At 34.3% G+C, this 72,089-nt stretch overlaps 6 protein-coding genes and 1 long non-coding RNA gene across 8 annotated transcripts in view; all 7 read left to right on the plus strand.

Moving 5' to 3' along the window:
* LOC116145125 (receptor-like protein 9DC3) overlaps positions 1-479 on the plus strand; it is an 843-nt gene extending 364 nt beyond the window's left edge. The window contains exon 1 of the mRNA XM_031430560.1: positions 1-479. This exon is cut by the window's left edge and continues 364 nt beyond it. Coding sequence (XP_031286420.1) covers positions 1-301 — 301 coding nt within the window. The 3' untranslated portion in view covers positions 302-479.
* Positions 480-10,552: 10,073 nt separating this feature from the next.
* Positions 10,553-15,005, plus strand: LOC116145161 (receptor-like protein 35). The gene is made up of 6 exons (XM_031430594.1): positions 10,553-10,703; positions 10,779-11,242; positions 11,863-11,952; positions 12,910-13,138; positions 13,238-14,082; positions 14,766-15,005. The coding sequence occupies exons 1-6, from the start codon at positions 10,553-10,555 to the stop codon at positions 15,003-15,005; spliced, it is 2,019 nt and encodes a 672-aa protein (XP_031286454.1).
* Positions 15,006-33,442: 18,437 nt separating this feature from the next.
* Positions 33,443-34,297, plus strand: LOC116145162 (alpha-1,3-arabinosyltransferase XAT3-like). Its single transcript, XM_031430595.1, has one exon. It carries the CDS (start codon positions 33,443-33,445, stop codon positions 34,295-34,297), a length of 855 nt encoding a protein of 284 aa, XP_031286455.1.
* A 3,989-nt stretch (positions 34,298-38,286) lies between these two features.
* Positions 38,287-38,883, plus strand: LOC116145163 (receptor-like protein Cf-9 homolog). The gene has a single exon (XM_031430596.1). The coding sequence runs from the start codon at positions 38,287-38,289 to the stop codon at positions 38,881-38,883; it is 597 nt and encodes a 198-aa protein (XP_031286456.1).
* An 8,148-nt stretch (positions 38,884-47,031) lies between these two features.
* On the plus strand, positions 47,032-48,776 carry LOC116145164 (receptor-like protein 33). Its single transcript, XM_031430597.1, has 3 exons — positions 47,032-47,182; positions 47,258-48,038; positions 48,746-48,776. Exons 1-3 carry the CDS (start codon positions 47,032-47,034, stop codon positions 48,774-48,776), a joined length of 963 nt encoding a protein of 320 aa, XP_031286457.1.
* A 7,677-nt stretch (positions 48,777-56,453) lies between these two features.
* On the plus strand, positions 56,454-59,251 carry LOC116145165 (receptor-like protein 35). Its single transcript, XM_031430599.1, has 2 exons — positions 56,454-59,166; positions 59,244-59,251. Exons 1-2 carry the CDS (start codon positions 56,454-56,456, stop codon positions 59,249-59,251), a joined length of 2,721 nt encoding a protein of 906 aa, XP_031286459.1.
* A 235-nt stretch (positions 59,252-59,486) lies between these two features.
* On the plus strand, positions 59,487-61,353 carry LOC116145205. Of its 2 annotated transcripts, XR_004130364.1 has the most exons (5): positions 59,487-59,644; positions 59,737-59,766; positions 60,553-60,923; positions 61,008-61,095; positions 61,194-61,353. It is a non-coding gene; the product is annotated as an uncharacterized LOC116145205 (long non-coding RNA). The 2 variants fall into 2 exon arrangements; XR_004130363.1 differs by having other exon boundaries at positions 60,553-61,095.
* Positions 61,354-72,089: the final 10,736 nt, after the last annotated feature.

Here is a 72,089-nt window from a genome sequence, read left to right on the forward strand (position 1 = left end):
TACCTTCTCAAACAATTCATATGATGGAAATTTAGCATTGTGTGGATTTCCTTTGTCACAAAAATGTGGTACTTACAATGAGACACCACAACCACCCTCAACATTAGAAGATGATGCAGAGTCTTCAAGTGGATTCGGTTGGAAAGTGGTGTTGATAGGGTATGGATGTGGAATGGTGTTAGGGTTGACAATGGGATATCTTGTGTTCTCAATAGGAAAGCCTCAGTGGGTTATAAGGATGGTTGAAGGAGGATACCCAAGAAAAGGGAGAAGGCTGAACAACAAACGTGGAGGAAGATGAAGTTAGTGCATGCAAGAAGTTCTGTTGGCTGAGTATTGCTGCAAACTGGAAAACCAATGTTCCTTTATTTTCTTGCTGATAATATGTAGTAACATGTTTCTTTCTTGTTTTTAATCTTATGTTGTCTTTCAGTGCAAGCATTCAATTGTTATGTTTTACTACTTCCTTAAATAAAATATCAGAGTTGTTGATGGTGAAAATTAACATGGTTTACATACTTGTTAATGAGTTTATGTTCAACTCATTATCTTTAAAAGTTACATTATTGTTTTCTTGTAGTGAGACCAAGACTTTATGCTAATTAAATAACCGGGGTACTCTATCCCAATCTTCACATACCCAGAAGTTACACACTGCACGGCAAGTGTAACATCCATCAGATTATCACCATCTTGTTCAAACTTTCTTCTTCTTCTTCAAGTAAGCTTAATTATTTAAAATTATATGACTAAAATCTCGTTTGATAACCAAATTAAGGTTGCACTTTGTTCATCTTATCACCTGCACAATTAATAATATCCATGTCAAACATCTATAATCACCATAAAAAAGGGGTCTGCCCGCCTGCTAAAGCATAGTATTCTCTTTGGCAGAACACATACTTAATAAGTGGTTTATGTAGATTCATGCACGACGATGAATTAATCCACAAAAGTGAACATCATAAAATGGAATAACAATAACCACATATTTACCTATCATCTATTTTCTCTTTCACAACAGCTGTGATCACTTAAGACTTTGCTTCGGCGTGTGACTTACTGTTTGAATTACATTATTTCAATAGTGACCATTTAGTGGAAATAAGAAAATTACAACTGAGAAAATGGCTTGAAGCATTACAAAGTTGATTTTCTTAATAAAACATTATTGTTTCTAGTTAGTAGACGAAGACTTATGTTTAAATTATTGGAGAAATCGTGTAACCCGTTCCCCATTGCATGAGCTTAAGAACAAAAGCTATAAACTAAAACAAAGAATATTAAACAACATTAATTCCTGCATAACATATCTCCATCATCATCCCAGTCAATAATAAGATTCCAGAATTAATTACTTTGGCACCACTTGGAAAATGACATTTGTGATCTAGCTTAGAACCAGATGTTAATAATGAGATAATGTTCAACTGTTTACCTTCAAAATTTTAAGTTCATAAACATTTGCAGTCATAGAAATGTAACCTTTAACTCAGAAAATAGATAAAAACAGGGGAAATACAAAAAAGAATTGTGTACAGAATTTCAAGCAATAACATTAACCATATATATGTCAACCTTATCATCTTAAAACCATCTATATTCTCTTTCGCAACATTTATGATCATTTCCACTTTTGCTTTGGTGTGCGACTTGTACTGTTCAAATCAGATTATCTCAATATTATTTTTCTATATAAAACAATCAGTGCACACAAATTAAATTATTGGAAATTAGCCTAGAAATTATTGTTTTCTAGTTAGTAGACCAAGACTTATAATTGAATTATTGGAAAAGTCTTGTAGCCCGCTCCACACTGCAAGAGCTAAAGATCAAGCTATCATTCTCAAGATATGTAAACCATAATTGTCGATGACTCCAGCAGAGAATGAAGAAAGAATGGATGATATTTGTAACAAAGTGGAAGTGGAAACAGTGACATGTAAAGTTTCTGAGCATTGATAGTGAAATGTTCAATTGCTCACTATTTCTGTAGTCCTCTATTTGTTCTTTCGGAAGAAAAATGTTAGTTCTGTAGTATATTTCAGATTCTCAGTTTACCAGATGCATCTTTATTTCTTGCTTGGTGATTTTGGACAGCAGTGCTGAATTCTAATTCATGATTTTTAGCAGCATAAGAAATTATGCAATTAGTAGTAACAACTGTTTTGATGATGGGAAAGCTACGGTGACAGAAACAATCTGCGTTAAGAGGATCTTTGTTGAAACTAATTTCAGTAATGAGATACAAGAAGCCTAGGATTACTCTATGTCTGTATTCTTTATTTTCCGTACACTTTATTTCAGGAATAGCTATATATCTAAAGGCTATGGAAGCCCAAATATGGACTGAAGCATATATGCTAAAAAAGAAACCAACCAAAGTTCCTTGGACATATCTTTAAAATTGATATTCAATGTAATGCAAATATTTATCTTTCAGTTCAATCTAATCGCCAAGAGAAAATTAAGATTTTGATGGAAAGCAGAATGGTTTAAGGAGCACTTGTTTGTGAGGTTTTGGTCTTCTGTTGCAAGAAAGTTACTACTGCGGAGTGCAGTGAATTCAGGGTATGGAGTAATTGGACAAAGCATATTATTGTCGAAGAACGCTTGGCCGAAAGTTTCTCAGGGTCAGAGATTATTTGAAGTTTAAAGAGCGAGGTTCGGTTTTGGCTACACTTTTGGGATTGTCTGCATTCTTTTCAGTGGCTAAGACGACTATCACCACGCTTCAGCCTTGTAAGCTATATGGGTTTGATTTGTGTTTGTTTAATGTCTGTGTAATTTCATTACCAGAACTTATGCATTTAAATGTATATTATTACTCAGCTCTTTGAAATTTATTATCAACTATTCTCATCGGCCAGAACAATGTATATTATTGTTTTCTTGTAGTGAGACCAAGACTTTATGCTAATTAAATTACCGGAGGAGTCCTCTACCCCAATCTTCACGTACCCAGAAGTTACACACATTGCACGGCAAGTGTAACATCTATCAGATTATCACCATCCTGATCAAACTTTCTTCGGCTGGAAATGCAGTACTGGAAAGTGAGATAAACATTATTGTTTCTAGTTAGTAGACGGTGACTTATATTTAAATTATTGGGGAAGTCGTGTAACCCGTTCCACACTGCTTGAGCTTAAGAACAAAAGCTATAATTTTCAAGAAACTTGAATATTAAGTTTGGCTTCGCATAAGGAGACAGAAGACTGAAACAGAGGTGAATATAACTGGATCCGTAATTTTGTTTGCATCGCTAATTATACAGCAGTATGCATAAGGCCTGTGTGCAGTAGCAAATATTAAGTCGTAAAATTTGTCATCAAAACCAAATAACTGATACGGCTAGACTCAGAAATGTGTATTGAATTTCAAGCAATAACATTAACCATACATATATCATCTTAACCATCTATATTCTCTTTCACAACATCTATGATCATTGCACTTTTGATTCAGCGTACAACTTCTACTGTTCAAATTAGATTATCTCAATATTAACCTTACAATCAAAACAAGAAAATTACAGCAAAGAAAGTGACTTGAAGCTCTCCAAGATTATTTTTCTATATAAAACAATCGGTGCATACAAAAAGTCAGAAAGTGAAATTGGAAATTAGCATTGAAATTATTGTTTTCTAGTTAATAGACCAAGACTTATGATTAAAGTCTTGTAGCCCGTTCCGCACTTCAAGACCTAAAGAACAAGCTATCATTTCAAGATATGTAAACCATAATTGTCAATGACTCGAGCAGAGAGTGAGATTGGAAATTAGCGTTGAAATTATTGTTGTCTATGATATACGTAACAAAGTGGAAGTAGAAATAGTGACATTTTTGTTTTGAAGCCAGTAAATCAAGACCTTATATACGCCAATCAAATTATTGGACAAATTTAACATTGATGAAAATATGTTGTGAAACCATATTATAAGAAATGGTTCATCTTTCAAAGAAGAAAATTACACGCTAATCCCAAAAGAAGAAAGTTACCGAAAAGAAAGTGACTTCAAGTTCTCAAGATTATTTTTCTATATAAAACAATCGGTGCATACAAATGAAGTTAGAAAGTGTGATTGAAAATTAGCGCAGAAATTATTGTTTTCTAGTTAGTGGACCAAGACTTATAATTAAATTATTGGAGAAGTCTTGTAGCCCGTTTCACAGTGCAAGAGCTAAAGAACAAGCTATCATTTTCAACATATGTAAAGCATAATTGTTGATTGACTCTAACCACATAAATATCGTGTTTCTTTGTGAGATGTGATCTTATTTCTATGTTATTAATATGTTTTCCGTTATGTGATCTCTTAACACATTTGTCACTTCTTGAAACTTAAACTGGTGACATTTAAAGCCACCCAAATGGAAACACAATTTATGCTAAATGTCTCTAAACAATTTCTAAGATGCTCAAGCTAAAATTGTGGCTGCATGGTCTTAATCCCAGATTTTTTGTTCCGCAATTTTTGAAATGCAATGACCTCCAAAACAAAAACTCTAAAAATATGAGCACCAATTGCAAGAGAAACATAAGTGAGTTACCACTAAATGTACACTCCATTTTTAATAAAATTCTTTTTTCTATTTTGATCTCGTAGATGTAGGCTAAAAGCCAAAACACGTAAATTATTTCATGTTTTGTGTGGGTTATTATTTTTTGATATTGACGTATAATTATTTTTCATCTTCCGGATTTGGCCTATCACAACATATGTGTGATGGTTTTGTTACCTCTATATCCTATGATATGTGTGATGGTGCTGTATTAGTTTTGTATCTAAGCTTTATTTCTCATAATTTCTTCAATAGGTTTTGAACCCAAGATTCTATAAAAAGGCCGATGGGCCCACTCCTAGGTACTAAGATGGGGCCCAATCATTTTCTGACAGCTTACCGCCGGAAGCCACACGATTAATTGATTGGTTTCCAATAGGGCAAGAGGTGCCTTTAAAAAAAATTGGAAACAAAAACACGGAAACAAGAAAACAAAAAACAAAAACAAAATAAAAAAAAGTGAAAACGAATAATATGGTTTGCTTTCACCGACCTTATCGACCTTTGCCCAATCATATTTACTTCTTCTCACTCTTCCATGTTCTCTTGTCCCTTTACTTAATTTTTTGTTTACTTTTCTAATTAAATTAATTAATTAAGATTAATTTTGATTAAAGTGACAGTGCTTTAATCTGTAATGCTAACTAGAGGGCATGTACAGCTAGTTATTTGAGGATGTGTGATAATGTATAAAATTAGTTTTGAAAATTTTACCTTTTTTTTTTTTTTTAACACTAATTATTATATAGTTAAACGAAAAACATCACAACCTTATTCCGCAACATTGTGACAAGAGTAACAAGTGTAGAGAGTATACGATGTTGAAGGGTTTCACAAAACATTCACATGGGGTGTGACAGTTGAGACGTTAGATGTATTTTCTTCTAGTATATTGACAATGCTTCATAAGACTCTTTAAGAGGAGGTGCTCCATGAAAGGAGAGTATAAGAGCAGTTAGGAGTTGTTTTTTATAGTCGATGATGAAGAAGGGATTAAGCCATCTCTGCACAAACTGTTTGAGAGCTAGAGTCGCTTCCCTGATGAGTCCATGGCAAGACGAAACCAATAGACCCTGAGCTAATGAATGACGTATATATGTGTAGACTGACCCCCTCACAAGTGTGATGTTGGGGTATGACACGGGCCATTCCGTTGCGTCGATACTCTAGGTTCATAACAAATGGTATCAAAGTAGGAAAGAATACATTAACATTATAGCATTCCTTTCTAAACTATATATATACCAACTGTAAAACATATTCATATTCCAATATTCATTTACAATACAATCAATTTCAGTTTAAAAAACTCCATGGAATATATGCGGAAATAAATGACAAACCTCCAGCCATAGCAATTACTTCTTTGATCTTCTTGCTCCTTTATGAATTACAGGATCTTCCACTTGACTGCAATTTTGGGTGATGGTTTTGGGAATCAAAAATGCATCGAATGGGGACCTGTAAACTTCTCTGTCTTTGCTTGGAAATTCACTGCTCTGAATCCTTAGACCTCTCTTCAAATAAGCTTCTGGGAAAATTCCATGGCAGTTAGCAAATTAAGTTTTCTCAGTTCTAAATTTGTCCCAAAACCATCTTAGCGCCCTACCTCGAGCAACCACTTGGAACCTCTCAACATTCATATGATGGAAATTTGCATTGTGTGGATTTCCTTTGTCACAAAATGTGGCTACATGAGACACCACAACCACCCCAACATTAGAAGAGATGCAGAGTCTTCAAGTGGATTCGGTTGGAAAGGTGGTGTTGATGGTATGGATGTGGAATGGTGTTAGGGTTGACAATGGTATCTTGTGTTCTCAAAGGAAGCCTCAGTGGGTTATAGGATGGTTAAGGAGGAACCCAAAAAAGGGAAAGGCTGAAAACAAACGTGGAGGAAGATGAAGTTAGGTCATGCAAGAAGTTCTGTTGCTGAGTATTGCTGCAAACTGGAAAACCAATGTTCCTTTTTTTCTTGCTGATATATGTAGTAACTTTTTCTTTCTTGTTTTTAATTTATGTTTCTTTCAGTGAAGCATTCAATTGTTATGTTTTACTACTCCTAAATAAATATCAGAGTTGTGATGGTGAAAATTAACATGGTTTACATACTTGTTAATGATTTTATGTTCAACTCATTATCTTTAAAAGTTCATTATTGTTTTCTTGTAGTGAGACCAAGACTTTATGCTAATTAAATAACCGGGTACTCTATCCCAATCTTCACATACCCAGAAGTTACACACTGCACGGCAAGTGTAACATCCATCAGATTATCACCATCTTGTTCAAACTTTCTTCTTCTTCTTCAAGTACTTTAATTATTTAAATTATATGACTAAAATCTCGTTTGATAACCAAATTAAGGTTGCACTTTGTTCATCTTATCACCTGCACAATTAATAATATCCATGTCAAACATCTATATCACCATAAAAAGGGTCTGCCCGCTGCTAACATAGTATTCTCTTTGGCAGAACACATACTTAATAGTTTATGTAGATTCATGCACGACGATGAATTATCCACAAAAGTGAACATCATAAAATGGAATAACAATAACCACAATTTTACCTATCATCTATTTTCTCTTTCACAACAGCTGTGATCACTTAAGACTTTGCTTCGGCGTGTACTTACTGTTTGAATTACATTATTTCATATGACCATTTAGTGGAAATAAGAAAATTACAACTGAGAAAATGGCTTGAAGCATTACAAAGTTGATTTTCTTAATAAACATTATTGTTTCTAGTTAGTAGACGAAGACTTATGTTTAAATTATTGGAGAAATCGTGTAACCCGTTCCCCATTGCTGAGCTTAAGAACAAAAGCTATAAACTAAAACAAAGAATATTACAACATTAATTCTGCATAACATATCTCCATCATCATCCCAGTCAATAATAAGATTCCAGAATTAATACTTGGCACCACTTGGAAAATGACATTTGTGATCTAGCTTAGAACCAGATGTTAATAATGAGATAATGTTCAACTGTTTACCTTCAAAATTTTAAGTTCATAAACATTTGCAGTCATAGAAATGTAACCTTTAACTCGAAAATAGATAAAAACGGGGAAATACAAAAGAATGTGTACAGAATTTCAACAATAACATTAACCATATATAGTCAACCTATCATCTTAAAACCATCTATATTCTCTTTCGCAACATTTATGATCATTTCCACTTTTGCTTTGGTGTGCGACTTGTACTGTTCAAATCAGATTATCTCAATATTATTTTTCTATATAAACAATCAGTGCACACAAATTAAATTATTGGAAATTAGCCTAAAATTATGTTTTCTAGTTAGTAGACCAAGACTTATAATTGAATTATTGGAAAAGTCTTGTAGCCCGCTCCACACTGCAAGAGCTAAAGAACAAGCTATCTTCTCAAGATATGTAAACCATAATTGTCGATGACTCCAGCAGAGAATGAAGAAAGAATGGATGATATTTGTAAAGTGGAAGTGGAAACGTGACATGTAGTTTCTGACATTGATAGTGAAATGTCAATTGCTCACTATTTCTGTAGTCCTCTATTTGTTCTTTCGAAGAAAAATGTTAGTTCTGTAGTATATTTCAGATTCTCAGTTTACCAGATGCATCTTTATTTCTTGCTTGGTGATTTTGGACAGCAGTGCTGAATTCTAATTCATGATTTTAGCAGCATAAGAAATTATGCAATTAGTAGTAACAACTGTTTTGATGATGGGAAAGCTACGTGACAGAAACAATCTGCGTTAAGAGGATCTTTGTTGAAACTAATTTCAGTAATGAGATACAAAGCCTAGGATTACTCTATGTCTGTATTCTTTATTTCCGTACACTTTATTTCAGGAATAGCTATATATCTAAAGGCTATGGAAGCCCAATATGGACTGAAGCATATATGCTAAAAAAGAAACCAACCAAAGTTCCTTGGACATATCTTTAAAATTGATATTCAATGTAATGCAAATATTATCTTTCAGTTCAATCTAATCGCCAAGAGAAAATTAAGATTTTGATGGAAGCAGAATGTGTTAAGGAGCACTTGTTTGTGAGGTTTTGGTCTTCTGTTGCAGAAAGTTACTACTGCGGAGTGCAGTGAATTCAGGTGATGGAGTAATTGGACAAAGCATATTATTGTCAAGAACGCTTGGCCGAAAGTTTCTCGTCAGAGATTATTTGAAGTTTTAAAGAGCGAGGTTCGGTTTTGGCTACATTTTTGGATTGTCTGCATTCTTTTCATGGCTAAGACGACTATCACCACGCTTCAGCCTTGTAAGCTATATGGGTTTGATTTGTGTTTGTTTAATGTCTGTGTAATTTCATTACCAGAACTTATGCATTTAAATGTATATATTACTCAGCTCTTTGAAATTTATTATCAACTATTCTCATCGGCCAGAACAATGTATATTATTGTTTTCTTGTAGTAGACCAAGACTTATGCTAATAAATTACCGGAGGAGTCCTCTACCCCAATCTTCACGTACCCAGAAGTTACACACATTGCACGGCAAGTGTAACATCTATCAGATTATCACCATCCTGATCAAACTTTCTCGGCTGGAAATGCAGGACTGGAAAGTGAGATAAACATTATTGTTTCTAGTTAGTAGACGGTGACTTATTTTAAATTATTGGGAAGTCGTGTAACCCGTTCCACACTGCTTGAGCTTAGAAACAAAAGCTATAATTTCAAGAAACTTGAATATTAAGTTTGGCTTCGCATAAGGAGACAGAAGACTGAAACAGAGGTGAATATAACTGGATCCGTAATTTTGTTTGCATCGCTAATTATACAGCAGTATGCATAAGGCCTGTGTGCAGTAGCAAATATTAAGTCGTAAAATTTGTCATCAAAACCAAATAACTGATACGGCTAGACTCAGAAATGTGTATTGAATTTCAAGCAATAACATTAACCATACATATATCATCTTAACCATCTATATTCTCTTTCACACATCTATGATCATTGCACTTTTGATTCAGCGTACAACTTCTACTGTTCAAATTAGATTATCTCAATATACCTTACAATCAAAACAAGAAATTACAGCAAAGAAGTGACTTGAAGCTCTCCAAGATTATTTTCCTACTCGGCGATCTCATGTCTTTGTACCATTTGCGTCTCCGTAACTGCAATATAGTGGGGTCAATTCCTATGTCGCTTAGCAACCTTACACAACTTACTTACTTGAGTCTCTCAAGTAACAACTTCGGTGGTCACTCCGATCATTTCTGTCAAATCTTGTTAGTGAATTTCCAGATATTTCCATCAACTTTCCCATTTAGACCTCTCAAGGAATCAATTATCTGGTCAAATTCCTTCTTCTGCTGGCGGACTTCGAAATTTAGTTGTCATTTCATTATCTTCTAACTCTCTCAGTGGAACAATACCATCTTGATTATTTAATCTACCATTTTTGAAGGAGATGGATCTCAGCAACAACCAATTAATTGGCTCAATTCCAAGTTCAATCTTTGAACTTGATCTAAATTATCTCTCTTTCTTCAAACAATTTAAGTGGAATTGTAGAGCTTCACATGTTTGCAAAGAATAAAAACCTTAAGAGTCCTTGATCTTTCTCATAATAGTTTATCTGTGAGCACCAAATTCATAGCCAATTCATCCTTCCCCAACTTCAAATTTTGCTATTATCCTCTTGCAACATAAGTAAATTCCCAGGTATCTTAAGAAACCTAGACCTCTTAGATACGCTAGATCTTTTTTTGAAAATAAATCCATGGTCAAATTCCCGACTGGATGTGGAACACTAGTCGGGATTGTTTTTGCTGGTTAAATCTTTCTCACAACTACCTGAGAAGCGTGGAGCAACTTCTATGGAAAAAATTGGAACTTCTAGACCTTCATTCCAACTTGCTCCAGGGACAAATTCCAATTCTACCACCTTACTTGAGATTATTTTCCCTGTCAAACAATGAATTGACTGGGGAGATACCTCACTTGACATGTAATATGAGCATGGTAGAAATTTTAGATCTTTCAAATAATCGGTTAAGTGGTATAATTCCAGAGTGCATGGGAAATTTTAGCAGCCTTCGTGTGTTGGATTTGCGGAAGAATAGGTTTTATGGCTCCATTCCTGGAACATTTGCGGAGGGAAATCATTACAGTACCCTTAACTTGAACAACAATGGGTTGGAAGGACCAGTTCCATGATCTTTGCTCAATTGTTCAAAATTTGAAGCTCTGGATCTTGGAAACAAGAAGATAAATGATACATTCCCATATTGGTTGGGAAATCTTCTAGAGCTACGAGTTTTGGTTCTTTGTTCCAATAAGTTTTATGGTTCTATACGGGATTGTTCCAAGACAAACAAGTGTTTTCCAAAGTTGAGAATCTTTGATCTCTCAAACAACAGCTTCAGCAATTTTTTGCCTACTCTGTATTTCAAAAACCTTGAAGCCATGATGGATGTCGGTGAAGATGAAAGGGAATTGGAATATATGGGTGAAGATTATTATCAAGATTCTGCTATCTTGACATGGAAAGGGCATGAAATTCAACTAGGGAGAATTATCACTACTTGCACCACTATTGATTTTTCAAACAATTACTTCCATGGAAAGATTCCAAGAGTGATTGGAAACCTTCATGCACTTCGTCTTCTCAATCTTTCTCATAACAATCTATCAGGTTGTATCCCATCTGTTAAGATTTTCATAATATTTTGTATATATTTTGTAATCAAGTGAATATTATGTAATCTTTTAGTTATGTCAGGTATACGATCTTAGAATATTCTAGAGATTATGTAATCTCCTAATTATGTCAGACAAAATATTGTGTTATCCACAATTGACATAATTAGGAGATTTAGGAGATCGTATACTCCCTATATAAAGGGTGTAACTCCTTAGTGATAAATCAATGAATTGAAAACCCAATTCTTTCAAACAAACATGGTATCAGAGCCACTCTCTGATCTCTAAAAAAAAAAAAAATTCTCATTGTACAGAAGCCATCAAATCCAGCCGCAAAACAACACCAAAACTTCCTATAAAACAACAAATTGTCATATCAACCTCCTGCCATATCAACACCAAAACTTCCTGCCATATTCAACCTCTAGACTTCCTGCCATATCAACCCCCTGCCATATTCCCTCATGAGCCTTGAAACAACTATTTTTCAAGGGTTAGTTCAAAATCTGACTGAACTAACAGAACTTCTTCTTGATCAGGTGGATATATCTACAATAGTACCTAGTTTCTTGACCAATCTGTCTTATTCTCTGACTTCTCTAAGCCTTAATGATTGTGGATTACAGGGGAACATCCCAGATCACATCTTTCGCTCACCAAATCTGCAGTTCCTTAGTTTAAGAGGTAACCTCAACTTGACAGGTGTTTTTCCTAAGGTTAACTAAGTAGCCCCCTTAAGTTTATGGATGTTTCTGATATGAGTTTGTCTGGGGAATTACCTAACTCAATCGGCGATCTCATGTCTTTGTACCATTTGCGTCTCTATAACTGCAATATAGTGGGGTCAATTCCTATGTCGCTTGGCAACCTTACACAACTTTCTTACTTGAGTCTCTCAAGTAACAATTTCAGTGGTCATATCCCATCATTTCTATCAAATCTTGTCCAGCTCCGTCGTTTTGATCTTTCAATGAATAACTTTGTTGGTGAGTTTCCAGATATTTTCGTCAACTTTAGTCAACTTTCCCATTTAGACCTCGCAAGGAATCAACTATCTGGTCAAATTCCTTCTCATGCAGGCGAGCTTCGAAATTTATTTGTCATTTCATTATCTTCTAACTCTCTCAATGGAACAATACCATCTTGGTTATTTAATCATCCTTTTTTGAAGGAGATGGATCTCTGCGATAACCAATTAATTGGCCATATTGATCAATTTCAGAGTAATTCATTGAAAATGATTAATATCGATGATAATAGACTGCAAGGCTCAATTCCAAGTTCAATCTTTGAACTTGATCTATTTTCTCTCTCTCTTTCTTCAAACAATTTAAGTGGAATTGTAAAGCTTCCTTGCATGGCTTGATCTTTCTCATAACAGTTTATCTGTTAGCACCAAGTTCATAGCCAATTCATCCTTCCCACAACTTGAACTTTTGGGATTATCCTCTTGCAACATAAGTGAATTCCCAGGTATCTTAAGAAGTCTAGACCATTTGGTTACGCTGGATCTTTCTGAAAATAAGATCCATGGTCAAATTCCCAACTGGATGTGGAACACTAGTCAGGATAGTTTGTCCTCGTTAAATCTTTCCCACAACTACCTAACAAGCATGGAGCAGCTTCCATGGAAAAATTTGAGATATCTAGACCTTCATTCCAACTTGCTCTAGGGACAAATTCCAATTCCACCACCTTACTTGACAATATTTTCGCTGTCAAACAATGAATTGACTGGGGAGATACCTCACTTGACTTGTAATATGAGCATGGTAGAAATTTTAGATCTTTCATATAATAGGTTAAGTGGTATAATTCCAGAGTGCATGGGAAATTTTAGCAGTCTTCATGTGTTGGATTTGCGGAAGAATAGGTTTTATGGCTCCATTCCTGGAACATTTGGTGAGGGGAATTATTACAGGACCCTTAACTTCAATGACAATGGGTTAGAGGGACCAGTTCCATGATCTTTGCTCAATTGCTCAAAACTCAAAGTTCTAGATCTTGGAAACAACAAGATAAATGATACATTCCCGTATTGGTTGGGAAATCTTCCAGAGCTACGAGTTTTGGTTCTTCATTCCAATAAGTTTTATGGTTCTATACGAGATTGTTCCAAGACAAACAAGTGTTTTCCAAATTTGAGAATCTTTGATTTCTCAAACAACAGCTTCAACGGTTTTTTGCCTACTCCGTATTTCAAAAACCTCGAAGCCATGATTGATGTTGGTGAAGATGAAAGGGAATTGAAACATTTTAGAGAAGGGGACTATAAGGATTCCGTGACGATGACAGTTAAACGGCATGAAATTCAGCTAGTGCAAACTATCACTACTTTCACCACCATTGATTTTTCAAACAATTACTTCCATGGAGAGATTCCAGGAGTGATTGGAAACCTTCATTCACTTCGTTTTCTCAATCTTTCTCATAACAATCTGTCAGGTTGTATCCCATCTTCCCTTGGAAATTCGACTGCTCTTGAATACTTAGACCTCTCTTCAAATAAGCTTGTTGGGAAAATTCTGCGATCTTTGCTCAATTGTTCAAAACTTGAACTTCTAGATCTTGGAAACAACAAGGTAAATGATACATTCCCATATTGGTTGGGAAATCTTCCAGAGCTACGAGTTTTGATTCTTCGTTCCAATAAGTTAATTGGTATAATTCCAGAGTGCAAGGGAAATTTTAGCAGTCTTCACGTGTTGGATTTGCAGAAGAATAGGTTTTATGGCTCCATTCCTGGAACATTTGGTGAAGGGAATCATTACAGGATGCTTAACTTCAATGACAATGGGTTAGAGGGACCAGTTCCACGATCTTTGCTTAATTGCTCAAAACTCGAAGTTCTAGATCTTGGAAACAACAAGATAAATGATACATTCCCGTATTGGTTGGGAAATCTTCCAGAGCTATGAGTTTTGGTTCTTCATTCCAATAAGTTTTATGGTTCTATACGATATTGTTCCAAGACAAACAAGTGTTTTCCAAAGTTGAGAATCTTTGATCTCTCAAACAACCGCTTCAGCAATTTTTTGCCTACTCTATATTTCAAAAATCTTGAAGCCATGATGGATGTCGGTGAAGATGAAAGGAATTGAAATATCTGGGTGAAGATTATTATCAAGATTCTGTTATCTTGGCATGGAAAGGGCATGAAATTCAACTAGAGAGAATTATCACTACTTGCACCACCATTGATTTTTCAAACAATTACTTCCATGGAGAGATTCCAGGAGTGATTGGAAACCTTCATGCACTTCATCTTGTCAATCTTTCTCATAACAATCTATCAGGTTGTATTCCACCATCTTTTGGAAATTTAACTGCCCTTGAATCGTTAGACCTCTCTTCCAACAAGCTTACTGGGAAAATTCCATGGCAGTTGGCAAATTTAAATTTTCTTGGATGGCTAAACTTATCTCAAAACTGACTCGGCGGACCTGTACCTCGAGCCAACCACTTTGACACCTTCTCAAATAATTCATATGATGGGAATTTGGCATTATGTGGATTTCCTTTGTCACAGAAATGTGGCACTGATGATGGGAAACCGCAACCACCATCAACATTAGAAGACGATGCAGAGTCTTCAAGTGGATTCGGTTGGAAAGTGGTGTTGATGGGGTATGGATGTGGAATGGTATTAGGGGTGACGATGGGATATCTTGTGTTCTCAACAGGGAAGCCTCAGTGGGTTGTAAGGATAGTTGAAGGAGGACACCCAAGAAAGGGGAGAAGGCTGAAGAACAAATGTGGAGGAAGATGAAGTTAGTGCATCCGAGAAGTTCTCTTGGCTGAGTATTGCTGCAAACTGGAAAACCAATGTTCCTTTCTTTTCTTGCTGATAATATGTAGTAACTTTTTTCTTTTCTTGTTTTTAATTTTATGTTCTCTTTCAGTGGAAGCATTCAATTGTTATGTTTTACTTCTTAAATAAAATGTTAGTGTTGACTATCTAAACTCGACCTTCCATTTGTCTTCTACATATAAATGTATCAGTTCTTTAGATTTCAAAAGCAAAGAAGATGGGTGTTCTTTCCTTGGCTTATCAACTTCACTTCCTCCAATTATTGCTCTTGCTTTCTCAAAGCTCTGAAACACTCCGTTCTCAAAACCAAAGTTCTGCACTGCTCCAGTTTAAGAAACAATTTTCTTTTATTGATCTTTCTTTCTACTTCCACAATGATAACTTTGCAAAATATTCTATTGTCAAAAGTTTCAACATTCAATGTTTTGTATTTATTTGGAGAAATACAAGTCTCATGTGAGCCTAAAGCATTTGAATTGGGTTCAATGGATCTTTTATATTGGTTTGCATTCACTAATGGGCTGTAAGTCTAGATCCAAGACTAGGTTGATCCTGAAAAGTCGGTGTTGGTGGGTGATTTATTAAAAAATATCATAGAAACTAAAATTATAATTAAAAAATTAATGTGAAATTTTAAAATATGTCATAAATTAGGGGTTCAAATCCTTAAAAATATAGAATTCAATTTATTTATTGCATTTTACAAAAAGTATCATTGATTGGGTCCTCAAACCAAGTATTGCTTCTTACTAGGGGTGTTCAAAAGAACCGGTTGGAATCGGAACTGGCGGGTACCCTGGGTTTGGTTCCGGTTCCTACCCAGAACCAATCGTTAATGGGTAGGTTCCGGTTCCAAATTTTTGGAACCGTTACTTTGCGGTTCCGGTTTTGGTTTTTGGTTTCTATAGTTAGGAACCGGAACCGGAACCAGGAACATGGAACTGAGACTAATATAAAATAAAATTAAAGATTAGTGGGACTAGTAAATGCTTTTGTAGAAAAAATAGTGTGAAAACATTTATATTTATATTTCATAACATTTAAAGTAAGTTGGTTTGACTTTTGAGAATCTACCTTTACAAAGTAATGGAGTTTGTAATTTTGAATTTTGAATTTTGAATTTTGAATTTTGAATTTTGAATTTTGAATTTTGAATTTTGAATTTATAATTTGTAATTTTATTTTTGTTAACAAGTGCCAAGTGGGGGCATATTTGTAAGTTTTTAAGGGTTTTTTTGTCATTTTAAAAACTTTTGGGGGGTCATTATGATTTTATAGGGTACCCAGAACCGGAACCGGAACCATTGTTACAGGTTCTCGTTCTGGGTACCTAGCAACCGAAACCGTCGGTTCCGATTTTAGTTCCAAATTTCAAGGAACCGTCGGTTCCGGTTCTAATTCCTTCAAAATGTGCAAGGTATCCAGAACCGAACACCCCTACAGTTCTTACTGTGTAAAAGCCAAAAATCAACTACTGTCTCTACAGAAATAAAAGTTGTGTTTTGATTCCTTAAACAACCAAGATCTTAAAATAATAAGGTCATGGACAAAAGAAGGTCCAAATAGAAGAAGCTTATAACAAGCCTACCAGAAGGCAGATCGAAGCAGTAGAAGAAGGCTGCTGAATAAGTTGAATTGGATAGTTAAGCAATTAAGAAATAAAAAATTCATATACATAATTTCTCACGAAAACTCACCAGAAAATGACTTCATCAATATAGCTGGGATGTCCATGGCAAAATCTTGAATAAATTAAAAGAATAATTTTACAGAATGTTCAACGCAAACAAGAGCTAATCAATTTAATCTTGCTTAATAATGGCTACCAAAGTTGATTAATTTGGATTGGTTTTACATTAATCAATAATGGGTAAGGAGCAAAATAGGTTTGTGCTTTGTGCAAGCTCTTCAATGGCTTTCCTTCTTCTTCTTGCTTGGCCTTGTGCTACAGTTTTCTAATATCCCTTTTTTTTAGAATTTGATTTACTATTACTAGTGCATGACCCAGACTAATTTGATGCACTAGTCCTCGCTAGCGCATGACCAAGACTCTAGTGACCAAAACTTGATGGAGTTCACTATACACCGCACTAATGCATGACCAAGACTTTCCTTCTCTTTTAATTTAGATGGACATTAATTTCATCTTTACTTCTCATCTCTCACAACAATTTTCAGCAGTTTCTTTTTTCTTCTGTTTCAACTTTGTTTCCTTGTAAATAGTATGACTATACCGTGACATTCTGAAAAGTTTATTTTCACTATTTCATTATACATAAACATTAATTTTTTTTTTCTCTTTTCTGGTTATTGGGAAATTGAAAGAAAACCTTGGTCGATTGGTATTTCCTGGAATCATATATAGCGAAGACCAAGACTGATCAATTAATCATGCAGTAGTATGAGAATGAGAAAAAGCATTTGCTTTTTGACGTGCATTAGCCACAGATTCAAGTCTCCGCAGCCACTTTTGAGGCATGAGAACCCCACTTATTGTTCCTTTTGACTCAATGAAGTCTAGTTGCTTTGTCACCACTTTGAAAATGACATTTCCAACCTTGGAAGATATTTAACTAAATTATTGGAGAAGTCTTGTAGCCTGTTCCACACTGCAAGAGCTTAAGAACAAGCTATCATTTTCAACATATGTAAACCATAATTTTCGATGACTCCAGCAGAGAATGAAAAAAGAATGGATGGGACCAATGTTCTTTTTTGTCTATGATGTGTGTAACAAAATGGAAGTGGAAATAGTGACAGTAGACCAAGACTTGATAAAGGCTACTCAAATCATGGAACAAATTTAACATTGACGAAAATATGTTGTGAAACCAAATTATTAAAAATGGGTCAACTTTTCCATTTGTTTAAGGCATAGAAATAAGTCCACCTCGGCGAGTATGCGACATTAATTAAAGTGTTTTAATTTTATGCAAATTCCTTTTTGGAGAGAAGTGTTTGGGAATTTTTGAGATTCTTAGTTAGGATTTTACCTTGAGTTAAAATAGGAGACTAGATATTGTTTCTTTTAAGGATTATTATTCTTTTCCATTTATAAATAGGAGAATATATTATTGTTTTACTATTCTTATCTCTTTCTATATAAGAGAAGGAAAAACGTTGGTTTTGTAATTTAGTCAGTGAAGTTGAAAAAAAACAAATTTTCTTAGAAAGAAATTTAAGGCAAAAATGGTGCGTTTGGTACTAGTTCGTAAAGACAACAAAACGGTGTGTTTTGATATTTGTTTCGAAAGCCAAAGGCTATACAAAAGGAGCAGCGCTATCTTTGTAAACACTAAATGAAAAATAAATCCCAACTTTTTTCTTCGATTGATTCTCTCTTTCTCTCTCTTTGTTCGTTACAAGAAGGTCCTTGAATTCTTGAAAAGTTCTTCAAGGCCATAGTTAGAGGTGAAAGTAGGGGTGAGCACGGGTAGCGGATAGAACCAAAACCAGAACCTACCCGGAATCGGCACTGTAGGGGTAGGTTCCGGTTCCATTTTATTGGAATCGACACTGTGCGGTTCTAGTTTCGGTTCTTATGTGTGGAAGAATTGAAACCGAAACCAAAACCTGGAAAAAGAACCTAAAACGAGTACTCGGTTTGGAATCTGTAGCGGGTACTCGGTTTAGAACCTGTTTGGAATCGATTTTGGGAACTTGTTTTGGAACCTGGGTTGCAATTAAATATTTGTGAATAATGGGGGGTTTCATTATTTTATATATAAAAAAAATTTAAAATAGAGAAATTTAAATTTTTAGAATAATCTAATTAAATAAATATACAATTATACTTATTACATATAAACTACATCATATTAAAAACTTTAATATATTATAATATATTAATATTAAAGTTTTGATTAATTAAGTGTATAATCAGAATTAGGATCCAATTAAAGGTGTTTTAATGTTATTAAAAGAACTATTTTAGAATAAAATAGTATATTTGATTAAATAATAATATATTTAGTTATTTATTTCAATTATCAAGTTCTAAGTATATCTATAGTAAATTAACAATTAATTAATTATATATGATAAATTGATCAACATTAATAAATTTAATTACTAGTTAAATATCATACTTAATCAATTATAGCATTACATTATAGTTAAATGATTACTTAATTAATTATAATTTTATAACATTACTTAATTGATTTATAGTATAATTAATTATAGCTTTAGCAGTAATTGATTACTACTTAATTAATTGACTTATAACATTTAGTATATTACTTAATTAATAATTGGATAATTACTTATCAATTAACACTTTCATTATAACATTAGTACAATCTTAATTAAATGATTAAAAATTTAATTAATTATAATATATATTAAAGATTTATAGTATGATTACTTAATTCACTATAACATTACATTATAGTATGATTACATAATTAATTATAACATTACATAATTAAATGATTATTAATTGATTATGACATTATATTATAAATTAGTAATTACTATAAACTTAGCACATACTTATAATTAAATGATTAGAATTTAATAATTATAACATTACATTATAAATTTATAATACAATTACTTAATTAATTGCAACATTCACATAAATTAATGATTACTTAATTAATTATAATATTATATATAAACAAATTAATTATAATATTATATTAAATTTATAGTATGATTACTTATTCATTATACCATTTCATTACAGTATGATTACATAATTAATTATAACATTACATAATTAGATGATTATTAATTGATTATATATATATTATAAACATTAATTATAATATACATTATAAATAAATGATTACTTATTAAATGATTAGAAATTTAATTAATTAAGCATTACAATATAGTTAAATAATTACTTAATTAAATATAAAATCATTACATTACATTATATTATGATCACTTAATTAATTATATAATTACATAATTAAATGATTACTAATTAGTTATAAATTTATAACATTATATTATAAACATTAGTATTTTACTATTTATTACATTACTTTAATTAAATGATTAAAAATCTAATTAATTATAACATTACATTATAGATTTATAGTATGATTACTTAATCAATTATAACATTCAATTATAAACATTAGTATATTAATTAAATGATTAGAAATTTAATTAATTACAATATTAAATTATGGATTTATATTATGATTACTTAATTCGTTATAACATTACATAATTAAATGATTACTTAATTGATTATGACATTATATTATAAATATTAGTAATTTACTACATAAACATTAATACAATACTTAATTAAATGATTAGAAATTTAATTAATTATAACATATTAACATTACATTATAAATTTATAGTATCATTAATTAATTAATTGTAACATTACATTATAAACAAATTATTACTTAATTAAATTATTACATAATTAATTATAACATTATTACATTACATTATATTATGATCACTTAATTAATTATAGTATTACATAGTTAAATGATTACTTAATTAGTTATAAATTCATAACATTACATTATAAACATTAGTAATTTACTACATTATTACATTACTTAATTAAATGATTAAAAATTTAATTTATTATAACATTATATTATAGATTTATAGTATGATTACTTAATCAATTATAACATTCCACTATAAACATTAGTACATTAATTAAATGATTAGAAATTTAATTAATTACAATATTAAATTATAGATTTGTAGTATGATTACTTAATTCATTATAACATTAAATTATAGTATGATCACATAATTAATTATAATATTACATAAGTAAATGATTACTTAATTGATTATGACATTATATTATAAATATTAGCACTTTACACAATACTTAATTAAATAATTAGAATTTTAATTAATTATAACATTATATTATAAATTTATAGTATAATTACTTAATTAATTATAACATTCTATTATAAACATTAGTACAATACTTAATTAAATTATTAGAAATTTAATTAATTATAATATTACATTATAGTTAAATAGTATATTACTTAATTAATTATAACATTACATAATTAAATAATTACATAATTAATTATGACATTATATTATAAATATTAAACATTAGTAATTAATTAAATGATTAGAAATTTAATTGATTATAACATTACATTATTGTTAAATAATTACTTAATTAATTATAACATTACATTATAGTATGGTCACTTAATTATGTATAACATTACGCAGTTAAACGATTACTTAATTAATTATAAAATTATAACATTACATTATAAACATTATTAATTTACTACATTAGTCATTAGTATATTACTTAATTAAATAGTTAAAAAACCTAATTAATTGTAACATTACATTATAAATTTATAGTACGATTACTTAATTAATTATAAAATTACATTATAAACATTAGTACAATATTTAATCAAATAGTTAGAAATTTAATTAATTATAACATTATATTATAAATGTATAGTATGATTACTTGATTAATTATAATATTACATTATAATTAAATAATTACTTAATTAATTACAACATTACTATATTACATTATAAACATTAATAATTTATAACATTAAATTGACTAAATTAGCATTTAGTAGTAGGAGAATCAAAGAAGTTGGTGACATTTTCTAACTTTCTATATTGTTGTTTGTTTGAATGATTTTGGTGAAGTTATTTGATGTGAATTGTGATGAATAATTGTTTGTGTTTTGGTTTTGATTGAGGAATTTTATGTGAATTGTGATGAATTGATTGAATTCAAGTGTTGCCTAGACATTAGAGGATTTATGAGTTACATTGTACACAAATGAATGATTAATCAAAATTTGTTAGGGGTGTACTTGTAAAATTTTAAGGTATTTTTGTCATTTTTTAAACTAATAGGGGGTAATTGATTTTTTACACGATACCCGGGAAAGGAATCGGAACCTGCATTTTAGGTTCCAGTTCCTTGAATTTAAGAACCTGTACTGTGCGGTTCCGGTTCTTTTTTTTTGGAACCTGCACTATGCGGTTCCGGTTCTGGTTCTGGTTCTCCCGAAAAATGCAGGGTACCCGAAACTGCTCACCCCTAGGTGAAAGTATATGGATGCAAATAATAAAAGCAAAAACAAGAGATAGATGAATATGATTCCTTTATTTTTAGTCAAAAGTCACAAATTAAAGTATCATTGATTATTGAATTATCTTTTCATAAACAAGGAAACCTCAAGGAAGCATCTTTATGCACACAAAGAAATGTCAAGGAAACGAGATGTAAAAGAAAATTTGAGTCGGAAACTGGGAAATTGATCAAGTATTTGCCTAAACTTTTAATATTTTTTATTTTTTGAAATTTTTCGAGTCCTTAATCTTTATTTTGTTTTGTTGAAACTTAGTATCTGTTATATGATTGTTCATGTGATTGTGAACTCGTTTTTCTAATCAAATTTTAATACACCAATATTTATAAATAAATTGTTGATGAAGTTCAATTTATCTAGTAACAATTGATGGAGAAAGAGATTTTCATTTCAAGTAATTAGTAGGTGTTGATGTTTGATTTTGAGACCAACTATTCGCACGCGAGAAATGCTAAGCTGGCTTAGAAATCACACATGATTATGGAAGTATTTAATTTGGTAAAGGTGAAGAACAATGTTTAAAGTGGTTCAGATGCTCAAAAGCGAATCCTACGTCCACTGATATTGTATTAATGAAAGTAAGGTCAGGTCGCGTTCAGCAAGCTGAGTTACAGCTTAGAGAATACAAGAGAGAGAGAGAGAGAGAGAGAGAGAGAGAGAGAGAGAGAGAGAAAGTACACTATTCTAGAGTGAAATTAGCCAATCTCGTAAATAAGAGAGAAGTCATCTATTTATAGTGGGATTAATCAAGGTAATGATTACTAAATCTGCTAGTGGGGTAGAAATCGTGCAAATCCTTCCCTACGTCCCATTGCTCACCTACCCAATGATTTCCTCCACTTGTGTAGGGATAAGACACATGGACAGTTTCCAGCCATTCGCCAACCTGACATTCACCCACTGCACTGGCAGGAGCATGCCATTCATGTCATCACACGACGTGGCCTCATCTAAGCGGTCATGGAACTTTCTGAAGTTCTGACCACCCCATGCTGACAAGACTCTGCATCAGGCCAACTTTTTCAGGCATAACAGAAGTCCCCTAGTTTTTAAGGTTTGAGAATCGAACCTTGAGAAATTCACAATTATGCCTTGATTTGACATGTTCCGAATGACGCCTGATCGATTCGACTTGACTACAAGTAGGTCGCAAAACATCTTCATATAGGCAACTTGAAGTGGTCTTTTTTCGCAAGGTCTACGACCTAGACCAGACCTTATTCAATGTCGTATTGATGCGCCTCTTATCTTGACCGAGGTCCGTGACCTGGTTATACTTAGTGTGTTTTCTGCTAAAGGCAGGGAGTCATATCGCTTCGCAACTGACATGCGACGAAGAGTGTTTTGTCCTAACGACCTCTTCAGATGTTATCCATTACACTTTGGTAGCTAATCCATTAATGAAAAGCCTTTTACTCTGACAAACGTGTCCTATGTGCAATAAGTGCCAGCCATGCGCATTAAATATAAGCCATGCTGAAACGACATTCCTTATCAGAGCATTAAATGCAGATGAGAGTGCATTCAATATGGAGGAGGGAAACGAGCTGTCGCTCGATTATTTGAATAGAGAGAAGCGACGATTGGGTTTCTCGAAGTGTGACGGTTACTCCTTCCTGCTGATTGACAACACGTGGTCGCAATCAACGGCGAGAGATGGTTTCCGTCCAAACGTCGTTTGGCTTCGGGAAAACCAATCGCCACTTCCTCTACTATAAAATCCTAGGCTCACCTTAAGCAATGTTACAACTTTCACTTTTTCAGAAAGAGCAAGAAGCTTTCGTGAGATCAGATTTCCCATCCTTCAAGCTGGTGTGCACTTGACGTTCACAACAGGAAGTTCAATCCCTACACTCAAGAGGTAAGGAAGATCCTTCCATTACTTCCCTTTTTCTTCTTTTTAGATAACCATGCGATAACGGTGGGTGTTTGCGGGTGGTTGGATGGAGGATTGGCTTTCTTCTAGGGTTTGAGTCTTTGGGGGTGGTCCCTAAGGATTCTTAGGGTTTTTTCTAGGGTTTAAGGAGGACAATGTTTATCTTTTCTTCCATGTCATCGTACAAAACTTTGTACGAAGACTAAGTAATTTCTACATCTCGCTCTTTTCAGACTGTAGAAGAAATGGACTCTTCAGCAACCAGAACAGATAAGGGAACGAGCTCGCCGGTGCAGGATGCCCTAGCGGGTCCCTCGCTGGAAATCTTGTCAGTAGCAATAGGAGAGGAGATTCAAAAAGTGGTCGACCATTATGCAATTAGTGTAGATGTCTACCAGCACCAGACATATATAGCTTGGAATCAGCCAGAGGGAATGGCTGCGATCTCCGAGAACATATTCAAATGTGGAGCACTGATTCCCTTTCATCCTTTCATAAGGTTGATCATCGATCACTTCAGGGTCGCACCTTTACAGTTGACACCAAACTCGTATATGATAGTCGTAGCTATGTATATCGCATGTGGCGAGAACGATCTTAGTGAGCTAACTGCGCTAGAGCTTAGCTGCTTGTATTACCTAAAGAAGAGCAAAGACAATGACTCTTTTTACCTCTCTAAGAGATCTACGATCGAGGAAGGAATACAAAGTTAACCTAGTAACGTCGGGGTGTATGAGATGAAATTTTTATTTTTCCATTATGATGGCATTTTCCATTTTAGGGAGCCGAGTAGGTCTTCCTTTCTTTTACTTGGCGAATTTTCTTTCTTTTAATCTTTGCTAATGAACTCTTCCGTTTCTTCGTAGTAAACAAGATGACCAGGTTGTCGGCTCTCGTTGACTTCAACAGAATAACTGCCTTCGGCCTTCTACCTAAACATAGTTGCGACATGAGGTTGCTCGTGACAACGGCCAACCTGTGAAAATATGACATTTTCAACCCCAAAGCGACCTTAGAATCTTCATTGAGTAAGTGTCCGTAACCTTAGCCAACCTTATTGTTTGCATGCAACAAACTATTTTGCTAACGATATTTGCATGCAGCGACCATGCCATCGAAGGTGCCCAGGTCGTTGAGAGCTAGGGAGTTCACCTTTCCTCAGGTCGGGGCCACTGGACCAGCCAGGGCGGCTCCTATCAGTCCCCCCATTGGAGGAACGTCAGCAGGGGCGTCGACTCGTCCAGTGGATGCTCCCCAGCCTACGGCTACCCGACCTAAGCAAAAAACTATGGCCTAGAAATCCAAGAAGAGGAAGCAGCTTCGGGTCGAGGAGTCAGAGTCCAAGCTAGAAGGTTTGGGTATTCAACTTGGGGGGTCACACCCTTACTAGGCCTTTCGCTCGGGAGGGCCCCGTAAGGGCACGACCAACATTACACTTACCCTAGAGGGTTAGCATAAGAGGCAAAGGAAGGTTGCGACTCCTGTGAGGAGAGCGGGCAAGGAGCCAGTGGGTGAGACGCCACCTGTTGCGGGCACAAGCACGCCCGTGCTTGACTCTATGGGGCAACTCCTGAAGCATTTGCAGCCAGTGATGTTCACCTTGCTAGAGTGCTAGCTCGCAAAAGCTTTTGAGTAGTTCATGGCATCCAACACCGTAGACCTGATGACCATGGCGTTTCAACTGCAAAGCCAGGTACTAGGGTTTGTCCTCGTTGAGGACTTTCTTATATTTCCCTTGTTACATTTTTTTTAATGAAAAGGAATTTGACCCCCTATTCCCTTCACTATGCAGTCCCTGCTCGCCATGCACCTGGCCGAGCAAAGACTTAATTGGGAGCTGCTGAGGGGCTCGTCGGGCTGAGGGAAGAGAACATGCGGCTGAAACAGGACTTAGAAGCTGCACAGACAGATATGAACTTAGCCATCATTCAGACCAATATTTGTGGAGAGGAATGCTGCGCTTTGTATGGTTGATTTCCAGAAGGCTGAGCTGGAGAAGAGGGGAGAAGAAGTTAAAGAGCTTCAAAGGATAGTGGCCAGACTCACCAAGGAGGCTGGCAAGAAAGAGCTGGAGCTACGAGCGAACTCCGAGCGGGCCTTGCGGGTAGAACAGGACAGGGCGTAGCTATGGGAATCCTCTGAGAAGCAAAGGTGGGCACTTGAGGCAGAACTCCAGTTGTCCTAGAGACGTGTAGGCATAGCAGTAGGCAACTTCCTGGAAAAGATTGAAAGATTTAGCCAATCTATCTATTGTTTGGATTTTTCTCTCATCGAAAGACTTAAAAAACTTTAAGTCAACAGGAGTGCCATTCAATTATTAAATCATCTTTCTACTCAAGGGACCTTTCAAGAAATGGGATAAACAACAAAAGTATACACCACACTAATGCATGAATTTGACGGAGCCCATTTGAATTTGACGATCCAGAAGGTGAGGTTGAAGGTGAATACAATTTTTCGAAATATATGGATAAATACAAGTCTCATGTGAGCCCAAAGCATTTGAGTTAGGCTCAATGGGCCTTTTATATTGGTTTGCATTCGCTAATGGGTTGTAAGTCTAGGTCCAAGACTAGATTGATCCTCGAGAAGTCGGTGTTGATGGTTGACATAATAAAAATATTCATGACAAAATTAAAAAAAAATTATAATTAAAAAATTAATGAGAAATTTTAAAATATGGCATTAATTAGTGTTTGAAATCTTTTAAAAATATAGAATTCAATTTGTTTATTTCAGTTTACAAAAAAAATGTCAGTGATTGGGTCCTCAAATCAAGTATTGCTTCTTATTATATAAAAGCCAAAAATCAACTACTGTCTCTACAGAAATGAATATAAAGAATAATATAATCAAATAATACTATAAGGTCATGGGAAAAATAAAGTTCAGATTCAAGAGGTCTCAAACAACTTATAATAAAGCCACCAGAAGACATTCACCATGTTGAATAAATGACATTTTCTCATTACCTTGATTTTTTGAACTCCTATTTCATAAAGTGAGGCAATTCCTTTAAACTCCTCATCCTCATAAAATAGCTTGTCAGCTTCCAGCCATGCTAACCTTTTTGCTAGCTTTTCTAAACACTTCTGCAGGTGTACTTCCCCTTATCCTGTCGCCATCGCGGTCCTAATTTGGGTTTCTAGATCCTCCCAGAGTGTTTGACTAGCTAAAGTTAACCTCAAGCCTTTTAGAAAGCTAAACCTCTCACAAATATCTACGTCAATTAACCCCTTTCTTTGTGGAGTGTGTGGAGTCACCACACTTGCAGCGCCTGACGATGATTCCTCAGGAGTCTTTGTCTTTGGCAATGGACAATTAGCCTGTTCATGTCCTTTCTGCTTACAAGACCAGCAAACTATTGCTTTCTTCTGAGTTTTTTCCTTCTTAGGAGTATCCTCCTTTACAGAAGTAATTTCCTTCGTAGAAGTTTCACCCTTCAATCATTGAAATTTTGGGTTTCTTCTTTCCGAAGTATCAGAGTCATAATCTCGACTATTTCTTTCTTTAACCTATTTTACCACAGTAACCTGCTTAGAAGTAGAGATTACCTACTTATCCATAGTTTTTTCCTTCTTTGCAGTTTCCTTTGAAGTCAAAGTAATCCTCAAAGGCCAATTCCTCCTCAAGTGTCCTCGTTGTTTACACTTGGAGCATGAGAAGTGACTTCCAGTTTCCTTCTTGTCTGCCATTATCCTGCAATTCTTCAAAGAAATGTCTGGACAAAAAGTCAGCAATAAAATTAGATTTACCAGAAATATATTCAAATTTGATTCTATAATCTACAAATCAAATCTGCCATTTGATTAATCTAGCTTTGTCATCTTTTAAAGATAGTTTCATAAAAGTTTTTAAATATTTGGAGTCTATCCTTAAAGTAAATTCTTGACCGATTATGAAATCGGTCAATACATTCTTTCGCTGCTAAAGCTTCATTTTCATGAACATGATCATTTATCTCAGTAGGAGAGAATTTTCCTGACGCATATCGAACAATTCGTTCAATATTATCAGTACCCTTAGCCTTAAGCACTCCTCCCCAATACAAATGAGATGCATCATTTTCTATTATTAGCCTATCTTCGTCTTCTAGGAGTTTTAAAGGTTTTAATTGTTTTGTGAAGGCCTTAGTCCGCTTAACACAATTAGTGTCTTCAAGTGTCCAAGTCTAGGGCACTTTGTCACTAAGCTTAAGCATTAAGCCATTGATTACATTAGCGAGATTAGGAACATACTCGCACATGTAATTGGTTAATCCAAGAAATTGCTGTAACATGTGTTTATCTTCCATCACATCTAGAAAATCCAGCAATTTCTTCGAGATATGTTCTTGGAGTTGAATACCTCCTTCACCTATCTCAAGGCCTAAGAACCTTACCTTGTTCTTAAACCATTCTACCTTTCTTTCAGATAGAATCATTCCATTATCAAGGAACCTTTTGCTTACCAGTCTAAGATGATTTACATGTTCTTCCTTGGTTTTACTAAAAACCAAAACATCATCAATATAGACTACACAAAAGTTAGATAAGTCTCCAAAAACTGTATCCATAATCCTCTGGAATATTGATGGTGCCTGCTTAAGTCCAAAAGGTAGAATCATCCATTTAAATAATCCTTTCAGACAGGTGAAAGCCGTCAAAGGAATGCTTGACTCCGCCATTCTGATCTTCCAGAATCCTGACTTTATATCGAATTTGAAGAAGATTTTTCCAAACCTAGCTTTATTCAAACAAGTTGATTTATTTGGTCTCTTATAGGTATCATCAATGGTTTTCTCATTCAACTGCCTATAATCGATAACCATCCGCGCTTTACCTCTTTCCTGCTCAACTCTATTCATAACCATGAATGTTGGCGAAGAGTGTGGACTTTTACTGGCACGTATCAATTGCTTTTCCAGCAATTCCGATATTTGCTTACTAAATTCCTCCTCTGCATCAGGTGTATAAGGATAGGATTTGGTAGTAATCGTATGATCCTTCTTCCTTAATTCAAGCGAAGCATATATACCGTTCATTTGCCATAACTTTAATGGTTGATCATTAAAGCATGGAGAAAGTTCCTCTTTAAAGGATTTTACAAGTTCCTCAATCCTTAAAGAGTTCTTTTGGCTCTTGTTTTCAACCTTCAAGATTTTTTTCCTTAGGCGTGAATTTATCCGTGCTCTTAAGACATGCACCAGAGGGTTCATCCTCCTGTGATATATCTCATGCGATCCGGTCTATATAATAACTAGGATATAATCTTTGAAAGAAAACATTACAAGCCTCATCCGCTCCTTCTACTTCAAAAGTTTTCAACCACCATTTTTCCTTTTCCAAAATTTGGAAAATAATGTGATCTACTTTTTGCCTTAGTTTTACCAGTCTAAAACCATTCCTGACCTTTGAAACTTCAGGCTTAGCAAGAATAGGGATTTTATGACCTCCAAGGATAATATTGTCGTTATCCTGAGTAAATGGCCTAACTTCTGCTTGACCTTGCAGAAAGCTATTTCCGAGAATAAAATCTACCTATAAGTAATCTACTATTAGGACTTCCCTTAGAGTGAATTTTTTCTCGTTTAACAATACAACCATGTTTTCTACCACATCCGTGATCAAACTTTGACTTCCATTGGCAACCGTATTTAGGATTGGTATTTCCAATAATTTCCAAAGTTCCTGTGGAAAACATTGCTTCCTTGCAATACATTTGGTTGCTTCTGTGTCTACAAGAATATCCAAAGTATATTCCTCATATATATTCTGGAAAACATAGTTTAGCACGAATGCAAGTGTCAATAGTTCCCTGAACTATCGCATGACAATGCATTTCATGAATCATCATCATTTTCGTGCTTGGAGTTTCATCTTCATATACTGGAATTTGTACAGATTTATATCCGATTAGTTTCCTTCTATTGCTGCTTCCAGCATCACTAGCAGTATCATCTACTTCTAGTATATTTTTCCTTGATATGACAGGTTGCACCTCTTTATTCCGCTCTAGAGACACCGAGTTTCTAGGTGTAGGAAGAGTAACCTCAACCTCATTATCAAGTTCCTGGATTTGAATTCCCCAATTTGGGTTTAATTCCACCACGCTAGGCTATGTTGAATATTCTAAAACCCATCATTTCAGCCACATAAAAGCCTTTGCATTGACTACCGTAGGTTGAATTGGAATTACAGAATCCTGTNAGTTCATTAGGTTTATAAGATGTTCAATGACCTTGAAAATTAGATAGGCTCGACTGGTGCTTGTGCCCAGTACCTTAGTTATTAAAAGAAAAAAAAGAACTTTTGGCTTGTTAAGATGCCATATTCTCTGTCTATTATAAGAACAGTAGAAGATACATTGAACACACACATCAATCTCTCACAAGCAACATATCTATGCTTGACACTAAATTTGGAGTATTAAATCTTGATATCTAGCTGGCCTTTTATCCTATAATTCTTTGCCTCCTCCCTTTTCTTTTAAGTTTTGGCTTATTTATCATTGATGGTAACTTATATACATTGTATCTAACAGAGCTTTCACCTAACAGAATTTTTACTAACCACTCCGGTTATACTAGACATCACTATGCTAATAAAATTATCTCCTTCAAAGGTTTTGCCATCAGCTAGTTTCAGTGATGTGCTGGAAAGTAGTATTTGCATCAACTAGTCTTGTTGGTGTGCTTGGAATAGTTGCATACATTGTGCTTGTTGCAGATACAGGTTTATCTTAGATTTTGTCCTCTTTTCTTCTTTTTCTTTTGTTGACAAAAAGTTGATACCCTTTTTCTCATTTCTATGTATGGTGGTAATTGACTGCATACAAATAGCACATTCTTTCTTTGAAGTTAGAAAATTCCAACTTGTGTCTTACGGCTTGTGCTTGTGGGGGTCCATGAGGCCCTGCAAGCTTGCATTTACAGAATACAGAGATCCTTATCTTGCTTTTTAATTATTGTCCCATCAATATTCTTGTGGCATTTTCATATAGAGACCACCATTTGAGCCCCGAACCTAAACAACAGATTGGTTCTTGGTTTTGCTTTAACATATGTGGCCACCCATTACATCACTTATTTCTTTCTTAATTTCTTTTCCTTTGAAAAGCTTGCCATTTTCTGATGTCTGTCAATGCCTTTCACTGGTTTGTCTTCTATCTAACTTAAGAGTATTTATCGTTGTTTATACCGTCGTTTTGACTCAATTCTTTCTTATATATTTTTAGAGTTAATTAAAAAACCCTCCTTTGATCTTCAAAATCGTTGAAATGCTTGATATTTATAATCAATCTCATAGGGTTTAACTATTTTTTTCATTAACCAGAGTGTTCGGGCCAGTTTACACGCACTTTAACTAATTTCTGAAGTCTATTGAACACTTTACAAGCTCAAATGACCAAGTAAGCTACAATGTTATTGTGGTACGTGACCCTAAAGTTTGAACCAAAAAACTTAAGGAAGAGAACAAACCTTCGCCAATCCCGTGGGGGTTGATTTAACTATTTCGATAATTGATGATACAAAATGTGAGGTTGAAGTTGAATGTAGTTTTTTGAAATATATGGATAAATACAAGTCTCATGTGAGCCCAAGTAATTTGAGTTGGCCCCAATGGGCCTTTTTATATTGGATTGCAGCTTGCATGTCCTCTAGTCATTCAGTAATGGGCTATAAGTCTAGGTCCAAAACTAGATTGATTCCTGAAAAGTCGGTGTTGATGGGTGACATTAAAAATATCATAGGGTTTAACTATTTTTTTCATTAACCAGAGTGTTCGGGCCAGTTTACACGTACTTTAACTAATCTCTGAAGTCTATTGAACACTTTACAAGCTCAAATGACCAAGTAAGCTACAATGTTATTGTGGTAGGTGACCCTAAAGTTTGAACCAAAAAACTTAAGGAAGAGAACAAACCTTCGCCAATCCCGTGGGGGTTGATTTAACTATTTCGATAATTGATGATACAAAATGTGAGGTTGAAGTTGAATGTAGTTTTCGAAATATATGGATAAATACAAGTCTCATGTGAGCCCAAGTAATTTGAATTGGCCACACGCCTTTATATTGGATTGCAGCTTGCAGTCCTCTGTCATTCAGTAATGGGCTGTAAGTCAGGTCCAAAACAGATTGATCCCGAAAAGGGGTGTCGATGGGTGACATTAAAAAATATCATTGGCCCCCCACCCCACCCCAAAAAAAAAAAAAAAAAAAAATTAATGAGAAATTTTAAAATATTTCATAAATTAGGGTTTGAAATCTTTTAAAAATATAAAATTCATTAGTTTATTTCATTTTACAAAAAAAATCATTGATTGGGTCCTCAAATCAAGTATTCATATTCTTATATGTAAAAGGCAAAAATCAACTACGTCTCTACAGAAATGAACATAAAAAAAAAAAGGTTTGTGTTTTGACTCTTAACAACCAAATAAAATAAAGGTCATATGGGCAAAATAAAGTCCAAATAAAAGAAGTCTCAAACGCTTATATAAGGCCACCAGAGGACGATGAAGCTGTAGAAGAGGCTGCTGATAAGTTTGAATTGAATTGTTAGCAATTAAGAATCAAATCCCAACAACCGATAAATAAATAATTCATACAAATGATTTCTCATGAAAACTCACCAGAAAATGACTCATCAATACAGCTGGGATGTCCATGTCAAAATCTTGAATAAATTTTAAAGAATAATTACAAATGTTCACGCAAACAAGAGCTAATCAATTTAATCTTGCTAATAAACGCTACAAAGTTGATTAATTTGGATTAGTTTCATCAATCAATAATGGGTAAGGAGCAAAATAGGCTTGTGCTTTGTGCAAGCTCTTCAATGGCTTTTCCTCTTCTTGCTTGGCTTTATGCTTCAGTTTTCTCTTCAGATTGGACCCCTTTTGAGGCCTGTAAGTTTCATCATTTTCATTGCTGAGCATATTGTTTGTTAACTAATGGCTGATTTTAGAGTCATTAATTTGTGAAGGGAAGCTACAGGTTGGAAGTAGTCTCAGCAGCAAAATGTCTGATCGTGAAGATTTTAGCAAATTACTCTTTTGATTTTCCATTAAGAAGACTTGTTAGAGGTACTTCATTTCTTCATCTGACTGAATGTTTTTTCTTTGGCTAAGTGTTTGAATCTGCATACAGGCGACGACCGGATTCAGTTGATACAACAGGATTTGCTTGCCACTCTGACCTTTACTCTGAATTATGTATTGCAAACAAAGAAGTTGGATGACAACAAGAACTTGACAGTTTACATTCCCTCTTCGCAATCTCAAATTAGCCGAAGAATTCAAGCCATATCCAACTACAAATCCATTGCACCTGTTACATCAGTGCTAGTTAATGAAGAAACTAATTTACCTGCTGTAATTTCAATCACAATGTCCCAGTTTTAGTTTTCTCCTCCGGAGGCTTACAGGAAACTTGTTTCATGAAATGGATGAACTATCATTCCTTGTTCATCACTTCGCGCCATTTTTCGACAACCTAAAGTTTGTCATCACCGATATAGGCTGGTGGGTGAACAAATACAGCAGAATTTTAAGCCGGTTTGTCGCGGGTATGACTCATAAATCCGGCATAAATGGTAGTGTTCATTGCTTTCCTGGAGCTGTGATAGGCCTCAAATTCCATGGCCTTTTAGCCCTTAATAGAACTGATATTCCAGGCGGGTACTCAATGTTTGACTTCAAGCACTTTCTAGCACAAACATACAATCTGAAACACAGAAATGTTTTTGAAATAAAGAGAGAAAAGCCAGTTCTGATTTTGATATCCAGGGCAAAGACAAGAAGGTTTGTAAATGAAGATGAAATGGTAGTTATGATGGAGGAATTGGGATTTGAAGTTGTGGTGACAAGGCCTAACAGGATGTCAAATTTGAACAAGTTTTCTGAGCTACTGAACTCATGTAGTGTCCTGGTGGGAGCTCATGGTGCTGGCATGACAAATGAAGTGTTTTTGCCAGAGGGTGCGGTCGCCGTGCAGGTGGTGCCACTTGGGTTGGACTGGGCTTCAACTAACTACTTTGGTGAACCAGCAAGAGAAATGGGTGTGAAATACTTGGAGTACAAGATTGAACCAGAAGAAAGCACTCTTTTTCAGACTTATGGGAAAGATCATGTAGTTGTTACTGATCCTCAATCTATATTAGCCAAGGGCTACCAAGCTGCCAGGGCTGTGTATATTGATGAACAGAATTTGAAGATTAATGTAGAGAGGTTTAGAGAGACTCTTGTTCAAGCAAAACAACTCATTGAAGACTCAAGTGACTTGAGTTCTCTGAATTGAATGATTGCTTGTATGAAGATGGAGATGATGTTTTGTAATTTCATTTGGCAGATAAAGAATTTGTTGTAGAGCAATTTATTAATTGAATAATAAATAGGGATTAGAAACAACTTATTGTTATTGTTGAAGATGATGATATCTTGCTGGAAATGATGAAGTCAACAGACGGTGGGAGTTGCAAGATTTTGGCGCCACGGTTTGAAATGTTGCTGTGCGTGAAGCTGCAGGTTTTTGGTCACTGTTTGAAAGACTTTTGTGACGTTCATTAGTGATGTGTTTAGGTGAATTCAACTTTGATTAAGGAACGTATTTGAAATGCTTGTACTTGTATTAGTTGTATGTGTTTAGTTTAAATTCAAACTTGTAAAATATCCACTGCAGTAGGTGATACAGTGGACCGACTTTGTGTATAAATTACCTCTGTTTTTTGAATGCAAAACAGAGCAAAATTTCAGTTCAGATTTTCTCTCTCTACAGCTCTCTCTCACGTCTGTTTTGGCCCTCTTTCCTTCCTATTCTCCAGCTCTAAAAACCAACAGTTATCTCATCGTTGCTGTTGTTTCACCCATTCCAGGCCTTGGAAACAGGACTATATATATGAAAAAGGGTTTGTAAAATTATTAAAGAGAATTAACTAAGGGTTTGATTATGATCAACAAATCTCTTCTCTGAAAGAAACTGATTCCAAACTTCATATTAATAATCAAGAATCAATGGCATGATATCAGAACGAAGTCCTGAAAGGCAGAGTACAGCCGACAATATGGAGCTATTATTATCTCATCAATCACAAACATCAACCCTGGGAAAGTGGACTGCATAAAGCGTTGGTGAATCCAAGTTTAAACTATATAGTAGAGATTACAACCAAGAAATTGATTTTGAGCAAACATATCTTAATATAGCAATTTTCTGGTTCAGATGGTCATTGATAAACATCTGTTTCTTTTGTTGGATTTTAAGTACCTTAGCTTGAACAATAAGTTTAGAAAAGAACTTGGAATATAGGAGATTTAACATTTTGATGGTTAGAATTTCTATAATATATAGAAAACTAAAAGTTAGCGATTGCAAGAGCTATGTCCTGTTTCCCGGAAAAGTTTGAAGTTCTATATATTTTAGAAGAGTGATAACTATGTATACACACTCTGTAGTCTGTACACTGACTCTTCATGTACAAACTCATGCGTCATAAAAAATATATTTAGTATTATTCCTTCTGTATCTGTTGGGAAAGTTTAATAATAATCTTTGCAGAACTTTTAATCTAATAAGAATATGTGCGACATGCAATGTAGAACTTGATACTAGACACTAAGACAGCCTTGGTTGGCTGCCATGGGAGTATAGAAAATTCTTACTGGTATTTCTTGGAATTAAAGAAAGACCAGGACTTGGTAGTAAATTATTGCAGTCCTCCTCATTGAATGTGACAGAATGCAATATTTAACCATTTCATAATTAATGCACAAATCCATCCTGAAGCATAAGAAATTGTGAATCATATCAATAAATCTTTTCATCGTAGCATATATCACAATCCTAAATCAATTTCCACGTCCCTTAATCCTTATCTTATTCAATTCAAGGCCTCATGTGGGTAGGATTTAGAATCTTTCCGAGCAAAATAAGTTATGTCCTGCATACTAATCTTCTAGTGAATTAAATGTGGGAAAATTAATATTTAGGTTAAGAAACTCTGAAATCAGTCAAAAATTGTTAGCCAGGATAGTTGAGTATCATAATTATAGATATAACCAATCTTTAAATTTCAGTTAATTCTCCTCAAACGTAGGTAGCCGTTGATTTATTAATTTCACACCTAGTTTTTCTCCATTTAAGGCCACATGTTAGTTGGATGATGAAAATCTCTATATGAGAAAACTTAATATGCCAGTCCTGTGACACTGCTGCTTGCTAATTCACTTGTGAATTGATTAACGCTAGATCTGAGTAGAATTCTTTTGTCACGTTAATTTTTGGAGTCAAATGTAGTTAGAAGGGAACGGGCCAATTTTTGTCAGGATTCGTTTCTATTTATATCATATCTGTTCTTGTGATTTCATCAGAAAATATGGGTTATCTAACAGGGTCTTTTCAACTTCTCTTCCTCAAATCATTGCTCTTCTATTCTCAAACTAGTGCAACACTCTGCTCTTATAATGAGTTCTGCATTACTTCACTTCAAGCAACTCTTTTCCTTCAAAAACACTTCTTCTGTAATGCGGTGTGAATTTTATACAAATCCTTCTTATCCAAAAATGATGTCTTGGAAAGAGGATGATGATTGTTGCTTTTGGGATGAAGTCAAATGTGATTCAGTGACGGGTCATGTGATTGCCCTCGACCTTAGCAGTACCTGGCTTTCTGGCAACATCCTTTCCAACATTACCCTCTTTTTCCCTCCTCAATTGTCAAAGGCTCTATCTAGCTTTCAATGATTTCCATCTCTCTCAAATTTCTTCTAATTTTGGTTTGTTTCCCAGTTTGACACACCTTAATCTTTCCTGCTCAAACTTTAATGGTCAAATTCCATCTGAAATCTCCCATTTGTCTAAATTGGTTTCACTTGACCTCTCATACAATTATTACTACCCGGAGGATGAGAATAGTCGCGTGAGAATTGAAACACCTGTTTTGAAGAGGCTAGTACAAAACTGACCATGTTGATAGACCTTTCCCTTGATACAGTTGACATGTCCAGCATAGTACCCAGTTCTCTGATGAATCTATCTTCATCTCTGATTTCTCTGAGTCTCCGAATTGCAGATTGCAAGGGAGTTTCCCAGATCACATCTTCCGATTGCCAAATCTCGAGATATTTAATTTGACAAGTAACTATAACTTGACCGGTAATTTTCCAAAGTTAACTGGAGTAGCCCCCTTAAGTTTTTGTACGTCTCTGACATGAGTTTACCTAGAGAATTACCTAATTCATTCAGCAATCTCATCTCTTTGAGCCATTTAATTCTTCATAATTGCAATCTTGTTGGATCAATTCCTGCATCATTTGGCAATCTTTCACAACTTACTCATTTGGACACATTCCATCATCTCTTTCACTTCTTGACAAGCTTCGTGAGTTACATCTTTTACGGAATAATTTCACTGGTAATATTCCAAGTTTTTTTGCCAACCTAACACAACTTTCTTCATTAGATATCTTAAGTAATCAATTGGTTGGTCCAATTCCTGATATTCTTTTCAACCTGAAACAACTTTCTTCATTAGATTTGTCAAATAATGGACTAGATGGTCCGATTTCTTGTCATGTAAGTGGGCCTCCAAGTTTAGAATTTATTGATTTATGTAGTAACTCTCTTAATGGTACTATGCCATCTTGGTTATTCAGTCTGCCACTGTTGAAGTTCATGGACTTCAGTTTTAATCAATTAAGCGGTTGCATTGATGAGTTTCCGTGTCGTTCATTGGAGGTCAATTCATTTAGATTGTAATAGATTGCAAGGCACAATTCCAACCTCAATTTTTGAACTTGTGAATCTATCTTTTCTTTCACTTTCTTCGAACATTATAAGTGGCAGTGTAGATTTTCACATGTTTTCAAAGCTTAAAAACCTGAAGTGTCTTTATCTTTCTCATAACAGTTTATCTGTGAGTACCAAATTCATAGCTAATTCATCCTTCCCACAACTTTATGTTTTGGGGTTATCCTCTTGCAACATAAGTGAATTCCCAAGTATCTTAAGAAGCCTAGACCATCTGGTTATGCTAGATCTTTCTGAAAATAAAATCTAGGGTCAAATTCCCAACTGGATGTGGAACATTAGTCAGGATAGTTTGCACTGGTTAAGTCTTTCTCCCACAACTACCTGACAAGCATAGAGCAACTTCCATGGGAAAATTTGGAATTTCTAGACCTTCATTCCAACTTGCTCCAGGGACCAATTCTAATTCCACCGCCTTACTTGAGATTATTTTTGCTATGAAAGGACGAATTGACTGGGGAGATACCTCACTTGACCTGTAATATGAGCTATGTAGAAATTTTAGATCTTTCAAATAATATGTTAAGTGGTATAATTCCAGAGTGCATGGGAAATTTTAGCAGTCTTCATGTGTTGGATTTGCGGAAGAATAGGTTTTATGGCTCCATTCTTGGAACATTTGCGGAGAGAAATCATTACAGGATCCTTAACTTGAACGACAATGGGTTGGAAGGACCAGTTCCACGATCTTTGCTCAATTGTTCAAAACTTGAAGTTCTGGATCTTGGAAACAACAAGATAAATGATACATTCCCATATTGGTTGGGAAATCTTCTAGAGCTACGAGTTTTGGTTCTTCATTCCAATAAGTTTTATGGTTCTATATGGGATTGTTCCAAGACAAACAAGTGCTTTCCAAAGTTGAGAATCTTTGATCTCTCAAACAACAGCTTCATCGATTTTTTGTCTGCTCGGTATTTCAAAAACCTTGAAGCCATGATGGATGTTGGTGCAGATGAAAGGAAATTGAAATATATGGGTGAAAATTATTGTCACAATTTCGTGATGGTGACACTAAAAGGGTTCAACTCATTATCTTCAAATGTTACATTCATAAGCATTTTGTTGTCACAGGAATAACAGTTGGCCAAAAGCATACTCTACTGGGTGTGCCCCAGAACCCTTTGAGAAACAAGTTACCTTTTACTAAGAAACATAATAAGTTATCATTATAGGTTGGACACCCAAATCTTCTAATAACCCTTTTTTTTAATAATTTGATTTACTATTACCAGTGCATGACCAAGACTAATTTGATGCACTAGTCCTCGCTAGTGCATGACCAAGACTTTGGTGACCAAAAGTTGATGGAGTTCACTATACACCCCACTAATGCATGACCAAGACTTACCTAGTTACCTTCTTCTTGTTATTTAGACAGACATTAATTTCATCTTTACTTCTAATCTCTCACAACAATTTTCTGCAGTTTCTTTTTTCTTTTGTTTCAACTTTGTTTCCTTGTAAATAGTGTGACTATTAGAGGTGGAAAAGTAACTTGTCCGGCCCGCGGCGGGTTACTTCTTTTGGCAGGTTGTTCCTAACCCGCCTGCCAACAAAGGTAGGCCGGGTTAGGCCTGCCATTTTTGGGGTAATGGCTAGCCCAACCCGGCCTGCCAACCCTAACCAGTCGGGTTAGGCTGCGGGTTGGGCCGGGTTAACCCTATTTTTTGATTTTTTTTGTTTTTGTTTTATTTAGTTAACTTTTCAAATAAATAATTAACGATTTATAAATGAATAAATGTAATTGTTTTTAGTTAACTTTTCAAATATCAATAATTCAATTAAATTAATTTTTTTTATTAACATTTCAAATATTAATTCAATTTTAATACAATAAAATTGTAATATAAGAAAAATTAGATTTACTCATTCAATTGATGAAATTTTAGCATAAGAATGAATTACATTTTATACAAGACATGGAAATTTAAGAATAAGACTTCAGTATTTAATTTTTTTTATATTTTACGTTATATTTTACGTACCATAAAAAATAATAATAACAATGTGTCAAATATTATGAAGTTTTATACATTTTAATATTAATGATTTAGAAGTATAGTTTAATATTATTGTGTAAAATTATTTGTAAGAATTCAATCATAATAGTTTAATTAAAAGAATTAAAAAAATGGGAGAAACTTGAAAAAAATAATTAATTTTTTATTTTTATTTTTATTTTTTTTGCCAACCCGACGGGTTGCTATTTGTTTTTACAATAGCCAATCCGCCGGGTTGGCAGGTTGCCATATAGCAACCCGACCCGCCCGGGGGTTGCATGTGGGTTGGGTTCAACTCGGCCCGCCTATAAGGCGGTCTGGGTTAAACCTTCTCTAATGCGGACCGGGTGAGGGTTGACCCGCCTAACCCGGCCCATTTGTTCCACCTCTAGTGACTATACTGCGAGATGCTATACCTAACCTTGACTCCCTATTTGTCTTCTACTTATAACCGTATCTATCGGATCCCACATTGCCTGGTTGTGGAGCATAAGAAGTTGTCAATGATATCCATAAATCTTATCATTGCATCATATATCACAATCCCTCCTCTAGATACATTAACTTTATTTCTGTCATTAAGATAAAAAATATTTAAGTTGAGAAACTCTGAAATCAGTAAAACATTGTTAGCCAACTGCCATTAATACTCCACTGGGAATATCAGCGCACTACTTTACTTAAGCCATGCTTTAGTTTCTTCTGTTTATTTTCTTCCAAAATAATTGAATTCCCAATATGTATAATATTATTCTGAAAAGTTTATTCATTAACCGTGTTCAACTATTGCAACAACTCTTAGTGCCCAAAAAAAACAATTCTTTTATAAAGTAAAATTAATTTTCATTATTTCATTAAACACAGACATTAATTGTTTTTTCTTTTTCTTTTTTCTGGTTATTGGGAAATAAAAAGGAGGCTTTGGTGGGTTGGTACATGATTGTTTTGAGTTCTGAATGATATTTCCATGAATCATATATAGCGAAGACCAAGACTAAGACTGATCAATCATGAAATAGTGTAAGACTGAGAAAAAGCATTTGCTTTTTGACGCGGGTTAGCCACAGATTCAAGTCTCTCCGCCACTTTGTGAGGCAGGAGAACCCCACTTATTGTTTCTTTTGATTCAATGAAGTTTAGTACGAAACTCAATGAAGTTTAGTAATAGGATTCTATATTCTAGTTGCTTTGGCACCACTAGGAAAATGACAATTCCAATCTTGGAAAATATTTAATTAAATTATTGGAGAAGTTTTGTAGCCCGTTCCACACTGCAAGAGTTAAAGAACAAGTTATCATTCTTACATATGTAAATGGTCATATTCTTAGTACGTAACTGACTTATACATCTAACCAGCTCACGTTTCTAAGAAATTTTCTAACAGTTTTAAACAAAATAAAAATTAGTGTATGCCTTACATGCTGAGGCATAGCTCAATCTCCATTAATTAGAGATTGTTATGATAGAATCCCCTTGCAAAGCAAATCAAAGCAGAATGCCCTTCTCTCGTGAGATGCACTGTTTTCTTGCAATGCAGGGCCGTAGCCGTAACAACCACTCAATCTTCCACTCTGCTTTACATATAATCCAACATTGCGAATCCTTTAATTTCTAAATCTGTAATCATCAAATGTCATCCTTGATATTCAATTTGAAAAATTACAGAACGTTTTCTTGGTGGTTTCACATTATGATGAAAGCATGTTCCATGACTTCCCATGTTAGTTTCACAATACTCTTGGGGTAAACAATTTATATAGAGAATATTGTAGACCAAGACTGACACGGCCCGCCTCGACTCCCTACCCCATAAGCTTCGGGCGCACCTATGAGACTCGGGCGGCCGAGACGTGCCGTGTGGGAATCTAAAACCCTGTATTCTAAATACGTTTTTCATAAAAACATTCGCTTGGACTCGTTTTGAAAGCATAAACACATAAGATATATATATATATAATATATTATATATATATATATATTATATATATATATATATATACATTTGAAAATCTGAAAGCTAACTTGTACGTTCATAAAATCCAAAATGGATGGTGTCAGATATTCATATCTTTTATAATCAACACAGGAGATAAACAAGGATAAAACTAATTCGTAGCGGTAACAAGCATGACATTTTTACACACATGATGAGTCGATGACGTAAGGGCCCAACCTCGAGAAGATCACTCCTTAGCACAGCTCTTCCTGTGACCTAGGAAAAAGGTCTAAAAAGGTGGAGCTGAAATACTCGTTGAGTGGGGGTTAGGGAGAGTTTGCAAAACATTCTTCAAACAAAATTATGGCATGCAATGGTTCTTATAAAATACAGAAAACAACATGATTCCATGAACATTCTTTTATGGTGCAGCTAATCATCCATGTATGCATGCATAACTCATTTCTAATTGTTCTAAGTATTATAATCTGATCAATTAAACTGACAACAATTTCTGAAATCCTAGCTCATCACTAAATATTGAAAACTCTTTTATGAGAACTTAAAGAATGCTGTAAATGCTCATGCTTCTAAGACAATGTTTTCTATAATCATGCTACAACATCAAATGTTTCATATAACTAATGCAAACTATCCATCATATACTGAAAACGAAACTATTAACTGATACTCAAACTGAATGTGATTTTGAACATTCTAAAACTGATTATGATATTATAACAGAAAACCCTCACCGCAACTAGTACCCTGGGGAAAAATCTCGATACCTGGTGGGCATCCCACACACAGCAGAGCTGGAAAAACATCTCATACCCGCAAGATCTATCATCGCTCGGGCAGAGCCTGAAGAAAACCATCTCAATACCTGGCGGACAAGCTCAATGCCCAGGCAAGCACTAAGTCTCTCAATACGCATGCGCGAGCCTGAAGACCAATATCTCAATACCCAGCGGAATCCTGCATCGCGGGGCAAGAGCCTAAAACTGGGGATGGGTACTTCGTAGGGTTTTTAGCACCATAACAATCTCATGCATAATCATTAACATGTAATCAAGAGCATATTCGTAAGTGCTTATAATCATACATATATGACATAATATTCAAAAACACATCCAGGGGTGAAATTGAAATTTCCAAACATGTTTTAAAACTAACAGTTTAACCTAGATTAAAAATTACCTTTAACATCACTTTACCGTAGCATGTGTCCGACACTAATCATAAGATATATACCACATTTCATATAAAGCAAATCATGCCAAAACGTATGAAATTCCATGCAAAATGGGGTAGAATGCAAGTTTTAAACATACTTTCAAAACTGACAGAATGCACCCCTTCTCTTTTTCTTTTTACCAGAAACCATCTACCAACATCACGAACCTCAACCCGTATACATTTCACACCAATTCTCTACTCTCAACAGCAACATTTTATTCATATAGCATGAATACATATAAATTCTATATACCAAACTTCATCAAAACATTTAAAATAAATCACAATTTAACATGCAAGCATGGATTTAAGGATTTGGAAGAAGATTTGGTTTAATCCACTCACCAAATCAAGCTATAATTTCAATGGGGCATTCAAGACAAATAATGTTGATCCAGTAATTTTCAAGTCTTTCAGAATCATAACTATTTAAAATACAATTTTCTTTCAACTCATTTAAATCTGCCAACTGTTTCCAGAATTGAGGTTACTGCTTTTAAAATTCATAAGAATTCAGCCCTTAATCTAAACCTCATAAAACTCTCCAGAATTAAACTAGACACATATAGTTCACCAGAATTTAAACAACTCAATTTGGATAAGTATAAGTGCATTATTTCAGTTCTTAAAAATGCATGCTCTACAGAAAACATGAAATTCCAGAATTTCATAGCAGAATTCAAAATTTTAAAAAAAATCCAATACTTCGAATTTTGGGGTGAAATAAATTTTCAAACAATCTCTAATAAGTCTAAAACAAAATATCTGAAATTTAGCTTCATTTGCAACCCCAACATATATAAAATTTTCAGAAGTTCAAGCTGTCAGAATTTCACAGCATAACTTTTTATAACCAAAAACATACTTAATAACTCTTGGTTCTTTAGGATCAACATATATGCTCTACCCATATAAAACTATTGCATTAATCTCAAATTTCAGTCAACACACAAAATTCGGCTGCCCTATCCACACTACTACTTCCTATAATTTCTTTTCTATCAAACATTGTGAATATGCATAAAAATGCACATATGCTTGTCAAAATTAATCAATTATATAAAATCCATAATTTCCATACCCTTCATTCCAACATTACTGCCACCAATTAATTTCCAAACAACCACCCTACCAAAATTAGCTGGAATTACAATCATCAACCAAATCAAACGGCAGAAACACAAATTCTGCTTTCCATTCAACAACATTGGTATAGGCATATTATTTTACATGCATGTCCACACTTACTTACAAATTTCATGATATGTAACATCATTCACATGCATGCCAAAGATAATTTACAGAAGATGAATATAACCATATCAAAACTGAAATAAATTCGAAGTTAAGGCATTTATGCACAAACATAGAAATTTTCACTAAAAACATGATTTTATGAAAAATTCTACTATTCCACTCACAAACATCATGCTCATAAGGATTTTTGCAAAAACAATTGAACGGTATATAGAGGAATCAACATGCAGGGCATAAGCTTAAGTCTTTTTTTTTTTTTTTTTTTTTTTTTAGGAAAACAGTTTAGATCCACTCACCATTCTAACAACCGAAGCTCCCTGCACTTTCCTCCACTCTTCTTCTCTCACTCTACCATTTTTCAGCCGCACCCATTCCCTCTCTTCTTCGTTTCTTCTTTTCTTCATCTGGGCGAAAATCAGCCTCCCTTTTTTTTACTTTCTTTTTCTTTTTCTGCTCTGCTCTCGCTTTCTCCCTCTGCTCTCGTCTCCTTCTTCTTCATTTGGGCCAAAATCAGCCCCTTTTCTTTCTTTTTTATATTTTTAATCTTTCTAAATTTATGCTTCTGCCCCTAGATTACAGGTAATCCCGCTAAACCCCTATCAGCTTTTCTTTCAAATAAACCTCTAGATTTTGCCCCTTATTACATGCAAACCCAACAGCTTCCTTTTCTTGCAAATTTCATTCCCAATAAAACTTTTAAAAACTAACAGAAATCCCCTTCCATAAAAATAAAATCACACAAAATATGTAATATGTATTAGGATTAAAAACGGGGTTTCACAAAGACTTCTAATTAAATTATTGAAGTCTTGTCACCAATTCTCTCGAGATACGTTAAAATGGAGGAAAGAGAGTACAGCTAAATTGTTTTCTTTCTTTATTTATTATTTATCAATCTAGTCTATTATGTACAGACCCTCCATTTCTCTTCTATTTATAGCAGTATCAGTTCTTGAGATTTCACAAGCAAAGAAGATGGGTTGCCTAACATTGACTTATCAACTTCTCTTCCTCCAATTATTTCTCTTAAATTCTCAAACTTCCGCAACACTCTGCACTTATGACCAGAGTATTGCATTGCTCCAATTTAAGCAACACTTTTCTTATGAGAATTTTCTTTCCAACTACTATTGTGATTGGTTTAGAGAAAGATCTTTTTTTTTTCAATGAGATCCCACCATATTGTGATGGAAGATGTCCTTCTCATCGGAAAACAATGTCTTGGAAAGAGGATACTGATTGCTGCTCATGGGATGGTGTCACTTGTGATAATTTAACTGGTCATGTAATTGCACTCGACCTTAGTTGTGGGTGGCTTCATGGCGACATTCCTTCCAACAGTAGCGTTTTTCTCCTTTATCATCTGCAAAGGCTCAACCTTGCTTTCAATGATTTCAATCTCTCTCAAGTTTCTTCTGATTTCAGTCAATTACCTAGTTTGACGCACCTCAGCCTCTCCAATTCAAACTTTAGTGGTAAAATTCCAACTGAGATCTCCCACTTGTCTAATTTGGTTTCTCTTGACCTCTCTGTATCTGATTTCTTTTTTGAAGTATCTTCCTCGGAAGTAAATTCCCTCGTGAGCCTTGAAACAACTGTTTTTCAAGGGTTAGTTCACAATCTGACCAAACTAACAAAACTTTTTCTCGATTTTGTGGATATGTCTACAATAGTACCTAGTTTCTTGACCAATCTGTCTTATTCTCTGAATTCTTTGAGCCTTAATGATTGTGGATTACAGGGGAACATCCTAGACCACATCTTTTGCTCACCAAATCTGCAGTTTCTTAGTTTAAGTGGTAACCTCAACTTGACAGGTGCTTTTCCTAATGTTAACTGGAGTAGCCCCCTTAAATTTATGGATGTTTCTGATATGAGTTTGTCTGGGGAATTACCTAACTCAATCGGCGATCTCATGTCTTTGTACCATTTGCGTCTCCTTAACTGCAATATAGTGGGGTCAATTCCTATGTCGCTTGGCAACCTTACACAACTTACTTACTTGAGTCTCTCAAGTAACAACTTCGGTGGTCACATCCGATCATTTCTGTCAAATCTTGTTAGTGAATTTCCAGATATTTCCATCCACTTTCCCATTTAGACCTCTCAAGGAATCAATTATCTGGTCAAATTCCTTCTTCTGCTGGCGGACTTCAAAATTTAGTTGCCATTTCATTATCTTCTAACTCTCTCAGTGAAACAATACCATCTTGATTATTTAATCTACCATTTTTTAAGGAGATGGATCTCAGCGACAACCAATTAATTGGCTCAATTCCAAGTTCAATCTTTGAGCTTGATCTAAATTATCTCTCTTTCTTCAAACAATTTAAGTGGAATTGTAGAGCTTTACATGTTTGCAAAGAATAAAAACCTTAAGAGTCCTTGATCTTTCTCATAATAGTTTATCTGTGAGCACGAAATTCATAGCCAATTCATCCTTCCCCAACTTCAAATTTTGCTATTATCCTCTTGCAACATAAGTAAATTCCCAGGTATCTTAAGAACCTAGACCTCTTAGATACGCTGGATCTTTTTTTGCAAATAAAATCCATGGTCAAATTCCCGACTGAATGTGGAACACTAGTCAGGATCGTTTTTGCTGGTTAAATCTTTCTCACAACTACCTGACAAGCGTGGAGCAACTTCTATGGAAAAAATTGGAACTTCTAGACCTTCATTCCAACTTGCTCCAAGGACAAATTCCAATTCTACCACCTTACTTGAGATTATTTTCCCTGTCAAACAACGAATTGACTGGGGAGATACCTCACTTGACATGTAATATGAGCATGGTAGAAATTTTAGATCTTTCAAATAATAGGTTAAGTGGTATAATTCCAGAGTGCATGGGAAATTTTAGCAGTCTTCGTGTGTTGGATTTGCGGAAGAATAGGTTTTATGGCTCCATTCCTGGAACATTTGCAGAGGGAAATCATTACAGTACCCTTAACTTGAACAACAATGGGTTGGAAGGACCAGTTCCATGATCTTTGCTCAATTGTTCAAAATTTGAAGTTCTGGATCTTGGAAACAAGAAGATAAATGATACATTCCCATATTGGTTGGGAAATCTTCTAGAGCTACGAGTTTTGGTTCTTTGTTCCAATAAGTTTTATGGTTCTATACGGGATTGTTCCAAGACAAACAAGTGTTTTCCAAAGTTGAGAATCTTTGATCTCTCAAACAACAGCTTCAGCAATTTTTTGCCTACTCTGTATTTCAAAAACCTTGAAGCCATGATGGATGTCGGTGAAGATGAAAGGGAATTGGAATATATGGGTGAAGATTATTATCAAGATTCTGTTATCTTGACATGGAAAGGGCATGAAATTCAACTAGGGAGAGTTATCACTACTTGCACCACCATTGATTTTTCAAACAATTACTTCCATGGAGAGATTCCGAGAGTGATTGGAAACCTTCATGCACTTCGTCTTCTCAATCTTTCTCATAACAATCTATCAGGTTGTATCCCATCTTCGCTTGGAAATTCGATTGCTCTTGAATCCTTAGACCTCTCTTCAAATAAGCTTACTGGGAAAATTCCATGGCAGTTGGCAAATTTAAGTTTTCTTCAAGTTCTAAATTTGTCTCAAAACCATCTTAGCGAACCCATACCTCAAGACAACCACTTGGATACCTTCTCAAACAATTCATATGATGGGAATTTAGAATTGTGTGGATTTCCTTTGTCACAAAAATGTGGTACTTACAGTGAGACACCACAACCACCCTCAACGTTAGAAGATGATGCAGAGTCTTCAAGTGGATTCGGTTGGAAAGTGGTGTTGATATGGTATGGATGTGGAATGGTATTAGGGGTGACTGATATGAATTTCTTCAACCTCAATTCATATACTACCCCAAAACAACCACTTTTGACTCAACCTAGGCTAGGTTTTCTTCTAACTCCTTATGACCATTCGGCTATCACACTCCATACACACTTACAACCATTAAATAACTTAAAACAACTCCTTATATCAAACTCCAGTCAATCACAAAGTCATTTATGTTCAGATGCACCACAAATGGATTCATACACACCATGCAAAACAAAATCCGGAAAAATGAGTTAACTTGAAACTAAAGGAAAACAACTTACATAAGAGATGACCAAGGAATTAATCAAGCCTAAAGGAAACTCCACCAGCTTGATAGACACTCCACCACCAAGTTTGGCCGAACTTGGGTAAAGGAAAACAAGAGAAAACAATTCTCAAGACAAAGCACTATTCACTTCAATATTCAAGTCCCTTTACAAAATGATCAAGTGGCCTTTAAATAGACTTTACAAAAATTAGGGATTTACGCTAGCAAAAATTACATGATGGAAACATTAAAAGCCGAATGGTGTATGGAGTGTGATAGCCGAATGGTCATAAGGAGTTGGAAGAAAACCTAGCCTAGGTTGAGTCAAAAGTGGTTGTTTTGGGGTAGTATATGAATTGAGGTTGAAGAAATTCATATCAGTGACAATGGGATATCTTGTGTTCTCAACAGGAAAGCCTTAGTGGGTTATAAGGATAGTTGAAGGAGGATACCCAAGAAAGGGGAGAAGGCTGAAGAACAAACGTGGAGGAAGATGAAGTTAGTGCATCCAAGAAGTTCTGTTGGTTGAGTACAGTTGCAAACTAGAAAACCAATGTTCTTTTCTTTTGTTGGTGATAATATGTAGTAACTTTTTTCTTTTCTTGTCTTTTATCTTATGTTGTCTTTCAGTGCAAGCATTCAATTGTTATGTTTTACTACTTCCCTAAATAAAATGTCGGAGTTGACTATGTAGTATCATTCATTAATAATCCTTCTCATGTATATTTTAAATTAGATAATCTCATGAATTACTGATTCTTAGCTAATCTCATTCACTCAATGGGGAAAAATAACACAAATAAACATTTTGCTGTCAAAGGATTAGCAGTTGGCTAAAAGCATACTACTCTACTGGGTGTGCCCCAGAACTCTCGGAGAAACATAATAAGTTATCATTATAGGTTGGACACCCAAATCTTCTAATAACCCTTTTTTCAAAGAAATTGATTTACTATTACTAGTTCATGACCAAGACTAATTTGATTCACTAGTCCTTGCTAGTGCACAACTAAGACTATGGTGGTGAAAACTTGATTGAGTTCACTAATGCACGACTAAAACTTTCTTCGAAAGTTGATTTTTATTAGCTTGCTGTTATATTTGTACGTTCTAGAATTATGTTGATCATTGGCTCTGTCAAACTGAATCATATACATTGACCTTGTTAAACTCAATCATGTGAAATCGAATCTTGTAAGATATATTTGCACTTGGACTGGTTTTGTGAACAAATAGGGAAGCTTGGAAATGGAAAGAAATTTGAGTTAGTAATTCAAAGCAGCTTGCGGTTGAACCAATTTTCTTCAATAGATCTTTTGTCCCGGCCTGAGGATGCAGAGTATTGCCAAAAATGTCTATGCTTTCTATAATTTTTTCCATTCCCATTCCCATTCTCGTTCTCGTTCTCGTTCCCATTACAATTACTTTTCCCTTCCCCATTCTCATTCCCATTGCTTTTCGCATTCCCATTACCATTACCATTTCCAGTGCCTTTCCTATTCCCATTACCATTTCCTTTCCATTCCGTTTCCCATCCCATTACCATTACCATTCCCTTGCCCATTCCCATTCCCATTACCATTGCCTTTCCTACTCCCACCCCCATTACCATTAACCATTGCTTTTCCCATTTCCTTTCCCATTACCATGACCATTGCTTTTTTCCATTCCTATTCCCATTCACCTTACCCTTCCCTTTCCCATTTACCTTCCCCTTCCCATTTTGTTTCCCATCCCCATTCCCATTCTCATTACAATTCCCTTTCCCATTACTGTTACCATTGCCTTCCCATTCCCATTCTCTTTACAATTCCCTTTCCCTTTTACGTTCCCATTCCCTATCCATTCTAATTCCCCTTCCCTTTCCCATTCCCATTGCAATTCCATTTTTAGTTTCCCTTTTCTTTTCCCGTTCACAGTCCCATTCCATTTCCCATTCCCCTTCCCTTTACCTTTCCCATTCCCATTACAATTCCCTTTGCCTTTCCCTTTCCCACTAAATTGTAGTTTAACAAGCGAGGTCTATTATAATTGAAATTTTTGTTTTATCACTGTTTATAACAATAATGGAAGCAATATAAATAAATTTTATTTAATTAAAATATATTTATTTTTAACAAACCTAGAAGGCCCATTATAACAGTAAAACTGCATATGGGGTGAAGAGCCCATAAGCCCATTTTTAAAGGATTCAAATGAAGAAAGAGATGCAGATGAAGCAGAGTCTTGATATTGTGACCCATTAGAAGAAACCCATGATGATGAGACCCAGCAACCACTCTCGAGTCTCAACATCAGAGGATGAAGCAGCGTCTTGAAATGGATTCGGTTGGAAAGTTGTGTTGATAGGTCTACACTTCATCTTCTGCACTGTTGATAATATATAGTAGCCATCTTTAATTTCTTTTGTTTAATCAGTGCAAGCAATCAATTACTATGTAGTACATCCTTAAATAATATGTCAGTCTTGACTCTTTTGTATCCTCCTCATGTATGTTTTCAGAATAGCTAATTTCTTCAAATTACAGATTTTTATTGGTTAATCTCATTCACTCGATGGTTAAAATTAGCATGGTTTGGATGCTAGCAATAAGTTCATGTTCAACTCACTACCATAGAAAATTAATCCTTGTAGAACTGAGAATTTATAAGAATATGAGTGACTGGCAATGTAGATGTTGGTAATTTGTCGTCAAAAGAGAGCCCTGGTCAGCTGCCATGAGATCGTAGAAAATTCTCAATGATACTACTGGAATATCAGTCCTCATTGAATGAGACTGAAAGCAATCTATAACTGTTCCATAATTAATACTAAAATCCCACTTTTGAATTCAAACAATTCTGAACCGTAGGAAGTTGTAAATGATATTTCATAAATCTTTATCATCGTACCATCACAATCCTATATCAATTTCCATGTCCCTTGTCTTCTTTCATTTATGGCCTCATGCCAATTTGATTGAGAAGCTCATGGTATCCCATGATATTTGGACCCTATAACGTCGACCAAGACTTCTTAGGTGTAAATTACTAGAGTTTTCCAATATTTAAAAAAAAAAAAAAAAAGTAAAATATCAAGAAACAAGATGATATAAATATATACCATATACTAGAGATAAGAGATTACAACTAAGGAAGTGACATCAAGGAGGTTCTGTTTTTTTCTTTTTAAAATGAATTGTATGTGAATGAGAGTGAGAGAATAGATTTAAAGGAGACATTATTGTTTTCTTGTAGTGAGACCAAGACTTTATGCTAATTAAATTACCGGAGGAGTACTCTATCCCAATCTTCACGTACCCAGAAGTTACACGCTGCACGGCAAGTGTAACATCCATCAGATTATCACCATCTTGTTCAAACTTTCTTCTTCTTCTTCAAGTAAGCTTAATTATTTAAAATTAAATGACTAAAATCTCGTTTGATAACCAAATTAAGGTTGCCCTTTGTTCTTCTTATCACCTGCACGATTAATAATATCCATGTCAAACATCTGTAATCACCATGAAAAAGGGGTCTGCCCGCCTGTCTAAAGCATAGTATTCTCTTTGGCAGAACACATACCTAAAAAGTGGTTTATGTAGATTCATGCACGACGATAAATTGATCCACAAAAGTGAGCATCATGAAATGGAATAACAATAACCACATATTTACCTATCATCTATTCATCTATTTTCTCTTTCACAACAGCTGTGATCACTTAGACTTTTGCTTCGGCCTGTGACTTACTGTTTGAATTACATTATTTCAATAGTGACCATACAATGCAAATAAGAAAATTACAACTGAGAAAATGGCTTGAAGCATTACAAAGTTGATTTTCTTATTAAAACATTATTGTTTCTAGTTAGTAGACAAAGACTTTTGTTTAAATTATTGGAGAAGTCGTGTAACCCGTTCCCCACTGCATGAGCTTAAGAACAAAAGCTATAAATTAAAACAAAGAATATTAAACAACATTAATTCCTGCATAACATATCTCCATCAGCATCCCAGTCAATAATAAGATTCCAGAATTAATTACTTTGGCACCACTTGGAAAATGACATTTGTGATCTAGCTTAGAACCAGATGTTAATAATGAGATAATGTTCAACTGTTTACCTTCAAAATTTTAAGTTCATAAACATTTGCAGTCATAGAAATGTAACCTTTAACTCAGAAAATAGATAAAAACAGGGGAAATACAAAAAAGAATTGTGTACTGAATTTCAAGCAATAACATTAACCATATATATGTCAACCTTATCATCTTAAAACCATCTATATTCTCTTTCGCAACATCTATGATCATTTCCACTTTTGCTTCGGTGTGCGACTTGTACTGTTCAAATCAGATTATCTCAATATTATTTTTCTATATAAAACAATCAGTGCACACAAATTAAATTATTGGAAATTAGCCTAGAAATTATTGTTTTCTAGTTAGTAGACCAAGACTTATAATTGAATTATTGGAAAAGTCTTGTAGCCCGCTCCACACTGCAAGAGCTAAAGATCAAGCTATCATTCTCAAGATATGTAAACCATAATTGTCGATGACTCCAGCAGAGAATGAAGAAAGAATGGATGATATTTGTAACAAAGTGGAAGTGGAAACAGTGACATGTAAAATTTCTGAGCATTGATAGTGAAATGTTCAATTCCTCACTATTTCTGTAGTCCTCTATTTGTTCTTTCGGAAGAAAAATGTTAGTTCTGTATTATATTTCAGATTCTCAGTTTACCAGATGCATCTTTATTTCTTGCTTAGTGATTTTGGACAGCAGTGCTGAATTCTAATTCATGATTTTTAGCAGCATCAGAAATTATGCAATTAGTAGTAACAACTGTTTTGATGATGGGAAAGCTACGGTGACAGAAACAATCTGCGTTAAGAGGATCTTTGTTGAAACTAATTTCAGTAATGAGATACAAGAAGCCTAGGATTACTCTATGTCTGTATTCTTTATTTTCCGTACACTTTATTTCAGGAATAGCTATATATCTAAAGGCTATGGAAGCCCAAGTATGGACTGAAGCATAAATGCTAAAAAAGAAACCAACCAAAGTTCCTTGGACATATCTTTAAAATTGATATTCAATGTAATTGCAAATATTTATCTTTCAGTTCAATCTAATTGCCAAGAGAAAATTAAGATTTTGATGGAAAGCGGAATGGTTCAAGGAGCACTTGTTTGTGAGGTTTTGGTCTTCTGTTGCAAGAAAGTTACTACTGCGGAGTGCAGTGAATTCAGGGTATGGAGTAATTGGACAAAGCATATTATTGTCGAAGAACGCTTGGCCGAAAGTTTCTAAGGGTCAGAGATTATTTGAAGTTTAAAAAGCGAGGTTCGGTTTTGGCTACACTTTTGGGATTGTCTGCATTCTTTTCAGTGGCTAAGACGACTATCACCACGCTTCAGCCTTGTAAGCTATATGGGTTTGATTTGTGTTTGTTTAATGTCTGTGTAATTTCATTACCAGAACTTATGCATTTAAATGTATATTATTACTCAGCTCTTTGAAATTTATTATCAACTATTCTCATCGGCCAGAACAATGTATATTATTGTTTTCTTGTAGTGAGACCAAGACTTTATGCTAATTAAATTACCGGAGGAGTCCTCTACCCCAATCTTCACGTACCCAGAAGTTACACACATTGCACGGCAAGTGTAACATCTATCAGATTATCACCATCCTGATCAAACTTTCTTCGGCTGGAAATGCAGTACTGGAAAGTGAGATAAACATTATTGTTTCTAGTTAGTAGACGGTGACTTATATTTAAATTATTGGGGAAGTCGTGTAACCCGTTCCACACTGCTTGAGCTTAAGAACAAAAGCTATAATTTTCAAGAAACTTGAATATTAAGTTTGGCTTCGCATAAGGAGACAGAAGACTGAAACAGAGGTGAATATAACTGGATCAGTAATTTTGTTTGCATCGCTAATTATACAGCAGTATGCATAAGGCCTGTGTGCAGTAGCAAATATTAAGTCGTAAAATTTGTCATCAAAACCAAATAACTGCTACGGCTAGACTCATTAACACAAGTTTCTGCGATTGAGAAGATAAAATTAAAACAAAGAATATTAAACAGCATTAATTCCTGCATAACATATCTCCATCAGCCTCCCAGTCAATAATAAGATTCCAGAATTAATTGTTTTGGCACCACTTGGAAAATGACATTTGTGATCTATAAGACGTCAACAGTTGACCAAGACTTAAAGCAGTGAATCTTCTATTTATAATCACATCTGTTCTTGTGAATTAAGGAAAGATGGGTTGTCTAACTTGGTGTTACCAACTTCTCTTCCTCCAATTTTTTTTTCCACAATCGTTAAAATTAACCTGGCTTAGAATTCAGATGTTAATAATGAGATCATGTTCAACTGTTTACCTTCAAAATTTTGAGTTCATAAACATTTGCAGTCATAGGAATGTAATCTTCAACTCAGAAAATAGATAACAACAGGGAAAATACAAAAAAGATATATGAGATCAGAAATGTGTATTGAATTTCAAGCAATAACATTAACCATACATATATCATCTTAACCATCTATATTCTCTTTCACAACATCTATGATCATTGCACTTTTGCTTCCGCGTACAACTTCTACTGTTCAAATTAGATTATCTCAATATTAACCTTACAATCAAAAAAAGAAAATTACAGCAAAGAAAGTGACTTGAAGCTCTCCAAGATTATTTTTCTATATAAAACAATCGGTGCATACAAATCAAGTCAGAAAGTGAGATTGGAAATTAGCTTTGAAATTATTGTTTTCTAGTTAGTAGACCAAGACTTATAATTAAAGCCTTGTAGCCCGTTCCACACTTCAAGAGCTAAAGAACAAGCTATCATTTCAAGATATGTAAACCATAATTATCGATGACTACAGCAGAGAATGAAAAAAGAATAATGGATGCGACAAATGTTCTTTGTTGTCTATGATTTATGTAACAAAGTGGAAGTGGAAATAATGACATTTTTGTTTTGAAGCCATTGGACCAAGACTTTATATATGCTAATCAAATTATTGGACAAATTTAACATTGACGAAAATATGTTGTGAAACCATATTATAAGAAATGGTTCATCTTTCAAAGAAGAAAATTACGTGCTAATCAAGGCTTTATACACGCTGATCCCAAAAGAAGAAAGTTACTGAAAAGAAAGTGACTTCAATCTCTCAAGATTATTTTTCTATATAAGATAATCGGTGCATACAAATCAAGTCAGAAAATGAGATTGGAAATTAGCATAGAAATTATTGTTTTCTACTTAGTAGACCAAGACTTATAATTACATTATTGGAGAAGTCTTGTAGCCCGTTCCACACTACAAGAGCTAAAGAACAAGCTATCATTCTCAACATTCATCACATTTTGAAGCTTAAATTGTTAAAGCCACCCAATTGGAAACACAATTTATGCTTAATGTCTCTAAACAATTTCTAAGATGCTCAAGCTAAAATTGCGGCTGCAATGGTCTTAATCCCATATTTTTTTTTTTTTTTTTCTGCAATTTCTGAAATGCAATTACCTCCAAAACCAAAACTCTATAAATATGAGCACCAATTGCAAGAGAAACATAAGTGAGTTACCACTAAATGTACATTCCATTTTTAATAAAATTCTTTTTCTATTTTGATCTCGTGGATGTAGGCTAAAAGCCGTAATACGTAAATTATTTTGTATTTTGTGTGGGTTATTATTTTTCTCCTATTGACATATAATTATTTTTCATCTTCCCGATTTGGCCTATCACAACATAGGATCTTCCAAACAGTTGGGATTCAAACCAATTTGAGAGTTAAAAAAAGGCGTTATGCTTGTTTGATTCGAATATTATATTGTGAAGCCTTTCAATTTCTCGAAATGTTACAAGCATTTGATTTATTGACTAGTACCTCACTAGTGGATGACCAAGACTTGGTGGAGTAGACCTCAGTGCGTGACCAAGACTTTCCTCCATTCCCACATTAAATGGATTCTGAGCTGCAAATTGACTTTCCTTCTCTGTTTATTTATCTATATAATACATAGACGTTTCATCTTTACTTCTCATCTCTCAACACAATTTTAAGCAGTTTCTGTTTTCTTTTATTTCCAGTGAAAAACATGTGGAGTTTATCATGGCACAATCTACTCCCCTGCCTCCTCTTCATGTACTTGAATTTTCGAGTTATTTTCTCTTTGCCTAATAATTCTTCTTCTCCTTCTACAAAACTTTGCTCCCCTGAACAAAGTCTTGCCTTACTCCAGTTTAAGAATACCTTGACAATTGATAATAGTTCTTCTAATTATCATTGTGAAGAACTTTCTTATCCTAAGACACAGTCCTGGAAAGAGAGTACTGATTGCTGCTCTTGGGAGGGAGTCACTTGTGATAGCTTCACAAGTCAAGTGATTGGCCTTGATCTTTCTTCTAGTTGGATCTTTGGCACTGTTTATGACGACAGTAGTCTCTTCCTCCTTGACCATCTCCAGAAGCTCAATCTAGCTTGTAATGATTTCAGTGAATCCACTATTTCATCCAAGTTTGGTCAGTTCATGAAACTGACACATCTTAACCTTTCTTTCTCCAACTTCAACGGCCTAATACCTACCGAAATCTATCACCTAGCAGAACTTGTTTCAATTGATCTTTCTAGTAACTTTCAACTTGGATTACCAGAACACAGCCGACATGTTTTCAGTAAGCAATTGCAGAATCTAACAAAACTAAGACATCTTCATCTTGATGGTGTGAATATGTCTTCAGTTGCTCCTGGCTCCTTGGTGAACCTGTCTTCAACTCTAATATCTCTTGTTATCAGCAATACAGACCTGCGAGGCAACTTGCCAGGAGACGTTTTTCGCCTTCCATTCCTCCAAAAGTTCAGTTTAACCGGAAATCTATTTCTAACTGGTACTTTACCAAAGTATAATTGGAGCTCTTCACTGAGATTCTTGGATCTCTCTGAGACAAATTTCTCGGGAAAGTTACCTGACACAATCGGCAACCTTATATACTTGAATGTTTTGAATCTCTCAGGCGTCCCTTGGTACTTCCATATGAAGGATCTTTCTTTCAACAAATTCAAAGGGCCGATTCCAACATCATTTTGGAACTGCACGGAAATAACTTCTTTGGATTTGTCAGGCAACAAGTTTACAGGCGAAGTTGCAACGTCATTATCTAAACTCAGTCAGCTTACAAGTTTAAATCTCGGAGGGAACAATTTTGAAGGAAAGTTCCCAGATGTTTTTGGCAACCTCAGCAAATTAACTGATCTAGATCTTTCATTGAACAATTTCAGTGGTCAGTTGCCGTCTTCAGCATTCAACCTCTCACAGCTTTCTGTTTTAGACTTTTCCGAAAATCAAGTTGAAGGTCATATGCCATTTCAAGTAAGTGGTCTTTCAAATCTAATTTCTCTCAAGATGTCTAATAATTTTCTTGCCGGAAGAGTACCATCTTGGTTGTTTACTCTGCCATCTTTAGAGACATTAGACCTTAGCAATAACAAACTCACAGGTCCAATTGAGGAGTTCCATCCGACTGGTTCAGTGAAAGATGTTTCTTTGATGAATAACGAGATTCGAGGTTCAATTCCAAATTCCATGTTTGAACTCTTAAACCTTACATCCCTCCACCTTTCATCCAACAACTTGACTGACAATGTGACTGCATACAAGTTGTCTAAGCTCAAAAATCTCGCTGACATTGACCTTTCTCACAACACCTTACTATCATTTGTTAATCAGAAAAATGAAACCTTTACGTTGCCCTGCCTTGAGAGCTTCAGATGCTCTTCTTGCCACATAAATGAATTCCCTATTTTCTTAAGAACCTCAGAAACCTTGCAATTCTTAGACCTTTCAAACAATAGAATTCATGGCGAAATTACTCAATGGCAATTTGAATTGTTTTACGATTTGTTATATTTGAATCTCTCTCACAATTTTATTACGAGTTTCTTCCCTTTTGGAAAAACTTCAACTATGAATCCAATTGTTCTTGACCTTCAGTCCAACTTGCTCCAAGGCCCACTTGTGATTCTCGATGCACCAGATATGAACACCTTATTACTTTCCCACAACATGTTGACGGGAGAGATCTCTTCGTCAATTTGCAACTGGAGCGGTATTGCTGTTCTTGACCTGTCTGACAATAGCTTGAGTGGAGCAATTCCTCAATGTCTAGGAAACGCTTCGCTTTCACTCTTGAACCTTGAAATGAACAATTTCCATGGTAACATCCCCTCAATATCTTTCACCATTCAATATATTAACCTTAACGACAATAAGTTAGAGGGATCATTACCACCTACATTGGTTGACTGTAGTAAATTGGAAGTTCTAAATGTTGGGAACAACATGATAAATGATACTTTTCCTCATTGGTTAGCAAAACTTCCAGATCTACAAGTTCTAATATTGAGATCTAATAGATTTCATGGTTCCATTGGAAAATCAAAGACAAGATTATCATTTCATAAGCTACGAATAATTGATATTTCTCACAATCAGTTCACAGGTACTTTACCAACAAGATTTTTTGAGAAATTTAAAATGATGGGTGGGAAAATTTTTAAAGGTGAATTGGAATATCTGGAACTGGAAGAACCTCCAGCGGTGGCTAGCGTAGAGTATTGGGAGTTTTCGGGTTATTCTTTGTATTATTCAATTGTTTTAACAATGAAAGGTGTTGATAGAGAAATAGACAGAATTCTAAACGTTTTCACAATCATGGATTTGTCAAACAACAAATTTGAAGGACAAATTCCAAAAGCTATTGGAAAGCTTAATTACCTTCAGGCCCTCAACTTTTCTCATAATAATCTTACAGGTGATATTCCATCATTATTGGAAAATTTGACTCAACTTGAATCATTAGACTTCTCCTTCAACAACTTTGTTGGAAAGATTCCTAATCAGCTGACAAGTCTAACATTTCTTTCTGTGTTGAACCTTTCATACAACCAACTTGTCGGATCCATACCTCAAGGAAATCAATTTGATACATTTCCAAATGACTCTTATATTGGAAACTTTGGGTTGTGTGGATCCCCATTGTCAAGGAAGTGTATTCCTGATAAGCCACCATCTCCAGTATCATCAATCTACCATGAAGAAGATGATGGGTCGAGCTGGTTTAATTGGAAAATTGCCTTGATGGGTTATGGATGTGGACTGGTGTTGGGATTATCCATTGGATATATTGTATTCACAACAAGAAAACCGCAATGGTTTGTAAGGAAGATTGAAAGAGTAAGTCTGAGAAACATGAGGAGAGTTGAAAAAAGGCCTCCAAGAAGAAGAAATTAGTAAGTTCATGTACTGCTCTTTCATGTTTGAGTTTTTAATCTTCTTCTTCTACTGTTTTTAACCATTCTCATTATTATTCATGTTTTGGCAGGAGAATTCCACCTCCTTTCTCCAACAAAAGGTAAACCCACTTGCAGAACTGGTTTTGGATTCTATATCCTTTTCTGGATCTCTGTTCTTGAAATTTTTTAACTTTATACTTTACAATTGGTCCTTCATGTTTGTTTTTTGAATTTTAAGTTTAAGCTCACTTCCATAATTGATTTTCGATTCAGTTTGCACTTCTGGTCCTCCATTTTATTTTACAATTCATCTCCCTGTCTTTTTTTTTTTGTATTAGCATAGTTAATTTTCTTTAGTCAAAGTAAAATCCATTCAATTACTATAATTTGGTGATGGCATGGTAGTAATGGGGTTATTTTCATTGCGTCGCTCACAAATTTCATCCATAAACATTTGGGCGAAAAAAATTATACACGAACTGATTACAACCCAAGAATGAAAATTCTCCAATGCTTCAAGTTGGTTCAGCTGGAAATTGCTTTGATGGGTTACAAATGTGGATTGATAATAGGCTTGTATATGGGACATATTGTAGCCTTGTAGGGGTGGGCATGGGTAGCGGCTAGAACCAGAACCAGAGTCGGCTCAATGGGGTGTGTTTTGTAATTTTTATATCAAATATTATTTGACATATAAGGAATTGCAATCGCAAATTGGGGAAAAAAAGGAAAAAATTAAAAGAGTCAAACTCATGTCTCCACCCACTATCCAGTATAAGATTTGTTCTCAGTTCATGTCGTCGACCTTCCATCACCGTCCAATCAACCATCCAATTGGTTAATAATTTTATTCAATGATTTTACTTTTTAAGCTACTAATTGACTTTCTTGTGTATATTTTGTAGAAATGATTGGACTTGACGAAGGAATATCCACAGCAAATTTGGTGCATGAGACATGATATTTTAATGATTGCATTTCACTATTTTGTTATTATGTAACTTATGTTATTTGAAATGATGAATTTTATTTATAATTTTCAGATTGGGAATAGTAGTTGTAGAAGATGTGATTTTTTTAAGCAAACTGCAGGGTGTATGTGTGAATTTTGTGAACTACCAGGGGTGTACTGTAATTTTTTCAGGGTATATTTGTCATTTTTAAATTAATAGGTGTAATTTAATTCTCCTACGTACCGGGGACCAGAACGGAACCTGCATTTCAAGTTCCAGTTCCAGGAACCGACCGATTCTGATTCCCATTCCCAGCAATTTCGGTAGGTATCTGAAACTGCTCACCCTCTTTTTTATATTATATTCACAACAGGAAAACTACTATGGTTTGTAATGATGGTTGAAAGAATAAGGTTTAGAAACATGAGAAGAGTGAACAGAAATCATCCAAGAAGAAGACATTTGAGAGTTAAAGCTAGTGCTGCTCTCTATAAGGTAAGTCATCCAACTTCTAAAGAAAATATATGTAGCTTTGTCTTAATTTAAAAGCATAAGAATTTCCAGCATGTTTTCAACATTCTCTTTCTTTTCAGAGCAAGGAGGATAGCCGGTTGTGTCTACATGGTCTAGTTATCATCTTCAAGCCATCGATTTTCTTCCATTCTCTGTGGACAAGTAATTCGTATGTTATTTTTGGGTTGTGAAGTAATTCAAGTAGATGGTAAGCTAATATATTTTTCACACGCTTTAGATAATGTGGTTCTGTTGGAGTTACTGAGGGTTTTGCTTTTTATAAATGAATCACTAATAATAATAATAAAATCACTCTGTTAAAATTTATTTGTCGGTCATTTTGGGTTGTGAAATTAGATGTAAAGTAGATGACAAGCTAATAGTCTTTTGATCTATAAAATGGCATTGCTGAAATTACTAATCCTAATTGATGAAGGCAAATGAGAATGCTGAACAGAAGACGCGAAGGAGAAGAAAATTAGGTGTGCTCCACTTTAATTTCCTATAAGTCAGCTGTGCTATTTTTTAACAACTGTTTGTCCTGGAATGGTAATTATATCTACATCTTGAAAAGTCTGTTAATTACAAATTGTTTAGACTACATCATTATCCAAGTTAATTTCGAGTTCTTTTTTAGTTGAATATAAGGTTTTTCATACTCACTGTTGCAGTACTGCTTCTCTTTACTCCTTTCATCAGGTTCTGCAGATAAAAGTATCGAGGATACAACACAGATTTTATTGATAGAAGTTGGATGTAGAAATGAAGGCCTAAATAGAATAGTGCTGCAAGATTATGTTGACTTTGTCTCCACATTCTTTTGGGATATTGTGTTTCATTTTTCATTTGTTCTTATATCAAATTATATATCTTTAGGAAAAGCTATTTAATAAAGAATAAAAATGTGAATAGGAATAGGAATAGAATTATGAGTCTTATTAGGAATTGAAATATGAATTCCATTAGAAATAAAATGTCTCATATACTACCTATAAATTTAGGGATAAGAACTAATTCAAAGTTATAAGAGAATGTGAGAACACAAGACATTTTATGTAAGGGTTATTAAACGTCATGGTAGAGTATTTTAGAAACTATGATGGGTTAGAAAGTGTATTCTTGTATATCATGTTCATGAAACTATAGTGGAATTCTCTCGTCCGTGGATGTAGGCAATATATGCCGAACCACGTAAATATCGTGTCTCTTTATGTGGTGTGATTTTATTCGTATATTATTAATCTCGAATGTATGTTTTTTTGTTGCGCGATTTCCTAATCCATTCATCACGTTTTGAAACGTGTAGTTGGACTCCTTTGGTGACATTTACAGCCACCCAATTGGAAACACAATTTGTGCTTAATTCTCTTAAACAATTTCTAAGATTTTCAATCTAAAATTGTGGCTGCATGGTCTTAATCCCGGAATTTTTAATCCGCAATTTTTGAAATGCAATGACCTCCAAAACTTTGTGAATATGAGCACCAATTGCAAGACAAACATAAGTGAGTTACCACTAAATTGTTGAAACCGAAAACCCAACACATCACAAGTAAAGTATAATGTAAAAGATAAAACACACTATTTACCCTAATTCGTTCCGATTAAGAAACTACGTCCAGCATTCAAACAAAAAATTCTTATTGAGTATCAAAACTTTACGCGATTACAACGACAACTCACTCTAATTGTCTATCTCACATTAGGCTACTCACTATTACAAAATACTTGTAATAGAAAACCCTAACCCCATTCGGCCTTACCCGAATTTAACTCGACCCAGGTCCAAATATTGATAAACTAATTTTAGTCAATGAATTATAATAAAGAAACTTGAATAAAACCCTTCTCTTCAGTACCAATCAAACTACTGAAAAAGAACACTAGAACTGGGTGGTGAAAAGAAGGAAGTTTTTTATTCAAATTAAGAGAAATTTAAGTTTGATGAACTGGGTTTTGATGTTTGGTTGCAAGAGAGTTTTTTTGCTGTGGAAAGTGCAGTAAATTAAAGCAGGGTATGGAGTTATGGACAGAGCATATTGTTGTTGAAGAATATTCTATAGGATTTTCCGCTAGATGTACAATGGCTGTAGAATCAATTTCGCAATAAATTCACCTTGTACAATTACCAGGTAAAGCTTATATTTTGATGGTACACCAGGAAGTTTTTACTTTTAAATAACGACAATAAACATCTTTTTTCTTTCTTTTTTACTCGCTAAACGATGATGGCGTGACATTTTGGACGGCTTACCCCAACTTCCATTTCCAGGGTGGAAGATGGGTCTCTTCTGCTCTGTTGTTTTGGATAAAGCTTTCGCTTCATAATTTGCAGCAGCGTAGGCTTGAAACAGTTTCTCATTTCTCCAATATAAAACTCAAAATCTATTCTTCTAATTTATTTTAAACCCGGGTGAGCACGGGTAACAGATAGAACCAGAACCTGTAGGTAGAATCGAAATCGGAACCAGAACCTACTTGAAACCGATACTATGCGGGTAGTTTCTGGTTCTATTTTTTTAGAACCTATACTATACGATTCCGGTTTCGGTTTCGGTTCCTACATGTGGAGGAATCGGAACCTGAACTTGAAAAAAAGAACTTGCAGTAGATACCTGACTTGGAACCTGCAGCGGGTACCCTGTTTTGGAACTTGAGCTGAAATAAATATCTGTGAAGAATGGAAGGTCTATTATAATTTTACATATAAAAAAATTTAAAATAGAAAAAGTTAAATTTTTACAATAACCTAAATAAATAAATATACAATTATATTTATTACATATAAATTACACCATATAAAAAACTTTAATATATTATAATATGTTAGTATTAAAGTTTTTATTAATTAAGTGTATAATTGGAATTATAACCAATTAAAATTGTTTTAATGTTATTAAAAGAATTGTTTTTTGAATAAAATAGTATATTTGATTGAATAATAATATAATATTTAGTTATTTACTTCAATTATCAAGTTCTAAGTATATCATTACATTATATTTAAATTATTACTTAATTAATTATAAGTTTATAACATTGCATTAATAATTTAATACATTACTTAATTAAATAATTATAAATTTAATTAATTATAACATTACATTATAGATTTATAGTATAATTACTTAATTAATTATAACATTACATTGTAAACAAATGATTACTTAATTAATTATAATATTTTATTATAATCATTAGTACAACACTTAATTAAATAATTAAAAATTTAATTAGTTATGATATTACATTAAAAATTTATAGTATGATTACTTAATTCATTATAACATTACATTATAGTTTAATCACGTAATTAATTATAACATTACATAATTAAATGATTATTTAATTAATTATGATATTATATTATAAATATTAGTAATTTCTTACATTAGAACAATATTTAATTAAATAATTAGAAATTTAATTAATATAATATTACATTATATATTTATAGTGTGATTACTTAATTAATTATAACATTCTATTATAAACATTAATATAATACTTAATTAAATGATTAGAAATTTAATTAATTAAAACATTACAGTATAATTAAATAATTACTTAATTAATTATAACATTACATTATATTATAATCACTTAATTAATTATAACATTTCATAGTTAAATGATTATTTAATTAATTATAAATTTATAACATTATATTATAAACCTTAGTAATTTACTACATTAGTACATTATTTAATTAAATGATTAAAAATTTAATTAATTATAACATTACATCATTGATTTATTGTATGATTACTTAATTAATTATAATATTTTATTATAAACATTAGTAAAATACTTAATTAAATGATTAGAAATTTAATTAATTATAATATTAAATTATAGATTTATAGTAAGATTACTTACTTAATTGTTTGTGTTTGGGTTTTGATTGAGGAATTTTATGTGAATTGTGATGAATTGATTGAATTCAGTTTTGCCTAGATATTAGAGGATTTATGAGTCACATTGGACAAATGAATGAGTATCAAATTTGTTAGGGGTGTATTTGTAAACTTTTAAGATATTTTTGTCATTTTTAAAACTAATAGGGGGGTAAATTGTTTATAGGTACTCGGGAAAGGAACCAGAACCTGCATTTTAGGTTCCGTTTTCGTAGGTTCCAGTTCCTTGAATTTAAGAACCTGCATTGTGCGGTTTCGGTTCCCTCGAAATATGCAGGGTACCCAGAACCGCTCACCCCTAAAACCATGAAATGGCTCAGGAGTTGCTAATTCTTCTGAGTTACTGCTAAATGTGTCATCTTTAAGCAGTTTTGAGAAAGTAAAATTCAATCTTCCTCAATGCTCCTTCAAAGAAATGGTTGGTGTTTCTATTGGTAGGGTTAAATCTTGCCCCCACAAGTTGTCACCATCATTTCACAAAACATGCTGACATCTAGAGCTGGTGATGGATTGTGCCGACTCACTTGTTGACACAACTCTCCTTAAAAAAGTCTAGCAACAACGCAATTTCCTTGCCATGCCATGGCTTACAAATTTCAAAGAAATTAATGAAATTATGGAATGTTAAACTAGCCCACGGCACAACCCTGCCACAACACGCTATATAGCGGGTCATGCTAGGGCCTTTAGATTTGGCAGGTTAGCACAGCATGACAGACATAATTTCTATAGGCCTTACACGAAACAGGCCCCGACACGATAGGCGTTGAATTTTTAGACACAACACAATGACGATGACATCAATATCCCCATAACTAACAATGTCAATATCCTCGTTAACTAACGACGATATCAATGTCCTCGTTAACTAACATTGCAGTTGACCTTGCAGTTAACTAAGGGTGATGCCCATGTGTTGTTACCTAACAATGATGTCTATATGTCATTAACTAATGGTAACATCAATATGAATGGAGTAATATTACAGCAACAACCCTTTCTTACAACCTTTCTCTCACAATCCTGATGTGACAGTTTCTAATTAGTCAACTTGCAATTAATTAGTGGGACTCATGTGGATCCATTATGACCTGATCAATTACGAGTTACCAAGTTAGGGTTTAGAGAAAGTTTGTAAGAAATGTTATTGATATAGTATTATTTATATGAATATTGTATTATTTGTGACTATTATTAAGAGAATTTCCGTCATCGTCATCGTTATCTCGCAGTTAACGTCAGCATCACCGTTTACTTGTTTAGACTATCTTTTGTCGAACATAATCTCTTCTTCTCCGTCAGATCTATAGTAGAAGAAAAACCAGAGTAGGTTTTCTGAATGCTTTAAGATTATATCGAAAGAAGAAAAAAATCTTACAGATTTCGAGTTTTCAAGAATCAAGCACCACTGTTTAATTATCGCGAAACAAAGCCCAATCAACGTCGTCTTCTTAGCCAAGCGAAGCCACTCTTAGTCTTCACTGTACAACTTTTACAATTAACCCTAAATTTCATTCGCCATCAAATTTCTTAGTGTTTACATACCAAATAACCAAAATTCAGCTGTTCGAGTCTCCATATTTTCTCGACACCATGTACGTAACACAGTGTATGACTAATTTTGTGTAATTACAACCGAAATTGCAAACAAAACAAAAAAATTCCTTACAATGACCTTTATACCAAAGAAGCTATTGAAGTCATTGCTCAGAGTATTGGAATTACCAATTTGTCTCCGATGTTGCCCTCGCTGTCGCTCCCGTGTTGAGTATCGCATGCGCGAAATTATGCAGGTCAATATAATTTTTAATTTTTTTTTATTTTGGCGGTTACTGATTTTTTGAGTTCTGAGTTTAAACACTGTTAATCGATAGTGAACCTTGATCCTTTGAACTTGTAGGAGCGGTTAAATGTATCGGCACGCACGTAGAACAGTTTTGAGAGCTGAGGATGTGTTGATCGTGCACTTAAGTTAGAAATGTGGAGGTAAATAATTTGTATTTTTGGCTTTTTTTTTTTTAATTAATTGTTGTGGGTTTTGAGTATAGTTTCAAAAGTAATGTGAAATTTGATGTTTAGTTGTGGATTTGGTTATTGGAGTGGTGAAATATTTTTTTTATGCTTTTTGATTTGCAAGGGAGTTTGGAAGTTTATTTTGAAACTTACGCGAAATCTTTAGTTTTGCTTGTGGATTTGTTTTTCATTTTATTTTTTTTACTCTTGCCAGGCAATAAATGATTTGGTTCGAGTGATTCTTTGCGATTCAAAAGGGCGGATGGGCTTAAGATTTGTACTATATTGATGACAAGGATGTGGATTTTAAGGATGTACAATGAAAATGTGGTTTTAAATTATGTGATAATGCTTTTTGTTGTTTGCTATTCTCTTATTTCCCATGTTGGAAGGATGCAGGTGTTGCAGCACCTTTACCAAGGCACCTATTGAACACTGTTACTACTCACTGGCTAGCAATTGAAGGTGTTCAGCTTGCTATTCCAGAAAATGCTCCAGTTGAAGGTATTGTTTTGACCTCTGTTGGAATACTAGTTAATAGATGGGAAACTGGAGAGACTGGTTTCTAAAAGTATGTATATATGGAAGAACTTGGGTGGCCACTTAACTTTGGAGATAGCATTATGGATGCTATCATTTAGAGTGTTTTTCATTGGTTAGATTTCTATAGGTAGTTTGCTTCTGAGCCTTAGTATTTTTCTGTTGTATGGCCAAGTGGACTGCTCCATTTTTTGATCTAGTGATTCTTAGGTTTATGGACATTGCAATATCTATGGCCTCTTAAGTCTTACTTTTTGATGATTTTGCTATCATGGCATTTTAGATTGTATTATACTTTTTTTGCAGCCCCTGCAGCAGTCTCTGGTGGCAAAAGATCTGATTACAGGGAAGATGGGCTTTCCGCTGACATTAAACGACCGCTAAGCATGTACTTTCTAGGGAGCTTCAGGTATATTGTATATCCTGTGCCATATGATTTTAACAAATGTAAAAATAATGAACTTTTTTATGACAGAAGCTTTCTGTAATCTCCTTTGCAGTTTTACTTTGACAAAATAAAACACTTACAGTGAATAGATCTAACTCTATCCTCTTTAACAATCATTAACACCTGGCAACAAGCTCAGCAATACAGCCGTTGGTTCCTTTGTTAACATACTTCATTGCTGATGAGGTATCTCAAGGATCTTCAGCTTGTGTCTTTTCAGAACATATATCAAGAATTGAAGCTTTTCTGTCGGATAATTATCTTGTGTGTTTTTTTTCGCTGTATTACATCCTTTAATAAATGTCAAGTGTCGACTTTGTTGTATCATAACTTCAATATTTGCTAATCTCATACATCAATTAGTCAATTGGGGAATCAAAATGGTTTAGATGGTAACAATCATTTATGTTCAACTCACTTACCTTCAAATTTACTGAACATTTGTAGTCTCAGGAAAACACTTTGGATTTTTCTAACACAAGTAATCATAACTGTTACTAAAAGTATGTTATCGCTCCTAACAGTAATTCTTATACCTATTTTTTAGGCCCCATATCAGTTAGATTTAGGCAAATGTACCATTCCTAACAGTAAAATATACCATTATCTAATGGTGAACTGTTATCTAACACGGCAAGTGTTTTTTTCCATCATTTTCGTTTCCAAATATTCACTGAATCCTATTAATTTTTTACTTATAAACCATCGTTGTTTGTATCTTCTCTATTTGAAATTTTGTTAGGGTTTATCAAATGTCATTTTTTTCAATCAATACACGTTTCGTTTCCACCTTTAAAAAAAACTCGTTTTTCAATCACCAAAATTGATGTTCTAAATTTCCCATCAAGATTGCTGAAAAACTGAACTGTTGTTTCTGGGACCTGCTTGAAACCTAACAAAGTCATTGATCTTTCGTATGACCCATCTGCCATTGCATGTTTATCATGCGTACTTTTGCAGCAAAGAATGAGACTATTGACTTTGTAATTGTATTCATTTTCTGAAAAGTTGTGTAAATGAACGGCATTTGAACATTAGAATTTTGTGGCTCTACAATTATACGGCCAGGCCTACCAGTTATCTATTACGTATTGAGCTCAATGGATTCACATACCGTGTTTGTTCATTTTTAGAATTTAGCATTGATAAAAATTTTTTGTAAAGGGTAGTCCTTTGAGGACCCTTAACTTCAATGAGAATGAATTGGAAGGGCCAATTCCACGTTCTCTGGTCAACTGTACATGCTTCAAGTTCTAGATATTGGTAATAACAAGATAAATGATACCTACCCATATTGGTTAGAAAGTCTTGTTGAGTTGCAGATTCTCGTCCTTCATTCAAATAACATTTACGGTTTTGTATGGGGTTTTTTAGAGACAAAGCACTGTATTCCTAAATTGAAACTATTGATCTCTCAAACACAACAAGTTTGGTGCCAGGTATTTCGAAATCTGTTGAGAGAACTTGCAATATATTGTTGACTGGTTTATCAAGATTCCATTACATTGAAAATTAAAGACATGAGTTTATACTACTGAAAGTTATCATGAATTAATAAACAAAGAATTTCTAAAACATACTTTCCCCTTCTCTTGAAACAGAATGCCCTGTTTCATCCATCAGTTTATAACTATTCTGAGCTGTAATTTTCTTTTTCCCAGGAAGCTTATTGTGCATAATTAAATAGTAAGAGTTTCCTTTGGATGCTAAATTAAGGCTATATTCATCTCATCAGCTTCAAACTCACATTCACATACATCTCTAATCACAGAAAAAACAATAAGTCTATGGTGAAAAAGAGTTCTTAGATTTTCCAGTCCACGATAAAAACATAAAGCGAAAAAACCAAATTAAAAATGTGAAGGAGGACTAAAATTGTTCTTGAAGGGTGCGTAGAAATAGTAAAGAGCGTGTAGGAAGAATGAGACTGTTGACTTGGTAATTCTGTTCATTTTCTTGGAAAGTTGTGTTGAATGATAGCGTTTGAACATACAGAATTTTGTGGCTACACATTTGGACGGCCAGTCCCGGAGCGCACGACGGTACCAGTTATATATTATATATTGAAGTTCAATACTTCAATGGATTCATACTGTGTTTGTTCATTTTTAGAATTTAACATTGACGAAAATATGTTGTGAAACCAAATTATAAAAAATGGGTCATCTTTTTCATTTGTTTAAGGCCACTCTCACAAAATATATCGTGAAACCAAATTATAAAAATATGGGAATTCCACTCCCTTCTATGGTTGGGGTGATTTGATTAAGGAATGGCATTCCTCCTATTCCAAGGGACCCAATCCTTATAAAAGGGGGGAATGGTATTCCTCGATAATTTATGTTTTGAAGGAAATAGTTTCCAGGGAAGTTTTTAGATGGTTTTGGTAACCTCAATGAATTAATTGATCTAATACTTAACGTTCATTAATTTCAGAATTCAGTTGCCATATCCATTGTTCAACCTTACAGACTTTATGTTTTAAGTACTTCATGAAAAATCAATTTCTGTTTCTGGAAGTGGTCATGTTTCTATTTTCTAATAGGTTTTAGACATATTAAAAATTAGTGTATTCCTTACATGCTTGGGAACTAGCTCAATCTCCATTAAATTAGAGATCTGTTACGACAGAATCCCTATCTTGCAAAGCAAATCAAAGCAAAATGCCCTTCTCTCGTGACAGACTGCACTGTTTTCTTGCAATGCAAGGGCCGTAGCCCGTAACATCCACTTTATCATACCACTTTGCTTTCACATATAACATTGCGAATCGTGATTCACATAATGTCAAAGGTCTCCAATAATTTAAAATTTGTAATCATCAAATGTCATCCTTGAGATTCACATTTTGAAAAATTACCAGAACGTTTTCTTGGTGGGTTCACATTATGATGAAGCATGTTCCATGACTTCCCATCATGTTAGTTTCACAATACTATTGGGGTAAACCATAACTTTTTTTTTAAAAAACGATTAATATAGAGAATATTGTAGACCAAGACTTCTAATTAAATTATTGAAGTCCTGTCACCAATTCTTCGCTGCGTGAGCCTAAGAACAACTTATAATTCTCAAGATACGTTAAACTAGAGGAAAGAGAGTACAACTAACTAGAAAGTTACTTCAAGCATTAAATTGTTTTCTTTCTTTATTTATTATTTATAATTGATGGAGTAGGCTAAAAGCCGAAACACGTAAATTATTTCGTGTTTTGTGTGGGTTAAACTAGAGGACAGAGAGTACCTCACTAGTGGATGACCAAGACTTGGTGGAGTAGACCTCAGTGAACGACCAAGACTTTCCTCCATTCCCACATTAAATGAACTCTGACACGTAAATCGACTTTCCTTCTCATTTTATTTATCTATATAATACATAGACATTTCATCTTCACTTCTCATCTCTCAACACAATTTTAAGCCGTTTCTGTTTTCTTTTATTTCCAATGAAAAACATGTGGAGTTTATCATGGCACAATCTACTCCCCTGCCTCCTTTTCATGTACTTGAATTTTCGAGTTATTTTCTCTTTGCCTATTAATTCTTCTTCTCCTTCTGCAAAACTTTGCTCCCCTGAGCAAAGTTTCGCCTTACTCCAATTTAAGAATACCTTGACAATTGATAATAGTTCTTCTTATTGTTATGAAGAACATTCTTATCCTAAGACAGACTCCTGGAAAGAGAGTGTTGATTGCTGCTCATGGGATGGAGTCACTTGCGATAGCTTCATAGGTCAAGTAATTGGCCTTGATCTTTCTTCTAGTTGGGTCCATGGCGCTATCTATGACAACAGTAGTCTCTTCCTCCTTCACCATCTCCAGAAGCTTAATCTAGCTTGTAATGATTTCAGTTTTTCCACTATCTTATCCAAGTTTGGTCAGTTTATGAAACTGACACATCTTAACCTTTCTTTCTCCGGTTTCAATGGCCTAATACCTACTGAAATCTATCACCTAGTAGAACTTGTTTCAATTGATCTTTCTGGTAACTTTGAACTTGGATTACCAGAACTCAGCCGACATGTTTTCAATAAGCAATTGCAGAATCTAACAGTGAACG

Source organism: Pistacia vera, unplaced genomic scaffold (genome assembly GCF_008641045.1).
Source record: "Pistacia vera cultivar Batoury unplaced genomic scaffold, PisVer_v2 Contig460, whole genome shotgun sequence".
NCBI lineage: Eukaryota > Viridiplantae > Streptophyta > Magnoliopsida > Sapindales > Anacardiaceae > Pistacia > Pistacia vera.

What these genes read in the sequence shown, in the direction of transcription:
- LOC116145165 (XM_031430599.1), top strand. Translation starts at nt 56,454, where the DNA reads ATGTGGAGTTTATCATGGCACAATCTACTCCCCTGCCTCCTCTTCATG.
- LOC116145162 (XM_031430595.1), top strand. Translation starts at nt 33,443, where the DNA reads ATGGATGAACTATCATTCCTTGTTCATCACTTCGCGCCATTTTTCGAC.
- LOC116145164 (XM_031430597.1), top strand. Translation starts at nt 47,032, where the DNA reads ATGGTAGAAATTTTAGATCTTTCAAATAATAGGTTAAGTGGTATAATT. An exon ending in TGCAGAGGGAAATCATTACA is followed by an intron (nt 47,183 to 47,257) that starts GTACCCTTAACT and finishes CAAAATTTGAAG; the next exon opens with TTCTGGATCTTGGAAACAAG. An exon ending in TGGAAAGTGGTGTTGATATG is followed by an intron (nt 48,039 to 48,745) that starts GTATGGATGTGG and finishes TGTTCTCAACAG; the next exon opens with GAAAGCCTTAGTGGGTTATA.
- LOC116145161 (XM_031430594.1), top strand. Translation starts at nt 10,553, where the DNA reads ATGGTAGAAATTTTAGATCTTTCAAATAATCGGTTAAGTGGTATAATT. An exon ending in TATCAGGTTGTATCCCATCT is followed by an intron (nt 11,243 to 11,862) that starts GTTAAGATTTTC and finishes TGTGGATTACAG; the next exon opens with GGGAACATCCCAGATCACAT. An exon ending in CTCCATTCCTGGAACATTTG is followed by an intron (nt 13,139 to 13,237) that starts GTGAGGGGAATT and finishes TCAAAGTTCTAG; the next exon opens with ATCTTGGAAACAACAAGATA.
- LOC116145163 (XM_031430596.1), top strand. Translation starts at nt 38,287, where the DNA reads ATGAGCTATGTAGAAATTTTAGATCTTTCAAATAATATGTTAAGTGGT.